Raw genomic sequence first — 72,089 nt, forward strand, 5'->3', positions numbered from 1 at the left:
CAGTTCTGTTTGTTCATTGATTATCTTTGTCATGTGGTCTCCCATGTCCATGTATTTAAGCCCTCATGTTTTCCCATTGTGTTTGGTCAGGTATTGTGAATGTAACTTTGTTAGATAGTTCATGGCAAGTTAATATTTATGTTTTATTCACGTTTATAGTTAGGGTTTTTGGATATCACGTTTGTTAATAAAATTGCACTTGGGTTCTTCACTTCATCGTCTTCGTCATTGCCAGCGCAATGTTACAGATGTAGTGTTTGGTGTATTACTGTCATATAGTGGGTGAGCAGGGAAGTTCAAGTGTTTTAATAAATGTGAGTGAGATTGAGTCCTGTTTTCGTGGTTCTTACAAGCATGGAAAACCCTTTAAGATACCATCCCAACACAATACATGTGTCCATGTTAACACAGGTGGTGTTCTAACAGGTTTTTGAAGAATGTGTATGTGCTCAAATGTGTCCAGGGAACCCTGAAGTCTGATGCAGAGGGAAACCTCACTATTGCAGCGCATTGTGTAGCATTACACAGTGCATGCAACTTTCGTGTCTTCAGTAGCTTTCGTGCATTAAAAGGCTTTCTGTTGCATGTGTAAATGAGCTAATTTAATTTGATTTTAATTTGATCTTTGATCTTGAGCTAGTTAATTTCTCCAATGATGCATCGTACTATGGTAGTTAAAGCCCAAATTATACTTCGGTCAGATGGACGCATGACTGAAATTTTGGCATCAGTAGAGTGTGCGAGCAACGAACACATGCAGCCCGATTTTTCTAACAGCGTGTCTTTGAACGCATGGAATGTGCATACGCCTGGAGTTATTTGCATTAATTAGTGGGTCCACAAGATGGGTACACTTACATTTTGAGCCATTGCTGTCACGAAGAAGAGCTAGAAGAAGAAATAATCGATGCTAAACATCAGGAGATGAAGATAAAAACAAAAACCATGGATATGTTAGTCAACAGCATGTGTGTAAGTAGGTCAGGAGATACCTGAATTTCTACAACTCGAGTCTGAAGGAATATAAAGACATCTTTATGAGTCTAAACTCCTGAAGGGAAAGTCTGGTGTCTCATAGCAGTCGTGGCCCACATGCGCCAACAGCCTGTGTATGCGCGCACAGTTAAATGAAGTATACTTTGACAGATTCACTTTTGAATGTATGCAGACACTGAGCATTCACGTCAAAATGAAAGTATACCTAGGGCTTAGGAGTTCAGTCATTGTAGGGGAAATGCACCCCAGGTCATTGTTTCTCTTGTACGATCTGGCAACTATGCAACTGGTATAACACCCACCCTTAGCAGAGTGTACTGTAATTTGAAAAAAAAAAAACATTATTAACCGTTCTATAATTTTGTTCAAACTGGTTATCATTTATATAAGAGGCTGCGGAGCATTGGACTCAGAACGAAAAAATACAGTTTCTACTCAGAACGAATCAAAATGAAAAACATTTAATTTTAAATCCCTGCTAGCAAGATAATGAGCAGTACAACCTACGACTGGTCGCTTTTCAGTCAGATAGACCTTCCCAGTCTAAGAGGGTGGTTCTTGGCCACAGTAAGCTGCAAACTGGACCAGACCTTATGCCATAAGTCAAAGGTTGGGTTTTGTGAGATTACTAATGCAGGCAAGGACCTGGACATCTAAAATTAACACAGGACTTGCAATAACCATGACAAACACAAATCACATCTAGTAAAAGATGTGTTCTGAATGACTGGCGAACCGCACAATAAATATCTGAAAATTACATCAAACGCAGCAGCTTAAATAAATGCAGCAAACAATAAACAGTTTCACAATTTATTCAACATCATAAAATTCTTTTGGATGTTAATTAAAAGTGTTGTATTTGATAGCCTGTTCATTCATCCAATAAAAGCAGATAATGTTAAAAGCAAACATACATTTTAGAAGGGCTGTTGTTTCTTAAAGAAAACAAATAATTGCAGACAATGCCACAAGCCCTCAGAACCCTGTAAACCAAAAGCATCAAGACCTGATAAGTTCTTGGCCAAAACCAGTTTTGGATTAAACAAACACAAAGGGGGATAGTTCACTCAAAAATAAACATTCTGTCATAATTGTCTCACCCTTTTGTTGTTCCACACATGTATGACTTTCTTCTGTAGAACTCAAAAGATGTAATGCAGAATATTAGCCTCAGTCACCATTAAATTTTATTGCATATTTTTCCATACAATGAAAGTGAATGATGACTGAGACTGAACATTCTTGTGTTCCACAGAACATAACAAGTCATACAGGTTTTGAACAACATGAGGGCGAGTAAATGATGACAGAGTTTTCATTTTTAGGTGAACAATACTATCCCTTTAAGTAATAAAAAATATATTTTCAAAAAGATGAGCAAAATGGAAAAAATGTACACAGCAATTGGCATCATTCATTACACACACACACACACACACACACACAAAATGCAAATTCAAAGTGTAAAAAATACATAATTTAAGGTCACTTTGTATAAAGACTCCCTAAATGGAGGAAAAATAAAAACAATAAAAAAATTTAAAAAAATAAAAAAGGAAAAGGAAGGAACAAAAATACAGAACAAAAAGTATTAATTGTGCATTACTGCCACCTGTCAGATTGTCTTATTTTGTTCATGTATTTTCTTTTATCAAATGATGTGATTAATTGGGTCATTCCTGTTATGCAGTTCATTTCCATGTGCCCATCATATATACAGTATGTCTTAATATATTGAATATAATGTCAAACTCATCATGAAATCAAGTAATGTCACAAATATCATATTAGATTTCTTTTATCACAATAGGGTGAATTTTAAATAATTTCACTTCTTTGTTTAAACGGAGGCTGCAATTTTTCCCATGTGTCCTACTAAATGTCTTTTACATTTTAAATTCCCATGTCTTCTTCTTTCATGCCAACTTCTAAAACTGGCAATTTATGAACAAAACTATTTCAGTCTTCTTGGGCTTTAATTAGTAATCAATTTATGTTTTTCTGACATCATCCTCCAAAAAGTGACATCATTTTTGGTGGGAAAACAACACAAACATCAGTAGATTTTAGCAATGGATTGTATGAATTCTGTTGTGTTATGTGAATTAGTTGTTTTGTCTCACTCACATCCCACCCTTTTTGATAAAATAGGCACTCAGAATCGGTATAATAAAACCAAAATTATAAGATAACTACATAAATATTAAAATTAAGTTTAGATCCTCATGTGAGTCTCTTCATGAGCAATGGCTTTAGCTCTTTATTTCCATACGATTACACATCCTGTTATTTTTCTTGCCATTGTGTAAATAATCAGTGCCTGAACTTGTGCAGAGTATATTTTTGTAAGTCTGGTATACCCTTTTATAGAAATAATCATAGCATATTCATAATTTTAAAATGTAAGAGTTCCAATGGTTGTGTATAACAGGAATGAACCAACTGGTCTTATACCCATCTATTTTGCCCGCCATTTCACCCTGAAATAGCTTCCTGTTTTTACATGCGCGTTTGAGCCAAAAAGAACAACCAAGTTCTAGACAGGATGGCCCATTAATACACTAGTGATGCTGCAGTGCAAAGGCGTTATAGCAAAATTGATAAAACCACATGTTGGCTGAGCTGATGACAGTTCCAGGACAAATGATTTTAATTTCAAGCACCCAACATGAATACAAAATGCACTTTTACACAGTGACCTAGAGCACAGTGAATCCCATAGTTCCTTCTTGCCAGTCTTGGCACTGGATACTTAATGTTCTTAAGACTTAAAACATATATCCATGATTGATCTGTGCCTGTACAGGTTTGATGCTGCCAGAGTTCAAGGCATGGCCGGTAGCCTAACAGACTAGACTTTTAACCAATCTAAGAGACTTCAGTCTCCATAATTGCACTTTTCATCAACGTTGTCCTTTAGATTACGGTCTAAACGAACAAAAACAGAGCTCAAAAAATCCCTGGTATCCCTAAAAAGTAATTTGCACGAGAAAAAGCGTATAATAGAAGTCTATAAAAAATAGAAAAATAGAAGAATATAAAGCAGAATTACACAAGACTCAAATAAGTATCCATCTTCACAGTTGCACATTTTTGTGCTGCATTGCCTGTTGACAAATCCCACCCAGAGTGTTGAACTTTGGCCCAAGGTTCTGCAGGAAGTCCAGGTTTTCTCCAAGGTTGCTAACTGACAGCTTATCCAGTGACTCACAATTACTGCCTCTCCCCTCATAATCATATTTATGTGGCGAATATTCTGGATAGTCCTTTTCTTCTGGAAGCCCATAGATTTTCTATAGAATAACATAATGGAAAGAGAAATATCAACATCAAAGTATGGATTGTTGTATCATTTGTGGATACAGTTTTTTCTCTAAGCAAGGCCTGTTGATGATGCCACCGTGTGGTGTTTTCATGACCTGCTGAAAAATACTGCAGGTCATACACTACCGGTCAAAAGTTGTGACAGATCTACTCATTCTTTATTAAAACTACAGTATTTTCCACAGTATTTTCCACATTTTTGAGTAATGGTGAGGTCAACAAAAAGGCAAAATATCACAAATGGAAAAAAAAAATGTTAATCAAAGCTAAAGAGTTAATCAAAACTATCTTACTAAACTATTTTTTTTTTTCATTCTGTCAAACAACTTCATGAGGAGCATCCTGAGATTTCTAAACAGCATTGAAGAGATGGCAAGTATGCTGTTATCCCTTACTATCTGTTCTCATCCATTGAAAAAAAAATAAAATAATCGTTTTTGTAAAGAAATTAATATGTAGGCACAATTTGTATGTATCAACAGGACTCATTCCAAGCATTTAAGAGCACTGTAAAAAATCCAACATCAGTTTTGTCAAAACTCCCAATTTTAAAAGTTGATTGAACTATATTATGTATAAAAAATTTAGATTACAGTCCCACTTTATATTAAGTGTCTTACCATGTACTAACATTAAAATACATACAATATATTTTATTTATTGTGTAACTTCATGTTGTTCTGCAAAATTCTCACAAAATTCACATTTGCTGCTACCTGAGGTTGAGGTAAAGGTAGGTTTAGGGTTAGGTGTTAGGTTTAGATTTGGACTCAAGATGGCGCAGAGTATGGCTGCTGCGTTGCGAGCTCCGACACAACACTGCAATTTTTTGTTTGTTTTGTTTACAATTCTATGTTTTTTTGTTTTTTTTTTGTTTTTTTTGTCTTGGATGTTGTCTGCCTTATTGTCTATGACAGACAAACACTTTTGGACATTGGTTCTGCAATAGCACACCGAAAACCGGACTTTAAATTCCTCAATGCCGACTCACTGTTTACAAACACGTCAGCGGAGCCCTTTGTCTGGGCAGCCCGGCCGCAGAAAGGCAGAAGGAAAAGGGGAAATAGAGCCGGCGTTCTCTTCAGAGTAAGACGTCGCACAAATTGACCCCTGCTACCCAGTATTCTACTGGCAAATATTCAGTCTCTGGACAACAAGCTCTGCGAGCTGAGAACACGGATCTCTTTCCAACGAGAGATGAGGGACTGCTGCATTATCTGCTTTACAGAAACTAGGATGTATGCTGAGATTCCAGATTCAGCCATCGAACCCGCGGGGTTCTCCATGCACCGAGCAGACAGAGCGAAAGACCTCTCAGGTAAAAGCAGAGGTGGTGGTGTATGTTTTATGATCAACAAATCCTGGTGTGATCAGAGGAACGTACATTCTATCAAGTCTTTCTGCTCTCCTGATCTGGAATTTTCATGCTACTGTGTCGACCATTCTGGCTACCAAGGGAATTCACAGCGGTCATTATCACTGCTGTGTACATCCCGCCACAAGCCGACACAGACCGGGCACTCAAGGAACTGTATGGGAGTATAAGCAAGCAGGAAACCATGCACCCTGAGGCTGTGTTCATTGTGACTTTAACAAAGCCAGTTTTGCACCAAATCAATTGCACCAAAATACCACCAAACATCAGTTTCAACACACGATGGAAGGATTTTGGACCATTGCTACTCTCCCTCCTGGGATGGCTACAAATCCCTCTCCCGCCCATCATTTGGCAAATCAGGCCACTCTTCCATTCTGCTTCTGCCCGCTTACAGGCAGAAACTGAAACAGGAAGCACCCACCCTCAGAACGATCCAGTGCTGGTCGGACCAATCAGATTCCACGCTACAAGACTGTTTTGACAACACGGACAGGGAGATGTTCCGGTCCACCTCTGATGACGACATCGAGATTTACGCTGATAGCGTAACGTGTTTCATCAGAAAGTGCGTAGAGGATGTTTTTCCAACTAAAACAATACGGATCTACCCCAACCAGAAGCCATGGATAAATAGCGATATTCGCACTGCACTTGATGCGCGGACCTCCGCTTTTAATTCAGGGAATGCGGAGGAGCATAAACAAGCCAGTTATGCACTCCACAAAACTATCAGAGCAGCCAAACGCCAGTACAGGGACAAGATTGAAGGACAGTTTAACACCACAAACTCTAGAAGCATGTGGCAGGGAATTCATATCATCACGGACTTCAAAGGGAATAAAAACTCTGCCGTGAACACCGCTGCCTCTCTCCCGGATGAGCTAAATACTTTTTATGCTCATTTTGAGGGAAATAACACCGCCCTCGCGGAGAGAGCTCTCGTGGCCGAAGCTACAGAGGTCAGTTCACTCTCCGTCTCTGTAGCGGATGTAACCCGATCCTTCTGACGGGTGAATATCCGTAAAGCTGTGGGTCCAGACGGCATTCCGGACCGCGTCATCAGAGCGTGCGCGAACCAACTGGCTGGTGTTTTTACGGACATTTTCAACCTTTCCCTCTCCTTGTCTGTGGTCCCCACATGCTTTAAAATGTCCACCATTGTGCCTGTACCAAAGCAATCCAAAATCACTTGCTTAAATGACTGGCATCCTGTTGCTCTGACCGCCATCATCAGCAAATGCTTTGAGAAACTAATCAGAGATTACATCTGCTCTGTGCTGCCTCCATCACTGGACCCACTGCACTTTGCTTACCGCAGTAACTGCTCCACTGATGATGCCATTGCATCTAAAATAAACACTGCTCTCTCCCATCTGGAAAAAAGGAGCACTTATGTGAGAATACTGTTTGTAGACTACAGCTCAGCATTCAACACCATAGTGCCCTCTAAGCTTTATGTGAATCTCCGGGCTCTGGGCTTAAACAGCTCACTGTGCAGCTGGATCCTGGACTTCCTGTCAAGCAGATGCCAGGTGGTTAGAACGGGCAGCAGCATCTCCTCATCACTGACCCTCAACACTGGAGCCCCGCAGGGCTGTGTTCTCAGCCCACTCCTGTATTCCCTGTACACACATGACTGTGTGGCATCACACAGCTCCAATGCCATCATTAAGTTTGCTGATGATACGACGGTGGTAGGTCTGATCACTGACAATGATGAAACGGCCTACAGAGAGGAGGGGCACATTCTGACACGCTGGTGTCAGGAGCACAACCTCTCCCTCAACATCAGCAAGACAAAGGAGCTTGTGGTGGACTTTAGGAGAAAAGACAGAGAACACAGTCTCATCACCATCAATGGAGCACCGGTGGAGAGAGTCAGCAGCTTCAAGTTTCTCGGTGTCCACATCACCACATGTGAGTGGTGGTGGCGTAGTGGACTAAAGCACTGAACTGGTAAGCAAAAGGTTGTTGGTTCAATCCCCACAGCCACCACCATTGTGTCCTTGAGCAAGGCACTTAACTCCAGGTTGCTCCAGGGGGATTGTCCCTGTAATAAGTGCACTGTAAGTCGCTTTGTATAAAAGTGTCTGCCAAATGCATAAATGTAAATGAGGAACTCACGTGGTCTGTCCACACTGACGCCGTTGTGAAAAAGGCTCATCAGCGCCTCTTCTTCCTGAGACAGCTGAGGAAGTTTGGAATGAACCGGTTGGTTCTACACCAGCACTGTAGAGAGCATCCTGACTGGCTGCATCACTGCCTGGTATGGCAATAGCATCGCCCTGCAAAGGGTGGTGCGAACCGCTAGACACATCATTGGAGGTGAGCTTCCCTCCCTCCAGGACACATATACCAGGCGGTGTGTGAGAAAAGCTCGGAGGATCATTAGAGACTCCAGCCACCCAAGCCATGGGCTGCTCTCACTGCTACCATCAGGCAGGTGGTATAGCAGCATCAGGACCCGCAAAAGCCAACTTCATGACAGCTTTTTCCCCCCAAGCAATCAGACTTTTGAAGTCTCTCACGATCAATATACATCAGCACTGCACTTTATAAATCTTATTATCTCACACTGGACTGTCATAAATTATATTCTCTCTTAACAACACACTGGCAACTTACTATCAACCGACAGCCTGAATGTCAATACAGTACAATACAACCTACTGTGTATTTTATATATACTATATATACTATTTTTATTGTGTAATGTGTATTCTATATTGTGTGTATTGTATACTGTACATTGTATAATATTATTTGTATATTGTGTTGTGTGTAATGATGTGTATATTAGATTTGTATATTGTGATGTGTAAATCTGTTTATTGTAAATTGGTATATGTCTCATCACTGTCATGAATGCTATGTTGCTCGGAACTGCACCCAAGACTTTCACCCACTATTGCACTTGTGTATATGGTTGTGTGACAATAAAAGTGATTTGATTTGATTTGATTTTGAGGTGTAGGGGTTAGATTTAGGGTAAGTATTTGGTTAGGTTTAGGATTAGAGGTAAGGTAATGGTATAACTACAGATGTAATTAAATGCAAGTACTTTAAATTTAAGTACAATGTAACAACACGTATGTACATAGTAAGTACATTGTTTTAAACGCTTAATAAAATAGTTAAAGTTACCTAATATAAAGTTTGTCCAAGGTTACTTAAAACAATCAATAATGCAAGTATGCCATATGAGTTAGAGCAACTTAAAATTTTAAACAGTGAGTCACATACAATGTCAAGTTCGGTGGTAAAGGTAGAACTTACAGGCTTTTGAGCATGCTCAGTTTGATCACTAATGCTCAGTCCTGAGGAGGCCATTTGTTGCAGATTCTTTGTAAAGGAATATTTTCTTATCTAATATATAATACATTTATTATACATAAATATTGTGAAGTAATATTTTCATCAGGATGTTGGATTGTATATTATTATTTTGACATTAGTTGACAACATGTATTTTTATCAAAACCACTGCACAGCATTGTCCATTTAGTGGATTTTCTGTGGAAAAATGTAAACTTAAATTTTACTCTTGTAAGTCTATAAAGCCAGGCCTCCCATGGACACAAAATCAGTAAATGTCAGGAAATTGAAAACCGTGATTTTGACTCATATCTTTCAGGATGTTATCTAGTGTTGCTAATTTTGATTAATCTCAGTGTCTCAAGTCTTTTGAATCAATTCACCAAAAAGATTCGTTCAGATTCGTTCATTGATTCATACAATGACCATTTCTGAAAATTACACCTTTGCACCTGTATATGGTGCCAAATCACCATCTTTTAAAGTTTGAACGAGTATTTACATTGAACCAAATGTCATTCATGACGGGAACAGGTCTAATTATTTTTTATAAAATTTTGTTTCTCAACAAACATACTAAGAGTTATCAGCAATGCAGAATGTTTAAGCATCATACGCGTTTCCCCACAAATGACAACAAAGCATATCTTTCATACTGTGAACTGCTGAGCACAACTTTTTATCAAGCTACTGTATACAAAAAAAGACAACAACACTAACCTAAAAATAAATGAAAGTCCACATGTCATTGTAATTTGTGGCCATCACTTACTTATATTCATAATTCTTCCGGCCCTTTTTTTTGTTGAACGAGATTGACGAACTGAACGAACGACATGCAGCTCCTCCTCTCATTCAGTCGAACAGCAGATCCTCATTCATGAACGAGATGACTGATTCATTCAGCTTGTTCATGAATGAAATGTCTCGTCTGACTCAAATGACCGACTACTAGTTCAGTAATGGGGTGTTTTCGTTCAGCGGGTCAAACCAATGATATGCTGCTTCACAGCCAGCACTTTAAAGGCATGAAAATCAGTAGAGCTCATTAGCTTCAAAAGGGAGAGACATCAGTAAACAAAAAATATGAGTCAGTGTATGGAGGTGAACAAGAATGATTCTTCACTTAAATGATTGGTTTAAAATGACTAAATCGTTCACAAATGAAACAATTTTATCCAGTAGTCATAAACATTTGTTTATGTCATGGAAATGTCATGAAAATTCATGGGTCAAAATCTGTGGGAACCTATTAATGTGAAGCACTATGAACTTCAATTTGTTGCATCTGCTACTGAGCATGCCCACTAGAGAAGGACTGTGACTGAAGATGACCCACAATCCCTTGTGCTTTATTTAAATGTGTTTGTTCAAAGCGTGCTGACTTATGAGGACATGTAAATAATTTGAATTCATAGATATTTCAGCTCTATGTGTGTATTTAATGATGTTTTGCTGTAAAAAGTTGTGTTTGTTTAAAGTCACCATCAGGGTGAGTTTAATCAGTAGTTCATTTCTTAAAGTTTTAAGTAACTGTTTCCTACACAGCGGTTTTTGTTGTTGTTTTTTTTTTTTTTTTTAAGTTGGACTAAGTACTATGTACCTTGGTGGGGCTCACACATGATGCATGTAGAAATGTAGATCTTCTTAAAAAAGAATATTGTTTTATATCAAGAATATTTAAAATTATAGTCACCTGTACTTAAAAATGCAAGTTTAATGAATTTACATCTACTTTTAAAAATAATTAATATTTTTTTCATTTGCTGAACTTATTGTATTGAGTTCATGGAACTTACAATTCAACTAGAATTGTTACGTTGGTACAACTAATTTGCCTGAAGTTGAGTAAACTCCACTCTGCTTTGCAGCTGGTTGCTTTACTTTTTTAAGTTTACTCAACTTTTATTTAACTTTTACTATTTATTTTTACAGTGATTATGCCTTTATAACAAAATGTTTTTAGGATTATAAGAAAAATAAACACTTCAGTGGAATCACTACAACATCTCTCATAGGGTATCAAAAACTTGTCACTGAACTGATATGTGAGTTTCAAATAAAAACTGTGGAAGAGTCGGCTTATGTATAAAGACAATTACCAAATAAAATTAAGATATTAACAACAATTTAACAACACAAAATGGTGACTTGAACAACACATAGCCGTGTATTAAAGATGCACTCAGTGATTCCTGAGAAACATTGTTGATATTCGAACTCAGCTGCCAAAACAAACACACCCCTCCCTTCAGTGCTCCTTTGGAAACTCCGCCCCCCAAATTCATGCACACAAATTCATTCCTTTTAGTTCTCGGAGGTCTCTCCACCGCTGAAAAGCCACACCGATGTTGACGCGGCTCGTAGCTCTCTACTTATCATAATCCTTCTTTTTTAGTTTATATTCGTCTGACCTTTTTCTCTTGGTCTGTTTCTCAGCCATTTGTCCTCCTTGGAGTTTAGAAAGTTTGCATCAGCCAGATTTGCTGTCGCTCTTCTAATGAATTGCCCTCTCGCTCTGCCCCCACCCCCCATCCTGTGCATGTGTAAGAACCACCCCCTGTTGCTGATTGGCTAGAGCAGTGTTGTGTGGATTGGTCCGATCCAATTTGTTTTTGTCCCATTTACAGAGTCAGGGCTGTGTACAAATTCTAGATTTTTTCAGCCCACCCACAGAACGGACAACTAGCAGAATGTGAGGAGATAATTGCAGAATTTGACAAAAAGTGTATTGGATTAGAATTACTGAGTGCACCTTTAAACAACACTCTACAGTCATAAATTTGTGGGCCACACTCCATACCGCATCTTATCCAATCATATGTTTTTAGGCAAAATGCTTAATAACTTTTGCTTTTCCATGGTGCCGCATAGACACCACTAGATGTCATAAAAAAACCAAAACAAAAAGAAATCTGAGTTCTCTTTTAATGATCTGCTGATCTTCATAGTTTGTTTATGAACTCCCTGACCTCACAATAAGAGGGCTCTTGCAGGTAGATGGCAATAGTGCGCTCATTTCCAACTCAGACAGGAAGTTATCATATCAAAACAAGTTAGGGCACGGTCTCCTTTTTCTTGAGTTGTAGCAAGGTCTATGTGTGCCAAAGGCAAATTATGCAGTAAAGTGTTAAGTGTCTGAATATTTGTACTAGAGTTTATGTTTCCACAACTGACAAACAGGCCATAAAAGACATTATAACATTGAGAAATTTTAGAAACTTTTACTAAATTCGTCCCCACTATTTGGGCAATGATAATGATCTTTTCAGAGTTTTGTTTCACTGGGCCTGCAAACATAATATGAAAATAATTGCAGCCAAATGCACAAAACAGTGAATTAAAACCAAGCAGAACATGTTGCATAGGCAGTGGACTGAACAAACATGGAAGCGGTAAGGAGTAATTTGGATAGCAATTAAATTATTTAAATGATGACATTAGGGGGTCTCACCCTGTCAATGTGCTCTGCAAGGTTCCTATCTGATCGAGCCATGCTGTATGAGCGGGACATCTGGCTTACTCCACTCTGAAAAACAACAGACACAAAACCCTGAACTGGTGAACTCAACATTAAATTGTCTTTAGTAGTTGATTAAAGGTGCACAAAGTGATTTTAAAAAAAAAAAAAAAAATTCTAAACTTTTAAATAGAAAGAAATGATTATGAAAAATGATATAAACTCACATGAGATGAATGAGTCATATATCTAAGAGAAAAAGTTGCTATATTCTACACATGAGGTGTCCCAAACCGCACACATCTGCACTATTTTAAGCCATTTTGTAGTGTAAGTAGTGTGAGTAGTGTTAACACTGAGAAAGCAATAAAAAGAAGTGTACTTTAAGTCCCCAAATGATACACTTTTTCAACCATCAAAACAGAGTGTGGAATGTTGGACACTTCATGCACTCGGCGCATACAGCTTCCCGTACATAGCGGAAGGGGCAGAGTTACCTGGCTGCGCTGTTGGTCTGACAAAACAATTGTAAATAATGAAGAATGTAGCAGCTAGTGAAAGTTCAGTGGATACAGCACCTTGCAAATGTGAGCTGAATGCTTTAAGCTGTGTGAATATGTACGTTGTTTGAGATTAAAGTGTTGAACTGAGGTTGGCTAACGCACTAAAGCTAGCGGCAACACATCATGTGCGCTTGAAACGTCACTTCCATCAGCTGTTAAACGGCGAACGCTTCCATGTAGCAAAACAATGTTAAGTGTTCCATTTGGGACGATACTATACTTTGAAAATGTATACACTACATGGCTGAGTGCATAATATATTTTGTAAGTGCATAGTGTATAGTAGTGTTGTCAAATGTACCGGTACTTCGGTACCAAGTCGGTACTAAAATAAAAAAGATGTAACGATACCAGTGATTCTACAGTACCAGTAGTACCGAGCACCGACTTAATTTGGTACCCGCACATTGTCTTACTGACACACCACTGCTTTCAAATGCTCACACACTTATTTGAGCATGTGCTCTGTTATTCCTTTTACACTGAAATGCTCAACTTATCAAATTAAAATCGTGAAATGTCCTAGTGTGATTATTAAACCGCGAAATGCTGCAATCTTAGTCTGTATGAGCTGCATGAGCTTTAAATGAATATGTGAAGCAGACCACTCATACACTGGAAACTCCACAGACTATGAGAATCATTCACATTGTATGAGAGATGACAGAGCAGAGCACTAATCCACTCTGAAGCATTATTTTAATATAATTTATATAATTAAATCACAGCATTTGTGCTTTAACGATCACACTGGGCCATGTAGCAAACTGTTTATCTGGAGAAGTTAAACTTCCTTCAAAAACACAAAATAAAAGCTTGATTCATAATAATAGCTAAATGCCTGAAATTGAAGAAATTGCAACAGAAATATATTATAACTGTATAGTAAAATTGAATCATCACTGTAAAAATAATAATAATGATAATAATAATGATAAATAATGATTGTAATAATAAAATAAATTAAGCAATATATCACAAGAAAGAGTGCTTTTGTACTGAATAAATGTTTGTTAAAAAATGCAATGGTATGTTGATAAGTAATTGTTCTATTTTTTACTTATTAAAAGTTTATAAAAGTTTAAGGAACATGTTTTGATTAGACACCATTTTGATAATGAAATTAAATTAAAAATTGATTTTGGGGAAAAAAATAAAAGGAAAAAAGGATTTGGGGAAAAAAAATTAAACATGTTTCAGTAGGGTAAGGGTGTTAGAAACACTTGAAGGAAACATGCATATCTTTTAATTTATTATTTACATTGAAATGTAACTTTAAATAGGCTAAAGGAGTGTGATCAATAGCACATTATCATATTAGCAAATTTTTTTCCTTTGTATCAAAATTGGTATCGAGAACCGTGAAATTTCACTGGTATTGGTACCGACTACTGAAAGTTTGGTACCATGACAACACTAGTGTATAGTGTGTTGATTGGGACACAGCTATGGTGCTGGATGCACACTCATGAGCACCGACATGTTGAGATTTGACCAGCTGAATATTTCCAAAGTCCCTTTCAAGGCAAGTCATTTAGCTTGGTGGCCATCTTTGGAATGCTCCTGGGCAGGCTGAGCACCTTTTTTCTATGTAAACAAGTGCATAAAAAGACACCTACTATCGTCTTGAATGGGGAAAGGCAGAAATCTCCAAATGGTTGGTCAAGATTACGATCAAAAAACAAAAATCTGACAACAATGGTATCATAAATTGTACTTCTTTAGTACAAATCAAGCTAATGCACATGCATGTTATCGGGTTGATTGACAGGTGATGTCTTTATCTAAAAGGTGATTGACTCTTTTAGCTGTAAGGCGGGACTGACCTTTTCTACATCCGTTGGGTGTCCCGATTTCTCCCATTCATTTTAATACAAGTGGCCAGTCGATCATCACATTTTCACTAGTGGAATTAATTAGTCATGGCTGACTGCCAATAGTGCAGTGCAACATAAACAAAAATTACTAAGTGCACCTTTAATTTGTTATTATGTCTATTATTTTATGTGACTTACCCTGACTGTGTTGGTTCGGGCCATTGACCAGCTCCGATTTGGCTTTAGCAAACAAAAATATATGATTAAATATGTATCATCATTAAACATAATACTTTTCAAACATACAAATTATATATATATATATACATATATATATATATATATATATATATATATATATATATATATATATACATACACACAATGATGTACAGTGATTGTCTTAAAACAAGAGACACATGTGAAGCTGTGTGATTCAGTAGACATATTTCGAACGAAACCCCCTTCTTGTTGTTTTTTGTTTTATTAATCTTCCTTACCATACAAGCCCCTCCCAGTCTGTCCTGTCTCATACGCCCGCCCACACATGTCTCACTACACCAATGTCTCAGTTTGATGGACACTGTCACTCACCATGCTCATCACACCTTCACCGTTAGACATTTCCTGGAACATCCCCGATGAAAACTGAGAACCATACTGTCAGATATAACAATAAAAAGAGTTAGAGTAAAGAGGGTTATCTTGTTTCACACTGTTCATCGCGCTAAATAAATAAATGTACATGCATTTATTTTTCAAACACTTTTAAATCGACTTACGCTTGTTTTATGTGATTGTTTTGTGGTGTTACGGGTAAACAAGTTATCACCTTGAGCTATTTCCCGATTCATGAAAATTACTTTTGTTGGTGTTAGTCAGTCATATTAAATCATATATTAGACTTTAATAAAACCAGTAAATGTAGATGTTACAACATAGGTTACATGACAAAAGATTTTTACATTGTTCATAATAAAAATACTAAGAACACATTTTCATTAAATGTTATGTTCTTTAAGCAAATTCCTTTTTAAAATATAAAATAAAGTCCTGGACTAACAAAATGTTAGTTGAATGATCCGATATGGGTTCTGCAAAAAATGGTATAGTGAACAGCTGTTTCACATCAACACTTCAAATAATGCAATGACATTTTATCCAGCATATGGGTGCTGTATTGACCAATCGGCACCCAGGACCACAGCTATCCATTTTATAACAAGGTATTTAGTGTTATTAATATGTACATTTTTAGGAATTATTCAACTGATGTCACATTCATACCTGTCAGTCATCCAGTTAACAAGACTCATTAACCTTTTTATGTTCACATCTGTTAATGAGGCATCTAATAAGTACAACTGCCCTTCTCAAAGTTATAAACATCCACCTCTCCTCGAACAATTATTTCCTAAATGGGTCATCCTCTGAATGTGGTGCTTTTTGATGTCACATTTAAAGGGAACTTGAACTAGAAAAGTCTGAATACTTCTTTTAATACAGTATGTGAACTTTTTGATGTTTTATCATCATATCTGGCTAGTCCCATTCATACATATTCCATCCTGTTTCAGGGGAAGTCTTTTAAGCTTCAAAACTCTACAAAATGTAACAAATACCATGGTATTGAATAAAAGTTCAAGATCAGGCACTGACCTTAGCACGTATCTATAGTAAATTATGCCAATCAAATTAGTTATATTATGCCGATCTATTAACTATAATTAGCCATTAAAAAAATCTGAAAAATCCCATAGACTTACATTGACAGTATATTAAAATGGATCAAAATGGAATGCTTTTAATTCAAACACCAACTGTCAAAACTTCAAATGTAAATAAACCCACAAGGCCTTTAATCTGCATTAAGTTGCCCTCTCCCTCTCTCTCTCTCTCTCTCTCTCTCTCTCTCTCTCTCTCTCTCTCTCTCTCTCTCTCTCTCTCTCTCTCTCTCTCTCTCTCTCTCTCTCTCTGTCTCTTCATCTTAATGACTGCTCCAGTGGACAATAAACATAATTTTCCAACAAATCAGTCTTCTTTGCAATTTTAAAACAATTTGATCCAAACAACTGTTTTGTTAACATTTTGGGGTCAACAGGGTAACATACTAAGTATGACCCCAATATTTTGCCTTATATTGTAATTCTTTAACATTCCAATGACATATTTTAACATATTTAAATCCAGAGTTTGCTGATTCTAGGACTAGTAATGACCTACCATATACTACAGCATTTACACTTAGATTTTCAAGTCAGTTTTGACATGAGAACAGGATGAGCTACATTTATTTCTTGGCACAACACAAACATACAGTTGATTTAACACTCACCCCTCCGGGGTTTCTCAGCGTACCGTTTTCACCCTTCCTGTATCCATCGGTAAAAAAGTGCTCAGGCTGGCAAAACAGCAATATACAGGTTGTAAGCTGCTTATTATTATAGATAAGGTGTGTGTCAAACAACTTCATTTTAGGTTCCTAATCTTCTTTAACAGCCAAAATTTGCAAAGATAGTTTTCTCACTGTCATGTCATTCCAAACCAGTGTGATTTTATTTATTCCGTCAAACACAAAATAGATGTTTTGAAGAATGTTCACACCCCTCTTTTCCATACAATGAAAGCATACAGTGATCTTGGACTACTAAGCGCCGGAACAGTAAAAAAGCACCAAAAAATCAACATAAAAGCAGTCCATATGACTAGTGCGCTGTATTCCAAGTCATATCCGAACTGCGCGTTGCAAGAACCAATGGTGTTTTGGCATCAATGACATCAAATTTGTTGCAATGCATCTTTAAGCACCATTTTTTAATAAAAGTAAATGCAAATGAGATTTGAGAGCTGCAGCAGAGGGCAAGATTTTGAGTACCTAATAACTTCTGATATGTTGTTCATTTCAAATCAGTCTGTGCTAACTGAAATTTGAACCAATGCCCTCAGTGGCTGAAGGTGGAAGTATTACTGAGGTGAAATGTTCACAGAGTGGCGCCAAAAGCGAGTTGTATTTTTTTGTTGTAGTCAACAACAACAATTATTATTAAATGATCATCTGATCCCATAACATAATATAATATAATATATATACATGTGTATATATATTATGTGTATATATATACATGTGTATATATATATATATATATATATATATATATATATATATATATATATAAAAAATTATATTTTATTTTTATAAAATTCAAAAAACCTCAGTGTAAATGTATTGACCAAAACTAAAGTTGACCAAAAAGAGAGACATACTGTACGTATTTAGAAATAAGTTGATATTTATTTATTTTCATGTCATTCATACGTTTTTAAAGCCTTAAAAGGAAATCACATATCCCTATTTTATTATTGGATTTATATATTTGAATTTAAATATGTAAAAAGGACTTCTTAAGGTGTGTGAAGCACACATGCACCTTAAGAAATTTGACAATTCACATGAGTGTTAATCATGAAAGCCCTAAAACAGACAATTAATCATCATAATTGCAAGTATTTTTTTGACAATTTATCGTAGCCAAATGTCATAATCGTGACAGCCCTTTCAACACACAAGCACATTCAACAGGAATTTTATTAACACTACTCCCTAACCAAAACCCTAAACCTAATCATTAGAGGAGTAAAATGGTAATTTTAGAGTGAAAATTCACCTTCTGAATCAGGCTCACCATTGTTTATGTGAACCACAGAAGAAAAGAAAGTCATACAGGTTTGTAATGACATGAGGGTGAGTAAATAATGATTTTCATTTTGGGTAAACAATCTCTTTAAAGACAATATAACCTAGATCCATAGAACAAAATGAATGTCTTCATTCCAACTATGGCAAGACATGACAATGTAGATATACTGTCTGAGACTGAAATTTATTACCATTTAAGTGACACTAAAACTGGAAACACCCATAAAGTCATTACATTTTACATGGGAATTTGGCTGAATTAAACAGTAAAAACAGGCTGACAGCCCAAATATATGTGAAAATTATCTTTGAGCATTTGGGCTATCAACCTGCTCATTCCTTCTCATTTACATTAACTTCATTCTGCAGTTTGCTTACTTTGTTTAACTGAAGAACAGTAGATAATCCAGTGGCTTTGTGTCATCGGCATTAAACCAGTGAGAAAAAGCAATAGGAGAAAAAAGCTAAAGAAATCTACGTACCGGTGCAGATGCTACTATTTTCGAGCTTTTCTTCAAACCAACACTGTTGATGGGCTCGGGCTGAGGAGAGGAATGGTAGACACATAGAGATATAGAAAGAAATAATAATGAGCAAAGAAAAAGTATGCATCACATGCTCTGCTCTTAAATAATAGGTGTTCACCTAGTGTTGAGATATTTATTGTTGCACAACAGGAATATGCCAAGAATTTGAGGTGAACAAGTTCCAACAGCTATTTGCAAAATTCCCGGCCAATACCTTGGAGAGCACTGATTCCTGACAATAGCTATGTTTAAATGAAGTCTAATAATCTATTACATTATGGTTGATCAAAATGTATTTTTCAATGGCGGATGCAATAACTTGAAAGTGGTGTGGCCAACAGCCAATATATGATATATAGGCTAATACGATATAATTATAACAATTAAGATCTACACATAAATGCTGAATTTCAACAACATTTTTTATACAATATTTAAAATCAAAATTCTATTGTATTATTATTATTAACTGACAAGGATAATAATAATAATAATAATAATAATAATAATAATAATAATAATAATAACAAATAAATGCAGAAAATGGTTAGTCAATATTGGATGAACAGATAAATTAATAAGTAAACAAATAAAGTTATTTATGGACTAGTTGGTAACAACAAAGTGGTGGGATGATTGTTGCAGAGAACTGTAAAAATTACAATCAGAGAGAGAAGGAAAAAAGTCAATAACTTGATGCCGTGCATGAAAATCGTCTGTACAGTATATTGGCTCCTCATCCTTGTCTCCTCTTCCTCTCCGACACCTAAGGGCGCTCTTGCCCGCACCACGCATTGTGTAGTACCGCACATGGTGTGTAGCAATGCTGTTACCGTTATTACTTATGAGAGTAAAGAGCAGTCCTCCCTCTGATTGGTGAATGTCCCTAAAGCGCAGCTTCCATGCGTCTCCTTATTTTGCGCTGCGCAATAATATGGTGAACCTTGTTATGTTCAATAAATGCTTGTCATTAGCAGGATCATACACAAGGACTCTGTTGTCTTCACTGATCCTGGAAGCTTTAACCTCGACCCACAGAGCAAATTTTGAAAACGAAATATTAAAACGCACATCTGATAAACGAAGCAGTGATTGTGTAAAAGAAATATGTCGTTCTGCACAAACTATTGCAAAACAAAATGCAATTATGTGGTGAGTTAAGCTGTACATTTAAGGAACTATTTTTAAATATTTACAGCAAGGTAAATTACAAACGTTTTTAAAGTTACACAACAAATATAGGCTAATGACGTTACAGTGACGACTATACGGTCACATTTCAGCACTTCATGTTTGTGGACAGCGACTCTCTTATGTTGCACTTAAAGCGTGTCCTCATTCATGTTAAGTGCAGTTTTGGGAAACACACGTAAAAAATAAAGAATGTTCAAAAAATGCTCTTAACCACTAAGATCAATCGTTATTGTGAAACGAGGCCCTGTTTCAGATTTCAGAACTGACACAAGGGAGAGAACACACAGTTATTGGCCGATGCAAAATGGGCAATTTATCGGCCTGGTTTATGTATTGGTCTATTACTACCATTAACACTATCACAGATCTGACCGACAGCTCAATCAGGATGAAAAGTCTCAATCGGAAAAAAAATAATAAAAGGAAATTTCTTTTTGTTGTGATACAGTAGATTAAATACTTGCCATAAACCTTTGAATCTAACAATTTCCGCAGTCATATTGAAAAATACCCTTACCCTTAGTACCCTTAGTACACTTAACCCCAGAATGCATATGTGACTTTACCCCCTAAAATGCATATCTGCGTCGAAGAAGACCCAGGTGAAATCTAGATGCTTATTCTTTATAAAATTCTTATTTGTTTTCCAAGGAAAATTAAGTGTAATGATAATTGTATTAATAATTTCAAAGCTAATTTGCACTGGCTATAAAAAGCTGCTACTTATAAATTACTAAAACGTTCAATTAAAGAGAACTTGACTCCCTGTTCTAAAGTAAAAATTGTACCTAGTCAACTTATTGGTTTGTTTTGCATTTATATATATTAAGAAAGTAATTATGACTAATTAGTATTTGTTTTACTAATAAATTACTATAATTTTGTATTAAAGACAAACTGACCTCTTATTCTAAAGTTATTTTTTTACTTACTCAAGGTATTCCATTGTTTTGCATTTAATAGATGGTATTTTAAGTTTATTGAACTATATTAAGACATCAATTATTAGTATTGGTTTTACTAAATTGTTACTAATGAACTGTGACTGTAATTAACTACTACTAATTAACTAATGTCATTCAATGAAATTAATCTTAAAATAAAACAATTTGATTCATTTGTTAGTATTTTTTTTTTTTTTTTTTACATTTATTGCCATATTTACAGTGAACTAAAAAAAATAATATTTTAGTAATTTTTTTAGTAACCAATATGAAAGGCCAATACTTACAAGCCTCAATTAATGGCTAGATATTGTTTAGTAAACTGTGGAGGTTGTTATCTCTTTAAGTAAAATAATCTCTGTCAGTGATAAACACTATTTGATGTACAAAAATGTTTCAGCCTATGTAAGGCACATTTTAATTACCACAGAAGCACACCAAATCTATCACCAAAAATGTAGAATGAGATGTTTTTATTTGCAAGTGCTTTTCATGGTGAGTTCAAAGTGGCACTTGATGCTGGCGTTGCCACCCTGACATGAATCATGAATGCATCTTCACGACTGCTGTAGGAAAGCAGATAGCAACAATCTACCATCACATTAATATTGTGGCAGATGAGAGTTTAAGAGATTTAATGCCCTTTGCAATGAATATACAACCTACGTGGGGACTAGTTTTTAAAATTAGTCAAACTACCACTTAGACTATGGGAAATGTTTAATATTACTTGAATTGATGATATTTTAGTGCATTGTCTTTATTTTGTGAAGGCTTTGTTTGGAAAATGTTAATAAAGCATTATATTTCTACATATTGTATTGTTTCCTTTCTTAAGATGGAAATAAATATTGACAAGAAAATAAGTATATATAGTGTCAAATTACAGCACTTTAAAAAAAACCACAAAAACATTATGCGATTAATTGCAATTAAAAATGTTAAATGACTGACAGCACTAGTTACCATACATATACAGTAAGTACAATGGACTAGGATTTAAAAAAAAAAAAAAAAAAAAGTTTTTTTCAAATGTACTCATAAATTTATGTAATCTATATAGCCATATTACTCATTACATAACACATGCATTTCAGGGTTAATTACTTAATGTAATCTTACAGTAAGTCTACAGTAGTTATCCAAGTAGGAATAAGCATAAAGGTAATGTGGCTTTATGCAATGGATATCATCAGGATCACTTTTGTAAGGTAAAGTAAGCAACATAAGAAAAATAGCATATTTTTAGGTATGTTAAAAGGAGAACATGCAAATTATAGTGTAACATTGGGGTGCAATGTTGTGTTGATTAACTTATCCACGCTAAATTTTGCTCCTTGCTTGACAGATTCATATGTACATATGTATATATATATATATATATATATATATATATATATATATATATATATATATATATATATATATATATATATATAAACAGATATTTTAATTGGATTGCTGTATTTACAACAGTACATCCGGAATCAGCAATCAGATTATATTTAATTCAGACTGATGCAAATAAACAGACTATGTAACACAACCCACATGAGGAAGGCACATCAAATGGGAAAATATAGTTTTGATTTAGAAATGATGGTCAGTTGAACATAATCATTAGTGATTACCACTTTCTCCCAAAGACTTTCCAAAAGGTGACTCATTTCATAAGTTGTCAACCTTTAACATGAATGATAGTGTCAAACATGTCATCACTGAGTTTATGCGTTTGCACATACCTTATAGATTGAGCCTCCTCCCTCTTCATTGTATTTGATGAGGGTTTGGTTGCCCTCTTCCTTCAGGTTCAGTGGGATGTGTTGGAAGGTTTTGCCTCCGCATTCCCACAGGAAACAAAAGAGGAGAATTACTGCAAAACAACATAGGCATTATGAAGGGTTTGTGAGTGAAGTGCATGGAGAATCAGTTAACACAACAAAACACTCCCCTACTCTTGCACAGTTACTGCATTACAACTCCCTCATGCTAAAAATACAGTTTTAGTTTGAGTCCGGAAGAAAATGGAAGATTTCCTTCTAAAACGATATATAAGCACTCTTGAAACACCTTTTGTCCAGCCAGGTTAGTGGACCTGAACTGAGTATTGTGTAAGTACACTATATTTGATTTGTTTGTCTAGAGGAGATGCATTGTGAGGTTTGTTATCCAGACTGAAACTCACAGATCAGCAGAAGAAGTCCGGCTAACATGAGGCCAATGCCTGCAGGTCCTAGTCTGGAGAAGTAAGGGAGGCGTCCGCGACACACATTTCCTCCTGCACAGTCGCAGACAATCACCTGCATAACTGTCTCTGCTTCCAACCCCTGTTGATCCTGTATCTTTAAGGGAACTGTGTAGTTTCCAAATAGCAGACTCTTCAAACTTATCAGAGAGGTGTTGTCTCCTATGGTGTAAACCAAACAAAGCTTTAATCATAGTATCGAATTTTGTCAAATCATGCAACAGAATAAGATTACTGCTTCTCAAAGCAGTGAGCATAGATTGGTCTGGTGTTTGGTTATTAGTTTAACAAACAGCTGTGTAATACTAACTATAATATTATTTACAGTGTTTACACAGTTTGCCAAGGTTATCAGCCTGGAGAAAAGGGAGTAGATAAGCATTGTACTGGGAAGCCAATCCATATAATTAGAATTTACAACTAGAAAAGAAGAGTTTGTCAGACAAACATTGAATGTTGGTTAAACAAAGCCTTGTCTGGAAGTTTACAACAGTTTAAAGGTTAGTTAGAATTCTGAAGGTTACATAAGTCATATGTAGTTTGAATACTTGGGCAGTTTGAAGAGATATTTGAAGTTTGAGATATTTGAAGCATATATTATGTAGTTTGAGAACAGTTATAATGTATATGCCATGCTTAGATGTTCTAAATGGTTGCTAGGTTATTGATAGGCAGTTATTGAAAGGTGTTGCCAACTTGTTTCTAAGGGGTGCTGTTTTATATACAGTTGTAAGATGGATGAATGGATGGAGTGATGTTGGTAAAGTGGTCAATGGAAGAGAAAAGTAATTTTGTATTTTGTAGATTTTTCTGTATTGTATGTATTATAACTATTAAGTGGGTATAAACTGTTGATTAACTAAATGAAAAGCTTGTTGACTCCAACTCACTGACCTGTGGTGGGTTCCAGTTTCCAGAGTTCCTTCAGATCCTCTTCCCCTCCCAGATAGAAGGAGAAAGGTTTCCCAAATGGAGGTTTGTCAAGGTCTGCTGCCATAACATTGACACGGTCCACCTTGTTTCCGCACATGACCGTTTGATTGGAGATGAGAAAGGGGGCATTATCATTCACATCACCCAGGTAGATCACTACGGTACATGTCCCTGTAGCTGGGGGCTGTCCTGTGAACAGCATGCAGAATGTGACGGTTGAGTTCTAAGAGTTGTGATGATATTGTTAAAGGTCATATGTGTAATTGTTTTTTACATTTTCTCCTATCCCAGATAAATATGCATAGTAAACTATAAGGAAGCTATTTTTAGTATGGCCAGGTGTAAGGGGGGGCTAGTGGGGACATTAACCCCCCAAATTTTCCTTGTGCGCCCCAGAAACTTCTGACGCCTCCCACCCGGTCGGATGGCGAAACGACCATGCCCCTCTTCCCTGGTCGGATGGCAAAACAACGAGAGAACATATTGCCCACCCTAAATGTCAAACATCCCCCCCAACACACAAACAAAATCTCATCATAGTACCAGCCCTGATTTGCTCTGTTTGATTGAGCATCCTGACACAACAACATTGGCTGAACCTATGGAATAAGTTTGAGGCAGGACTATCTGATTTTGTCCAACGGTTCACAGATGGAAGAATTGTTTGAAAATGTTTATGGTGATGCCAGTGGCACAGAAATTATACATTTAATTTAAGACAGTAAAGTAAAATATTAAGATAAATAGTACCAACTGTTGAACTAGTCCTTTAATGAGCCAAATCATGTGCAGCAAAATCTTGCTCCGCATTATCATCATGATCATGGAAGTAAACTTTGTTATACAGTATCTGCATAGAGCGGGAATAGTAGATCTGATTTGTATCTGTTTTGCAGTGCATACCCAATCAGATTATTAATGCGTAGTCAAGTAATGTGACTAAGTGTAAAAAGACCCGTTGAGAGTCGATTGTGGGCTCTTTTGACTTAGGTCAATGAGAATAGTAAAATATGGCCTACATTTTTCGTAAAATTTTTATTTTTTCTTAAATGTCTTTGCTATATTGTCCTTGTAATCCTTGTTCCTAGCTTTTACATTTCATAATATGAATCTTGTTCTCATTGGTGCTTACCATCATCTGTTGCATGGATCACAAGAGGGTAGGTGCCATTTATGACAAATGGAGACTCCCGATCCATTTTCACAATTGTGGTGATCTTTCCTGTGTGTGGGTCAATGGTCACCCATTTGGCTGGGTCTTGTACTAACTCATACCTTTAAACAGCACACACATGCAGAAAATAAAATACTTCTTTAATTTTTTTGTCACCTGGAATGTTGTCCAACAAGCGTATCTATTTTTCTACACCTCCAAGTTGTGTGTGTAGCTAGTAAAAAATTGCACAAAATAATTTTAAAGTTTCAAATTTTATGGTGCAGCAGGTCCAAAAAATCTGAGACCACATTGAAAATCTGTTTTTTTCCCCTCATACAAACCTGGAGATGAGCAGAAGGTATAAGGATTTGGAATTGTAAACAAAGACAGGTTAAGACATGAAATGAAAAGATAACATTAGAGATTATGCCCTATTTCTAGGAAATTTGTGACACTGACCATGTTAACTCGTGTAAATTAAATTTTGAAATCACTGCAAACTAGTAGCATTTTCACTAGAAGTAGACCAATATATCTGTTTTACCAATTAATTATTATTGGGATTTTGGTTGAACAAAAAACTGCATCTTGGATTTTTTCATGTTTGACTCTTTGTCTTTGCCCACCATAGTAAAGAAAAAATAATATATATATATATATATATATATATATATATATATATATATATATATATATATATATATATATATTGACATTCTTTAAATTGATTTTAAAAGCTATTGGCCGATAAATCGGTTATCGGCCTTTCCAACCATCTTAGTTATCGTTGTCGGCAAAATCCACTATTGGAGGACCTCTATTTTTCACTAGTGATTCCTGACTTTTGGAGCCCACTACATGATCACAAATTGCTTAACATACACAGATTATAACTGATGTACTGTTGTAGAAAAAAGTATACAGCACCTTCCATGCCATTTGTGCATCCTTCAGTGATTATAAAATTAAATTGGCATTAAAATTCCACAATTTAAAGAAAATTCAAATCTAAGCAACTCAAACACACCTGAGTTTGTTTACATCTGAGTCCTCATCTTTGACCTCAGGTATGAACAGCACATCTCCTGGATCATTGTTTTCATTTCTGTAAACTATTTCAGTGCTCTTCTTAAAGACAGGGGCGTCATTCATATCAATGACTTTCACATCCACTTTAACGGAGTTTGGTTTTGTTTTTGAGCCTGTTACCGGTTTTCCATCAACACACTGAAACAATTTCTCCTCGTTTTCAACTTCTATCTCCAGTTCTTTGATCTCAGTCTTAATATAATTCTTACCCTGTGAAAATAAAATACAATTTGAAGCCAATTTTATGAACCACAAGTTGCTGTAAACATATTTAATAGACTCTCCAGGGCTCCCAACACATAGCGTCACTCTAACTAACATACATGTTAATAGCTGCAATAATGGAGACACATGTAAAAACAGCTTTACAGTATAAACATTATTTTTACATTTTCTGAAGAAAATGTGAGTGGATGTGCACAACTCGTCACCATGACAGCAGTCAGACTGATCGCACTGTGAATTCGGTGACATTCAGCTGGAAGTTCTTCCGTTGAAATAGATCTTTACTGTGTTATCGAAATTCAAACCACTGCTCCAAGTGGCCAAAGCTGGAAGTGTTGTTAATCATAAGGGCAAATTTAAGCTGCATTTTCCCGGTGAAATGTGTATTTTTTGTAGTAAATTATGTAATACAGTTAATAGGATTGCATATGTTATTAACACTACTCCCTAACCCCAACCCTAAACCTAACAGTCAGTAATGTAAAAATGCATTTTAAGAGCAAAAATGCAACCTCTTAATCACACTCACCATTGTTTATATGAACACAATTACATCCTGGTTTCCATGGGAACAGAACCACACTATCAATAATGCAAGAGTTAAATGAGATCATGTGTGAACTGATGCAAAAATATCTGTATGGGGGATGGCGCAGCAAAATGGGGTCGATTTCAGGATACATGAACATTCAGAGCTAACACGTTGATTTCCTGTGTGGTCATGTTGGGGTGGTAGTCATGGCATTTGGTATGCATTTGCAAAAGTCTTCTGTTGTTAGGTGTTATTATTCAGTTGCTAGGGTTGTCTAGGTGGTTGTTCGGGCATTTGCTAGTTTGTTCTGGGTGGTTGCTAAGTGGTTGTTTACTGGCCCAAGTCAAAAAAACCACCCTCAAGTCTCTATGATATTCTGGTCTCTTGATATGGTTTAGTGTAACTTTAGTGTAAGTCTATGGGATTTTTTGTCCACAAGATTTGAGGTATCATTTTACAGTATGTCTGTAGCACAAACAATGACTGACGAGTTAAGCCCTGAGGTTTAATACTTCTTCAAATGTTTTACCTCTAAGTAGCCTATGAGTAATAGTAGAGTGATGCTTGCCAGCATCATTAAATATTGCAATATGAAAGGCAACAGTGTAATTTAAAGTACCTTGATAACAGACAGCACACCCTCATTGGTTTTGGGGTCTGTCACAATCTTGTAATTCCCCTCTTCGTTGCCCTTCACGATAGTAAACACTGCGTTTGAAGCAGGTGTGTTCGGTGTGTCCTTGTCTATCACGCCAATTCTTAAGATCTCCTTTAATTCCATTTCCATCACCTCAGCATTATACTGTTCAACACATAAATCAATGCACATGCATTAAAGCATTGTAGCACAACATTAAAAACCTCAAAACCAAATAACCCAATAAAGCTCTGTATTTATTATTGGTGAAGTGTGTAATTTATGTGCCTTTAGTGGCATTGGAAAATTAATAAATTATTTGCATTTTCTGAAGAAAATATGTAATCCTTGTCCGTTAAAACTTCCTGCCATGATGCAAGGGTGTTAAGGGTGGTTGCCAAGGCATTATTCTGCTGTTTCTAGGGTCTTCTGATTATTTTAGGGAGTTGCTTTGCGGTTCTTAGGTGTTCTGGGTGGTTTCAAGGTGATTTCTTACAGAGCACATGATTTGAGGTATCGTTCAAGTCCATAGCACAAATCGTGTGGAAGTTATGCACTGAGGTTGAAGAAATACATTTGAGAAGAAAAAAACTAACCCTAAAGGGTTTTGGAAACCTTAACCATAAGTATGAGCAAAAATAATGTTGATTATTAGTAATGACTGTTTTCATACAGGTTTTGCATGGACTCCACCTTTCTTCCATTGGTTGAGCAAACAGATAGTCCTGCCCCCATTTCAGAGAAATCAGCCTACAAATACTGTAGCTTAATTACAGTTAAGTCACTCATGACATCTCTCTGAATTAATTTTTTAATGATGTTTATTAATGGAAAGGAGTAGGTTTGGTATTGGCGGACTAGATATGCTAGGCTGCTGCTGCAGAGCAAGTACAAAGACTTGCTACTGCTAAGACATACACAGACATGCTATAAAAAGCATGCAATACTTGCTGCTGTGGCTAAAACAAAAATGTACACAAGAACAGATCGCCAGGAAATCAGATCTAGACATGTGGTGCTGGGGAGGAGGTTGGTAAATGCGAGCAAAGCTCTCATATTGTGCTAAAGCTTGTCAATAGCTGAATGAGGTAAAACTATTTAAATGTTTGAAGTAATAGGTGAATACAAGTTTACTGGCTACAGAGATTGCTTAGGAAGAACCTACTGTATATACTTGCACCATAGAGTTTCCTGATATAACTTAAGGACATTTGTCTCTGCACATTAAACTTGACAGGAGAAAGTATTTTAAGATTAAAAATTACACACTTCACCTTTAATGTTTCCAACTCAAAGCCTGACTAGCCAGTAAAAACTCACCCTGGAAGCACTGAATTTTGGTGCATGGGTGTTGGAGTCTATGATATCCAGAAAAACAGTTGCAGTTGAAGACAATGTAGGTGTTCCTTGATCCCTCGCTTCAACTAGCACTTTATAAAGTTTTGCTTTCTAAAATATGACAGAAATGAACAACAGATGTGTGAATGTGTGCTCTTTTGGCTGAAAAAAGTAAAATAAAAAAATCTTTAACCAGCCTGAGCTGATTTTTTGGTCTGGCCAATCTGGTGCTCAGCTGGTTTAGCTGAGAAACCAGTCGGTCTCCCAGTCTGACTAGCTGAAAAGTGGCCAAAAAGTGCCCCTTAATCCCTCTGAAACCAGCTAACAGACTAGCCTGACCAAGCTGGGAGACCAACTAAGACCAATCAACCAGCTGGTTTTAGCTGGTTATTACTGTTGTTGTTGTTGTTGTTGTTGTTGTTGTTGTTTGTTTGTTTGTTTTCAGCAGTGTAAGCTGGTTTTGCTTATCTTAGTCAGGTCTGTTGGTTGGTTTTAGAGGGGTTTTTGGGAACTTTTCAGCTGTTTAGGATGGAAGACCAGCTGGTTGCCCCACTAAAGCAGATGAACACCAGCTTGAACAGGCAGAGAGACCATCTTAAACCAGCTTAAACCATTTTAGGCTGGTTGAAGCCATTTTTTAAGCAGGGCTAATAATGTGAATGTGCAGAAGTTACTCACATCGTAATCAAAGCATCCTGTAAAGGCAAGTTGTTGGATTTTAGTGCTCCCACCCATGGTCTTCAGGGAAAGTTTTGGTACAGTAGGTTCTTGTGACAGCACACTCATGGTGAACTGGGAGTTAGGAGTATCCTTCTGATCATTGTCATGAGCCTGTAATGTTGCTGGGAGTGTGCCTAATAAAATAAGGAAGCTTGTTTACAAGAAAAATATAACATTCTCCCAGTCTGTACCTTTCTTTATAATTGTGATAGAGGTAATAAATCAGTGGTTCTCAACTGGTTTTGCTTCAGGACACAGATTTTACATTGGACATTGAGTGACAACCCAACATGTATACCAATATTTCTTAAAAAAAAAAAGTTCTTAAAATCAAACACTGAAATGTATTATTTGGAGTGTAATGGAGTGTAAAATAATTAATTGATATTTATTAATTATTTCTATGTAAATTACTTTGAACTACCAGTATGTATGAAATTATCTATATAAATAAACTGCTTGATTACTCTTCTTATAGCACCATCTAGTGCTCTGCGCATACGTCAAGTACTAGGATGTGTAATCGAGCATGAAATCCTGATGATCGCCAAGGAGATTGCTGTCAAGATGTAAAGTGAAAAAGGAGTTACATTTTGGTCTGTGAATGGTGATTAGGCCTTTAAAGTTCCAAAAAGGAGATAAAGTCAGCATAAAGTAATCCATAAGCCTCCAGTGGTCTAATCAATGTCTTCTGAAGTTATCCAGTTGGTTTTGGGTAAAACAGACAAAAAATGTACTACTTTTTTACTGTACATATTGCCATTGCAGTCGATCATGATTTCAAACTTGATTACACTTCCTAGGACTTGACTCATATGCAGAGTGCTAGATGGCACTATAGGAAGAGTAATCAAGCTTGAAATCATGATCACCAAGGAGACTGCTGTCAAGATGTACAAGAAAGAAGCAGAAGAAAATAAGTCATACACATCAGGTATGGCATAAGGGTGAGTAAATAGTTCATTTTTGGGTGAACTAACCCTTTAAGTAGATAAAATAGCTTAAGATCTCAGAGGTTTTTTTCAGTTCGTAACTTAAATGGGTAATAAACCTACACAGCTCAGTTAATGTCCATACTGAAAAAAAAAAAAAAAAAACAGCCTATACACCAGCCTGGTTTCTGGTCTTAGCTGGTCTTCAAGCCAGACCAAACTGATCTAGCTGGTCTCAACAAACCTGCCTAATTAGGCTGGGAGACCAGCTAAAGCTTAGTGCTGCATTTTCCAAAAGCTTTGCAAGATTAAGTTGATTGTAAAGACCATTAGCTCCAATGGTTTCTACGTTTCACTTAGGATTATGATGCTTTTGGGAAACGCAGCCTAGGCTGGTTACTGTAAGATGTTTGTTTTTTGTTTTTTCAGCTTGAACAAAATTCAACATCACAAAATATTTTTTGAAGATTTGTTTGTTTTTCTTTTTCTTTTTTCAGTAGTAAAGCATATTTTAGAAGTGTAGAATTAAATGTGCTGTAAGCAATTTTAGTCATTCTGGAGCTTCTGCGAGACTGAGTCGTTGAATTAGACATGCCTACTCTTTCCAAAACACCGCCCTCCACACTGGAGATACTGTTGAGACTGTGACCAAACAGAAGAGCAGCAGTGCCAGAGATTCTTTAATTTACTGAAATAACAACCTCTGCATTTTTACCGTAGGAGAGAGCGTAATGGTCAACTAGGGTGTAACGACAGTAACAGTAAAAATGGCCTCTTGTCTCCTTGCCAGTGTACCACCCATAGAATGTCTATGCCGCATTATGCTATTTTATGCTAGCTTGTAGGCTTCCCTTTGTAAAAGGGGTCACATTTTTGTTTTCTGTTTAAACAGTCTAGTGCTTTCACAGAGGCCAGTGAGATATCTCAGGACACTTATTTCAGTGATATCTTTCAGGGAGATGGAATATTTTCTGCAACATTCCATAAAAAAGAAAGATATTGGGTATAATTAATGTCCATTACACACCAAAGTTTAATAGTAAGGGTTAGGAGGTTGTTCAAATTGCTGGAACAGCATTAGAGTTAATGCATAAGATGATTAAGAATGCATTGATGCATGCTCTGAACCTTCAGCAATGTTTTCAGGAAATGCTGTTCGGATGGTTACTGGACTGAACTCAGGTCTATTGTCATTCTTGTCCTTTATTTCCACATTAAATGACAATGTTTTGTCCACCTCCACACCAGTTTTCTTGTCCAGAACATCAAAGTCCACCTACAAATGAATTAAAATTTGCTTAACAGCAGAATAACATACCCAAAAATTAAACACCTGTCATTATTTACTCACTTTCATGTAATTTCATTTCAACACATAAATTAAATATTTAGAAGAATCTTTACACAGCTTTTGCCATATATTATTCATAGTTACTATTTATGTGAAGAACAACACAGTTCTTGTATAGCATTTGTGTTCCATGTAAATGAACCTCACATGGAAGAAGGGGTTCACTTCTCTGTCGATGGACCGGCGTACGTATACAATTCCAGAGGTTTCATCAATGCTAAATATATCCAAAGTTCCTGCTGTCACCCCTTGTTCTTTCATACGAAACTTGATGTTGAAGTTTTCCCCTTTGTCATTGAACAGCTGGCATCAAAACAAGAAAAAAGAAAGAAAAAAATAATCAAACACTTTAAGGAACGAAAATGTATTATTAAGATGTAAACCAATCCACAATGAAAATCATGCAAGAACATGATCAATATTATGAAAAATCAACATGATATGTTGTTTGCTATAAATTTTACATGATCTAATGTATTTTTGTGTGAAACAGGATATTAAATAAGAAAAAATTTATATATAAATATATAAAGCCTTGTTTGAACATTTAAAACAGACAGACAGACAGACAGATCATCAAACAATCCAAAATACATCTATCTGGGACATTGGGATGATGAAACTAAAACACAAAGCAAATTACAATTATTTTGGACTGTAAAATCAAACTATGGATTGGAAGAGTGTCTCCTGGCTGGCAGAGATACAAAGCAGAGACAGAGCCTGACCAAGTACAGGCTAAGTGAGCACAGTCTAGCCATCGAGAGAGGCAGACACAGAAAAACATGGTTACCCATAGAAGAAAGAGTATGTGCTCACTGTACGACAGGTGAGGTCGAGATAGAGGTGCACTTTCTACAAGGGACATTTATGTATATGGATACATTTACAAACAGCATAAACAACTTTACAACCACGAAAGAACAAGAAAAAATCAAAACAATACTTGAAGAGGGACACACAGCAGCACTGGCTGCAAGATTTATTCTAATGTGCCACAGCCTGAGAGACAGTGGATGAATATTTTTTATGTGTATTACCCCAGTATGTCACTGAGTTGTTCACCACAGTGATCCTCAGTATATTTATGTGTGTGAATATACTACTATATACACAGGGTTGAGGAGTAACGGAATACATGTAACGGGATTACGTATTTAAAATACAAAACATAAGTAACTGTTTTCCACTACAGTTACAGTTTAAATCATTGGTAATTAGAATACAGTTACATTCAAAAAGTATTTTGATTACTGAAGAGATTACTTTGCATTTTATTGTCATTTGTTTCATTTAATATTTAGTCCTTTCAGATGGAAAACATTTATACATATAAATGATGCGATCTAAAGTGCATTTGAACAGCAGTGAAACAATTTCTTATGATGTGTTACATTCATACGAGCAGACAGAGAAGTAAGTCTGAAGTAAGTTTGAAGTAAGTTTGGAGCAGAAGAAATAGAATTGTAAATTGTCAGCTTTACGCTAAACTAAAATGCTATTTCTAGCCATTTTACTTGATCGTTACCAGACACGATCATATTTTTTATCAAGAAAATTCACGTTGGATCACAATAATTTTTTTTTTTAGCAAGACCTTTGATATTAGAGCAAAAATCATATTTTTGATAATAATTTTTGTATTGTTTTCCTGTAAAAATATTTACTTAATAAGATAAATTAGATTTATCTTGTTTTAGAATCAACACTGCATAAGATATTTCGGTTTTTCAGAGAATGTATTTTTAACATGTGTATTTTGTCTTACTGTACTGGCAGAGTTTTTATAGTCAAAACAAGTGAAAAAATCTACCAGTGCTGAAGAAGTAATCCAAAGTATTTAGAATATGATACTGACCTTGAGTAATCTAACAGAATACATTACAAATTACATTTTACAGCATGTATTCTGTAATCTGTAGTGGAATACATTTCAAAAGTAACCCTCCCAACCCTGTATATATACTGTATCTATACAGTATGTAGACGTGTTATTGATCTTCAGTTTTATGTCAACGCTGTTGTCTTCTGCCATTCAGACATGTTATAATATGTTATGTTGTTTAACTTTCATTAAACTATTGATTAATACGTCTGCTTTGGCAAAATTGTATTATTCACAGTCATGCCAATAAAGTCATTTTGAATTGAATAGATAGATAGATAGATAGATAGAAAAGCCTTGATACAAAAGCCTTGTTTGAAAGTTTAAGACAGACAGACAGACAGACAGATAGACAGATAGATCGATAGATAGATCAATAGATAGACAGAAAATACAAAAAAGAGTTATAGATAGACAGACAGATAGATAGATATGTCCCAACTTGCTTTCTGTGGCCAATGAATGTGTGGCACCTGGTGGTGTCATTGCATAAAGGCACAAAGTCTATTTCACAATCATTCACTTTTTCTGTTCCTTTGTGGGGGAATAAGCTTCCAACCTCCACACAATCTGCTTAAACCATCTCAACATTCAAGAAACAGCTGAAAACACATCTGTTCAGCGAGCACTTAACCAATTCACACTAAATGCACTATACACTACTCCGGCCACTTTGAGAACCTGGCAGTTTGATACTGCAGATATTTTTGACTTTTGGATGACAAATTGCTTGCTATTTTCCTCAAAGTCACTTTGGATAAAAGCATCTGCTAAATGACTAAATGTAAATGCATTATACCCCAGTCAGTGACAGGGTGAAGTTACCTGTGTCAACTCAGCAGGAAAAGGTCCAGGCATGTTCTCTTCAAGATCAATGGTAGACAGAACCCATCTTCTCTTTGAACGAATAAGAACAGCATCCTTTGGGATGAAATGAGAGCTATAGTGAGTGAACTGTTATGAAGAAGTGATGAATTTCCAATTTCCAAACTGAACACCTAGTTTGATTTGTTCTTTCAGATTACATACCCGCTTTTCTCGGTTGTGAGCAAAATGTCTGTTGGAGGCAGTCACCTCAACAAGCTGATGAATTGACCAGACAATGTAAAAGAGAGGGAAAAAACAGGTGAGTAAATATACTCACTTAAATGTATAGTTTACCCAAAAATGACATTTCTGTAATAATTTACCATCATGTTCATCGAGAGATGTGAGCCTCAGTCACCATTTGTTTTCATTTTATGGAAAGTGAGTAGTGACTGAGGAAACATTCTGCCTAACATCTCCTTTTGAGTTCCACAGGAGAAGAAAAGTCATACAGGTTTGGAACAACATGAGCATGAGTAAATGGTGACTACAACATGAATTTTAATCCTTGGGTTTTTTAGCATATTATTTTCATATTTTAACCCACAGTCATGATATTGCAATAATACACAAAACCCGAGCACACATAACTTGGCCATTCAGTGTCCAAAAGAGGCTTTTTTTAGGCCAGCTGATACAGTTTTTATGCAGTTGCTAGAATGTTCTCGATGTTTGCTAGGTGGTTGCTTACTAGCTTCAAAAGAGTTCACCCCCAATTCTCTAAGATATTCTGGTATAGATGTGGTTTGGATCCCTCCGTCAATATAAGTCAATGTTTTTATTTTATTTATTTTTTTATTTCATTGTCCATTTGAAAGTCTGTTCACTTAGAGATCTAATAGCACACTTTTCATCAACAAGCAGCACTATTTGAGGTATCATTCATGTATCATCGCATCATTTTCTCTATTAAGACCTTTGATATTAGGGCAAAGATGTACTGCAAAATTCTTATTCTTAATGAGAATATAAATATTGTTTTTTCTGTAAAAATATCTAAAAATCCTTAAAACAAAATCCTTTACTTGTTTATAATCAAAACATGTGAAAAAAATTGCCAGTGCTGAAGAAGTAATCCAAAGTATTTAGAATATGTTACTGACCTTGAGTAATCTAACGGAATACATTACAAATTATTTTACAGCATGTATTCTGTAATCTGTAGTGGAATACATTTCAAAAGTAACCCTCCTAACCCTGCACAAAAGTGAAAAATATACAATACTGGTATGATTGGTAAATACATTACAATTTTGTATCATATCAGAATTGTAAATTACAAAATGATGCCAAAAATAGCATACAACCAAGAATGATCTACTTCCCTTGTGATCATGTTGCAAAACCTCCAACTTTTGCCTGGAAAGCTCAGGTACATAATAATTATGCTTCTGCCTGCCCAGAATTATTGGTATCACTTTACAATTAGATTGTGCATGTTAACAAAATTAGATGCAATAGTTATCATGAACTAACACTCAACAATACTTTTACAGCATATCTTGGTTAATTTCTACATATACTAATAAAAATGTTTTTATTTATTTTATTTTTATATTAAAAGTTGTAGTGCGTTATGAACTAACATAACATAACAATGAACAATAGTACATTTATAAATGAACATTAACCAAAATTAATAGGCTAAATGCTGATAAAAGAGATTATTGTTCATTAAGTTGTGCATTAACGAATGTTAAGATATAGAACCTTATTGTAAAGTGTTACCTAATCATTATAGTAAAGTTGTTGTCCATTATGTTTACCATATTACTTTAATCCAATAAATTACTTGTAAAGCCTCTGTAAAGAAACACATTTATAACCAAGACTCTTGAACCACCATGTTGTTTCCCATTCCAGTTTGTATAGAATTCTTAAAAGTATAAAGTCATATATATTAAAAAAGATTTTTTTTTGCAAGTTGTAGTCTGCTAACTTTGCTAAAAATTGTTGCTAGTTCATAAAATATAAAGCAACGAATGTGATACACAAGACTCGCATGGCTAAGCGCCACACTGCCCATGGAAAACGTAGTCACAGGTAAACAAATCACCTAGCAAAACCACTGACATTTGTCTGTCACCAGGCATCATTTGTATTTTATTATCTGTAATCTATTAATAATTGTTCCATGTCTGCATGTATCGTAGTTTCACATAACATGCTTATGACCCTTTTAGTCAAGCACAAGCTTGTTGAGATGTATTGTGCTGCATACTGCGATACTGTAATTGTGACCATGACAATTTTATTTCCTGAAAATCTGATGAACATTCTATGATTATAACATTTATATAATTTAGAGTGTCAAAGACATTACATCAGGTATAACATACAGCATAATGTGGTATTTTGTATTTACGGCTTCTTTATATGGGTAAGATCTATTAATAGCATTATAGATTAATATGATTATCACTGAGGCAATTGGTTGCAAAAATCTAATCCAACTGAACTGTTTTGAATTTAGAAAGTGTTTCTAAATTATCTGAGATGGACAGTTTTTTTGTTGTTGTTTTGTTTTGTTTTTTTGGCATTTGGATGTATGCTGATAATTCAGACTGATGAGTTTTAAATACATCACATTTTTCTAACTTACTAGTAATTGTATAAACACTTAAGATGTAAAACTACACACACTATCTCTTCTTTTTTGCAAAACAATCAAACAAGCAGTTTAAATGCCTTGTTTTTGTATTATATTCACAGAATCATATCTTTTTAGCATAATTTATATTTTTACAACACATTAGATTGCTTGGTTTATTGAGGCTGAAATTAAGTGAGATTTCAGAAAGCTCACCTAATAATTAATAATTGTGCTTTTCTTTTTTTTTTTTCAAAAGGATTAGATTAGATTAAAGATTAGATTAAATCTTATTAGTCACAATTATTAAATGCAATTATGTGCAATGTTATGTAAGCATTACAACTATTTTTAAATTTCATGTTGACTCACAGCAAGTAGAAACAGGAAAACGTTGATCTTCGTCATGCTGAAATGTTCCTCTTAGTTAGAACTCTTAAAATATCACCACACCTCCTGCACAAATCATTTTAACTGAGACTATACGCACAGAAAGACATCCCACAATTTTTTTTGTTTACTTTTGTGCAATTCAGAGGATCTATGAGTATATACGTGTTTGTGTGTGTGTGTGTGAAAATGGAGCCTTTCAATACAATGAGTCACATATCAACACAAAAGCCCTTCAGGGCAGCAGTTTGGGAGTGGCCACTGTGTGAACAACGAGTGAGGTTTCAACGAGTGAGGTTTCACCATATTCTTCCCTCCCTTAATAGTAATTGCATCCTAAAGCGGAAAAACTGGCTTCACGGTTTGCCATCTGCCATATGACAATCAGAAACGCTTTTGGTGGTAAGCCTCTTCACATCTACTTAGATTTATGTGTTTTGGCTACAGAGGCTTTATCTTTACTTTGTAATACTGCATTTTGTTGATAAATTAACCAATAATAAAGAGGAGAAAACGAGAAGTACTTTGCAATGAGAAGTCATCATGAATAGCATAAGATAAATAAACTTGAAATAAATGTTGAGATATTGAAACATTACAGTAATACATATCAAGTCATAGTTTATTGAATATTGAAATAAACAATAAACTATGAATACACTTGAAAAACAAATACATGTAACCATAAAACAGAGGCAAAAATACCATCTGATATTACAAATACCCTAAATAATAATCTGATTTGGCATTTATACAACAGACACTTAAGCGAAAAACATGGCAATTAGACCAGAAGATGGTACAAAAAAAAAGAGTAAATCAAAAAACAAATTTTTACTTGTACTCATTTTTAGCATACGATTAAATTGTAAAAGCATAAACTTGAAACATAGTATGCATATCTGCACTTTCTCTAAATATATGCTTTCTGTTTATCAATAAACTCAATATTCCTTACAAGGTTCTCCGAGTTTATGGGCATATATTATGAGCCAGAGACAAATCAATAAATTGGAATACAAGTGAAGACACAAAATATAGCCGAGTTTGTTTTTATTGCAATATCTGGCTGGATGTTTGCCAGTTTACACTTAGTCAGACCAGAGGTTTTGTGTACATGTTTGTAAAGTGGTACCATGATAACTAGATAGTTAAAGTTTGTCAAGACTTTGTTGGCTTGACAAAGCCTTATCAGTAAGTTTAAAGTAGTTTTAAAAGTTTGAAATGTTATGGTTATACAGACATTACAGTAAGCTAGCTAGATAATAGTCAAACAGATCGCCAGATATAGTCAGACAGACTGTCATATAGATAGTCAGATAAACTGTTAGATAGCAACCTGTTAACACTCCCAAGGCATCAAATACTGCAAATAATTGTGCAAGAGCCCAGAGCGTCAATCTACAGACCAGACTTATCTCACAGTGAAATCGGAAACAGTACGTTGACTTCTCCTTATCTAAAATTGGTCTGTTCTTATCGAAATTCAAAATACTGCCCTCAGTGGTCATAGTGGTAAGTGTTTTTGGGCTTATGGGCATGTGTGAGCTCCATTATCCAGATGTAATGTCCATGGAGGGCTGCCAAAAGCGAGTTGTAAAGCGAGTTGTTTTCAGCTAAACAGGCTGCAATAGGCTCAGTCTCGACTCTGTTTGCGGTCTCTGTTAATTGTGTGCGTCTGGAGCTTGTCAAGTTTAACATTAACTAAGATACGACATCATATACACTTATCACTTCTTGAAATGTCTATGTTAATGTATCACATGATTCACACGTGATTCTCATGTATTTATTTATAGCCTAAACCTGAGTGTGATGTTAAATTCCTGACCTGAAGTGATGATTTCAAGTCAGTGCTCGTGATCCATCTCTTAAAGTTGAGCACATTTATATCCACATCAGCGATTAAAGTAATTAACTGGTTAAGACTTTATTCCGAAAAAAGTAAAAATGCTCCATAAAGGTTTAAATGCTCCATAGAGTATTCATCTATTAGGAATATTCCTCCTTATGTAAAACGTAGAAACTGAAACATGCTCCGTCTTCTTTTCTTCTTCTTCTTCTTCTTTAAACTGTACTAAATTTGAAAATGTTAAGTGTTCTTGAACACTGGTTAGGTGCTATATAAATTTAACATTATTATTATTTAACTAAATAATGGTGTCTTATCGTAAAAATTCCTGATAGACTTATGGGATTTTCACCTGTTTGTAGGCTATATTAATTTTATTTTAATTTATTTTAATGACACTTTTATCCAAAGCAACTTACAGTGCCCTTATTACAGGGATAATTCCCCTGGAGCAACCTGGAGTTAAGTGCCTTGCTCAAGGACACAATGGTGGTGGCTGTGGGGATTAAACCAACAACCTTCCACTTACCAGTTCAGTGCTTTAGTCCACTACACCACCACCACTCCACATTATTCACTGCAAAAAATGTGTGCTTGACATTTTTACATTCTGCTTGACACCTCTTGCCTCCAGAATACTGTTGTTATACATGCACAGACAAACAAAAATTCTGTTTCATGCAGATATTAATATCTGAAATACCAGGAGAAACCACAACATATTCCACAGTTCATTTAGCCTACAAATTCAGCTTCATCATGTAAGAAAAAAAAGAAATAAAATAATATAAAAAATAATAATTGTATAATAATAATAATAATAATTATTATTATTATTATTGTTATTATTATTATGAAAAGGCATATAGAAGGCATATTTTATGAATAGAAACTATAAATGTAAGAGTAATACTTAAAAATGGGCATTTCATTTCATTTTGACACACTTCCGGTTTAAGCCCTGTCCACACCCGGTTCTCTCCGAATACAGAGACGGATACAGATACAGATAATTTTGTCATATGAACTGATACAGACACAAGTACAGATAATGGCTAAGCTGCACTCCCCTACTGAATACTTATGTCAAGGTGATATTTCAGTTTTTTCTTTTTAATAAATTTGCAAAGCTATCAAAAAGCTGTCATTATGGGGTATGGAGTGTAGATTGATGTGAAAAAAATGATAATATAAAATATTTTACCACAAAGCTGCAACATACCAAAATGTGAAAAAAAATGAAAGCGTCTGAATACTTTCTGAATGCACTGTACATTTATGGAAATGTATTATGTAAAAAAAAAAATCCACTTTAGATCATTTCTAACTGTATGTGACGTGATTCCATTCAATTAAATTACACTAAGTTCAATTCAAATTTATTCAAGTAGCACTTTTAATAATACAGATCATGCCGGAGTCGCGTCGCCATGCGAGGGTCGGATGTGTGAACGGCGAGCTCTGTGCACTTTGCTAGTTTTTAATACTTTTTGTGTGATAAACCGGTGAGATTCTACACACGCTGTCCATAACTGTTCTATGAAGACAATATGTCAAAGAATTCAAAATCCTCAGGCTCTCGGACACTTACGTGCTCAAACTGATACCCCAGACAGGGCCGCAGACCAGGGACTCAGTTTGGACGGTGCAGCGGGAGAGATTCAGCATCAACTGTCGAGCATGTCGGCAATGCTGGCGAAGGTCGTTGCTGACTTGGAGGATCTTGCTGTAATACGTCGATCGATCACTGGCATGGAGATGAATTTCCAGTTTGAGTTGGTTACAAGAGTGTCGGACGTCGAGAAATGGATGGTTTATCTGTAGTCATCGGAGAGGGAATTAGCTGCTAACACGCTAGTGACCTAGACAGACTTGGAACATGTTTGGGATAAGTTGGCGAAACAACGTCTGATTTGTTGGAATTCCTTAGAGCAAAGAAGGCCGAGATATGGTGAAATTCCTATACGAGCTCTTCCCGAGTCTGCTCGACATAACAGGCCATAAGCTGGAAATCAAGTGAGCTCACAGAGTTCCGGCTCAAAGATCCGCTGAGGGAGACAGGCACCGATCAATTCTGGCCAAATTTCTGAGATCATCCGATAAAGATCTTGTGTTACGTGAGGCGGGAGTAAAGGAAGGTTTTCTTGGAAGAACCACAGCATTTTCTTGTTCCCAGACTTTGTGAATTCGACAAAAGAGAAACATGATCAATTCAAGGACTGCAAGAATTGCTTACATCAATGGAAGGTCACTTTTGCAATGGCCGCAAAATATTTACATGCCCACAGCAAGCGATGTCCTTCATAATGTCAATGGAATGAGTAAGTTATTGTGTGATACTGTCTATACAGCCATGTGGACCTGACTTACTGAACATTCACTTGACCGTCCGAGGAACTGACCGCCTTCTTTGTTCCTTTTTGTGCTGGTTCCGCCTAGTGGCTGGAGTATGTTTTGTGGGGTAACACTCCTTTGGGACAGTTTTTGGATGAATCTGCATGTTCTTTGTGCTTATGCCTCCTATTGGTTGGAGTTTGTTCTGTGGAATATTTCTTGCAAAACATTGGAGTGATTAGGGCATTTGTTTGCACTCATGTAACAGCTGAGTGGACCTGACTCACTGAACATTCACTTCACTGTCCGAGGAAACTGGGTGCCTTTTTTGTTTTTTTTAGTGCTAGTTCCGCCTAGTGGCTTGAGTTTGTTTTTTGGAAGAACACACCTTTGGAACAGTTATGTGGATGAATTAACACGTCTTTGTGTTTATCCTGCCTATTGGCTGGAGTTTGTTTTATAGATTATTTTCTGTTGTGAAATGTCACACAAAATTTGTACAGAAGCACCGGACTTGAGCAATCCAATGACAAAGTTGACACAGGGGCTCTCATTGGCATACATGGACTGTTTGAGTTTAGAGGGATGGACACCGGTTGGCGCTGTCAAAAAAAAGAAAAAAAACATTTTTCTTTTTTCTGTTTGTTTTATTTTATTTTTTCTGGGGGAAGTTCGTGGTTTGTTTGTTGCTCTAATGTTCGAATGTGATCTTTATAATCTTGTTTTTGACTCACAATCTATTTTTTCTAATATGTCAAAATGTTAAATGTTAATATGAGTGGATTGTCTCTCTCCATGTGGAATGTGAATGGGTTGGGGCACCCTTTGAAAAGAAGGAAGGTTATTTCTTTTCTTAAACATAAGAAATATGATATTGTGTTTCTTCAAGAAACGCATCTTTCCCAGCAGGAAGCTGAAAAATTTGAGAAGATATGGGGTGGACATGTTTTCTTTAGTGCTGGCTCAAGTAAGAGCAGGGGAGTCATTACATTGATAAGTAAACATCTACAATTCAAATGTCTCAAACAGATTAATGATAAATTAGGAAGAGTCATTTTTTTTAGCAGAAATTCAGGGGCAAATGTTGATTTGGCTAATATTTACGCACCTAACGTTGATGATCAGGGCTTTTTTTACAGATCCTGAAGGGATGTTGCAAGCTGCTGGCACCCCTCATGATATATTATTGGGAGGAGACTTTAATCTTTTGATGTACTCAGTCCTTGATCAAAGTGAAGCAAAAGTGTGTAAGCCTCCTTGAGCAACATTGACGCTTCACAGGATGTGTAAAAATCTTGGTTTTACAGATATTTGGAGACTTTTGAACCCATCTGGTAGGGACTATACATTTTTTTCATCAGTCCATAAGATTTATTGTAGAATAGTTTTTTTATATCTTAGTCCCTCATTTCATCTGTTGTGGATTGCTCAATCAGAAACATCTTAGTCTCAGATCCCGCCCTGGTGAGTTTAGAGGTGTTGCCACATACGGAGAAAAATAAATCATATAGTTGGTGCTTAAATGTATCCCTTTTGCAAAAACAAATTCCAACAAATGTTAAAGGTTGAAATCAATGTGTATATGGAGACCAACTGGTCCACAGTATCCTCTGTGGGAGTGGCTTGAGAGGCACTTAAAAGGGTTCTTAGGGGTCAGATCATACTGTATGCCTCATTCATCAAAAAATCCAAAGCACGAAAACTTGTGGCATTGGAAGGGAATATTAAAAGTGCCGAGGCAGAGCTGAAGCACCGAATGTCGTCTGATGGCCTCAGAGAATTGACCCGATTGAAATACAGATATAATACTATTTTGTTGCAGAAGGTGGAGTTTTGGCTATTCAGGGCAAGACAGTCATACTTAGAGTCGGGGGACAAAGCAGGGAAGCTTTTGACTAGATATATAAAGCAGAGAGAGTCTTTTTGTACCATTCCCTCAGTGAAATCTGCTGGTCGTGAAATTTTTACCACGGCCATTGATATTAATAATGCTTTTAAAGAATTTTATCTTGATCTTTATAGTTCCACGTCTTCATCTACTGATGAAGATATTAGAAACTTTGTGGAACCATTAGATCTCCCTAAACTGACGACTGAGCAAAAAAAAATTCTTGATTCTGAGATAAACTTGGAGGAGCTTGGCAAGGTAATTAAGGCATTGCCTACAGGCAAGGCTCCGGGCCAGATGGCTTTGCTGCTAAATGTTTTAGATCTTATGCTATAGAACTGGCTCCACTTTTGCTAGAAGTTTATAAGGAATCATTAAAAAATGGAAAGCTTCCACCAAACATGGCACAAGCCCGGATCAGTCTGATACTTAAAAAGGTCCAAAGATCCAAGCGACTATAAGAGTTACCGTCCAATTTCCCTGATCTTGCTAGTCATTAAAATATTGTAAAAAATTCTGGCTAACCGATTAAGTAAAGTTATGACATCTCTTCTACATATATATCAGGTGGATTTTATTCGGGGCCACAGCTCTTCTGATAACATTAGGCATTTCATTAATATCATGTGGTCAGTGGCGAATGATCAGCCTCCGGTCGCTGCCATCTCACTTGATGCAGAAAAGGTGTTTGATATTTTAGAATGGGATTATCTTTTTACGATTTTACAGGTTCGGGAATACTTTTATTGGATGGATTAAGTTACTTTATAGACACCTGGTAGCAGTCGTACAAACAAATGGATTAATTTCAGATTATTTTACTCTGGATAGGGACACCCGGCAGGGTTGCCCTCTTTCCCCATTATTGTTCTGTCTTGCCCTGGAGCCATTAGCAGCCGCGATAAGAAAGGAAGATGATTTTCCAGGGGTGGTGGCGGGAGGTATGGTGCATAAGCTTTTGCTTTACACAGATGATATTTTGTTATTTGTCTCCGACCCCACTAGATCTATCCCTTGCCTCCACAGAATTATTAATTAGGATAAGCAATCTATCTACAGGAGTCTGCAGTTGCGTGTAAGTGTGTTTATTTCATTGTTTTACTTTGTTGAAGAGTGGTATTCATTGCTAGACTTGTGCTGTTTGTTTTCTGTCTTGAACACGCGTTTCTTATACGAAGGTTGGTGTGTGTGTGTGTGTGTGTGCTATATTGTTTTTGACTTGTCCCAGGTTATTCACTGCTAGATTTAGCGTTGATTGGCCAGTGTGAGTGTGTAAAACTATCATGGTTTTTAGTGTTTATAAACAGTGCTTCACTTGTTTAAGGGTATTATTTATTGCTAAAGTGCAGCATAATTTATTTGTGGTGCACGGAAGTCGCACTTGTCACCTCGCGCAACCCTTAGTTTCGGCTGACCACGTGACTAGCTTTGTTGTGCTAAGTAGCATTAAGGCGTGTCCTGCCTTTTTCATTGAACGGCTTATTATCATCGCGTATATATTTGACTCGAATGCTGACGCGGAAGCGGCAGCGGAAGTGGTAGCCCTCATGTAAAGCCCTCCTCGTGGGAAGACCTACTTGTGTAAAGACTAGCGAGTCTACCTGTGCGAGTCCACCGAGCAAGGACACCGACAAGGCGCCACTCACCATAGCACTTAAGTATCTTGTTATTGTATCTCTTTTCCTTCTATATACTAACATGTCAACTTCACGAATAACACATGCCTTCAAGCACATCCCTGTTATCGGTTACAGACCGTTTACATGATATCGATGCAAGACCAAATGCAACCCACACAACCTATGGCCACTTTGCACTTCAGCACCTGCTCCGGTCTCTTTCTCAGTGGGACTCTGGAACTGCCAGTCAGCTGTGAACAAAGCTGGCTTCATTCCAGCCTTTGCCACGCAGTCCACCCTCAGCATCCTGGCACTGACAGAAACATGGATACGTCCAGAGGATACAGCAACACCTGCTGCTCTCTCCAACAACTTCTCCTTCTCTCACACCCCTCGACACACCGGTAGGGGTGGGGGAACAGGTTTGCTCATTCATAACAACTGGAATTTTTCACCACACTCTTCACTATGTAACAATACTAGTTTTGAATTCCATCCTATTACTACAATGCAACCCACAAAAATCCATGTTGTTGTCATCTATCGCCCTCCAGGTCAGCTGACAAATTTTCTTGAGGAGTTGGATGTCCTGCTGTCCTCCTTGCCGGAGGATGGTAGGCCACTTATGGTTCTTGGTGATTTCAACATACACCAAGACAAGCCCCAGGCCACTGAATTGAATACTCTCCTGGCCTCATTTGACTTGGAAAAACTACACACCAAAGCAACTCACAGATCGGGCAACCAGCTGGACCTCATCTTTACACGTAACTGTACCAACTCAAATATTCTTGTTACTCCTTTACATGTCTCTGATCACAACTTTGTTCAATTCAACATGATACTCCCATCTACATTAACACAGACTCCACCATTGGTTTCCTTTCGCCGTAACCTCCGTTCCCTCTCACCCTCTCGCCTTTCCACTGCTGTCTCTACATCTCTTCCTACACAAAATGTATTTACCACGCTTAATGTAAACACTGCCACAGACACACTAAGCTCTACTTTAACAACCTGTCTAGACAACATCTGTCCTATCTCCACTAGGCCAGCACGTGCTACACCACCCAGCCCCTGGCTGTCTGACGTCCTTCGTGAACATCGGACTGACCTCAGGGCAGCTGAGAGGAGATGGCGGAAATCTAAAGATCCAGCAGATCTAGGTAAATATCAGTCCCTGCTTGCAACTTTTTCAGATAATGTTAAATCTGCAAAAACCTCCTATTACCAGAACAAGATCAACAGCACCACAGATACTCGCAGCTTGTTTAGAACATTCAACACACTTCTCTGCCCTCCCCCTCCACTGCCTGACACATCACTGACAGCAGATGTCTTCGCCACATTTTTCACTAATAAGGTTACAGCCATCAGCAATACATTCTCAGCACCACACCTTGTCAAACACCTGTCTCCTGTATGCAACTCTTCTGTCTCCATGTTCTCTCCTCTGTCTGACACTGAGGTCTCTAAACTCCTCCTCTCCAACCACCCCACCACCTGTTCCCTTGACCCCGTTCCTTCTCACCTTCTCCAGGCCATTTCTCTGTCCATCCTACCTGCACTCACACACATAATTAACACATCTCTACTTACAGGCACTTTTCCCACTACATTTAAGCAGGCTCGAGTAACCCCGCTGCTGAAGAAACCCGCACTTAATCCCACACAAATAGAACACTACAGACCAGTCTCTCTCATAACTTTCATGGCAAAAACACTTGAAAGGGCAGTTTTCAATCAAATCTCTACCTATCTCTCACAGAACAAGCTGCTGGATGACAATCAGTCAGGCTTTAAAAGTGGACACTCCACCAAGACCGCCCTGCTGTTTGTCGCTGAGACGGGCGAAAGCTGAATCCAGATCATCAGTCCTAATTCTGCTGGACCTTTCTGCAGCCTTCGACACAGTCAACCATCAGATCTTACTCTCTACCCTCTCCTCGCTGGGCATCACAGGAACTGTGCTTGACTGGTTTAATTCCTATCTCTCAGGTAGGTCCTTCAAGGTAGCCTGGAGAAATGAGGTATCCAAGCCACATCAGCTACTTACTGGGGTACCTCAGGGATCAGTGCTTGAGCCACTTCTCTTCTCTATATACACAACATCACTGAGACCCATCATTCAAGCACATGATTTCTCTTACCACTGTTACGCTGATGACACGCAATTCAACTTGTCTTTCCAGCCCAACGACACCACAGTGACTGCTCGAATATCTGCCTGCCTGGCGGACATCTCGGCCTGGATTAAGGAGCACCACCTGCAACTAAACCCAGCCAAGACTGAACTCCTTGTCTTTCCAGCCAACCCTGATGTTGAACACAACATCACCGCGCAGCTGGGTGCAAGAATCGGTCAGAAATCTAGGGGTAACCATCGACAACAGACTAAATTTCACAGACCACATCTCAAAGACTGCAAGATCATGTAGATTTACACTCTACAACATCAGGAAGATAAGACCCTTCCTCTCTGAACATGCCACACAACTGCTTGTCCAGTCACTTGTCATAACTAGACGGGACTACTGTAACGCTCTCATTGCAGGCCTCCCTGCATGTGCAACTAGACCTCTCCAAATGATCCAGAATGCAGCAGCATGTCTGGTCTTTAATTAACCAAAGAGAGCGCGTTACACCACTCCTTGTCTCTCTTCACTGGCTGCCGGTTGATGCACATATCAAATTCAAGGCTCTAATGCTGGCATACAGAACAGTCACTGGGTCTGCTCCAGCATACCTAAAATCATTTATGCAGAGCTACGCGCCCACTAGAAGTCTGCGGTCGGCTAAGGAACGTCGCCTTGTTGTACCAACACAAAGAGGCACCAAAACACTTTCCCAGACTTTCAGCTTCATCATACCATGTTGGTGGAACGACCTTCCCAACTCCATCCGTGAAGCTGACTCACTCTCTGTCTTCAAAAAACAACTAAAACACATCTTTTCCATGAGCACTTAACTAGTCATTAAAAAAAAAAAACTTCTGTTGCACTTTATTCTATTTTGAATACAATTATGATGCTAGTGATACTTTGTAATACAGCACTTTTCATACCACTGTCTCCTAAGATGATTCGCTTATGTTTTCCTCTCTTGTAAGTCGCTTTGGATAAAAGCGTCTGCCAAATGAATAAATCTAAATGTAATTCATTTCTATTCTAAGTTCTCAGGATACAGAGTCAGTTGGTCTAAATCCGAAGCTTTGGCTCTGACAGCGTACTGCCCAGTAACAGCTTTTCAGCCGGGCGACTTCCAGTGGCCCAAACAGGGCATTAAGTATTTGGGCATTTTATACCAGCAAATTTGTCTGATTTAGTTGAGTTAATTTTGAACCCTTAATAAAAAGGTTTGAGCAATGTGGGCAGGTGGGCTTCATTACATTTATCTATGATTGTGAAGGTTAATGTTATTCAAATTAATTGTATTCCAAAATTCAACTACCTGCTACAATCTCTCCCTGTAGATGTCCCCCTCTCCTATTTCAAACAATTTGATAGCATAGCGAAGTCCTTCATTTGGAATGGTAAGCATCCCAGATTACATTTTAATAAGTTACATAGGCTGATTGACAAAGGTGGGCTAGACCTACCCAAGATTTTGTTTTATTATTATGCATTCAGTCTCAGAAATTTGGCTTATCGATCGCTTCCACCTGAGAGAGGCCTTCCCTGGTTTTGTATTGAACAGGAAGTTATTGCCCCTATTTCGCCATTGCAAAGCCTTTCTATCAAACTAACCGGAGAAGTTAAGTTACATCCCATTTTCTTGCATTTTGCACTCGGTATGGACAAAAGTGTACAGAGTGTTTAATTCGGACATTTATTTAAATGTTGCCTTGAGAATATGGCTGAACCCCAAATTATGTATTAATAAATCCCCTTTTTGCTGGTCAGAGTGGATCGTGAGGGGGGTTACTACACTAGGTGACCTATATGAGAGTGGAGTGTTGAGATCCTTTGAAAATAGTAGGGGGTTAAATACTGATTCTGTTTGTGTATGTTTTGGTTTTCTTTGTTTAATAGATGAATCAATAAAAAATGTTAATCATAAAATACAGATCATGCCGAAGAATTGTTGTAAAATACATATCATGAGAAATGTGATCCTATTAGTATTTTTAGTTATACATAAAATGTAGTTCTAGCACTTGGATTTGTACAGTATAAATTTACTGACAAGATCTAATATGTAAACCCTTTTACATGTACCTTAAGGGCATACAAATGTTTACAAATTCCTTTGTGGTTTGTAGAATACTGGATTCATGCAGTAAATCTGCAGTTGTTAAGTCTTTTCTAAGAAAATAGTAATCTGGATAACTTTAAACAACTACAGACTAATCTCAAATCTTCCTTTCAAAGGCAAGATCATTGAAAAGGATTCAAAGGTCATTGAAAAAGATAATTTTTAATCAACTAAACAAATTATTAAACTCAAACGCCTACTTGGACAATTTCCAGTCTAGTGTCTGACTGCATTATAGCACAGAAATGACCCTAATTAATATACTTAATCATATTCGGATAAATACTGATTCAGGCAAAATATCAGTGCCGGTATTACTAGATCTCAGTGCTGCCTTTGACACTGCTGACCACAACATTCTCCTAGACAGACTGGAAAAACTTGTTAGGGCTCTCTGGGTGTCATATCTAGAAGGGAGGGGTTACTATCAATCTGAGTGGACATCCATGACGTGTGAAGCCCCACAAGGCTCAATTCTTGCACCACTCCTATTCAACTTGAATATGCTCCTATTAGGCCAAATTATGAAAAATAACCAAATTGCAAACCATAGCTATGCAGACGACACCCAGGATATTTAATATCCAGCCAAGTCTTAAAGAAACTAAAAACAACAACAACACTGTTACATACTGTACCTAGGGTCTCTAATGACCCCATACACTTTTGGTACTTAAGCCATTAGAAAACATATATATATAAAATGTATTTATTGCAATTTTGCCTTTTTTGTCAAGTTCTTTAATGGCATGTACAGTATACTGAGAAACGGGTTCAAATTCTTACTTTGTGCTTCCCCCAGATATAAGGCTGTATGGCTTTCATGACCTTTCTTCTGCATACACACTTTCAAACTTCGCCCTAATCATATGTTAACTTAGCAGCATCTTCCCATGCCAGAATGAATGTGAATTCAACTGCTAAGCAAACTGTCATTCCCTGGAAGTTATGAAGACACTTGACTTTCCCTTCCCTTGAAAATACTTTCCATGCCCTAACAGGTTTGGCTAAGGGGAATGTTGAGTCCAACATTATCTCATTAGTATTCATAGATATTCACAAGTACAGTGTGGTTCTAGCACACATACATGTTTTTAGGTTTTCAAAGACACTGACATATGCAATATGAATGTATTGACAGCATCTCAAATGTAAAACCTTCAACATTTAAATAATTTTACAGCTGTACAAATGTTTAGAATCCTTTGGGGATCAAAACAATTTTGACAGCACACACTGTAACACAGACTCAGAAGAAATGAGGTTTAGATCCAGGTGCGGTTTATTAGTAAAAGTGCAAATCGTAAACAGACTGGCAGGGTAAATCTTCAGCAATGGAACAGCTTAGACAGATCAGAGACGTGGTTATAAACAGGCAAGGTTCAGGGCAGGCAGCAAACAATCAAAGTAGAAATCCAGGTAAGCAGGTGTAATCAAAGGCAGGCAGCAGAGAATCAAACGGTGGGTAAACAGGCAGGAGTCAAACAGAGGCAGGAGTCAAACAGAGGCAGGAGTCAAACAGAGGCAGGAGTCAAACGCAGGCAGGAGTCAAACAGAGGCAGGAGTCAAACAGAGGCAGGAGTCAAACGCAGGCAGGAGTCAAACAGCAGGCAGGAGTCAAACAGCAGGCAGGAGTCAAACGCAGGCAGGAGTCAAACGCAGGCAGGAGTCAAACGCAGGCAGGAGTCAAACAGAGGCAGGAGTCAAACAGAGGCAGGAGTCAAACGCAGGCAGGAGTCAAACGCAGGCAGGAGTCAAACGCAGGCAGGCAGTAACAACAGTATAAACACTCAGAAATGTCAGCTAAGAAAAACAAGGCTGTAGTGTAGTTCTTAAATAGTCAAGGGAACTGGGAACAGGTGTGGGAGTAATCAGTCCAGGTAGGCATGCTGGGAAGTGTAGTTCCTGAAGCTCTCAGAACTCAGGTGAGAGAGACCTCTGGTGGTGAGTGGAGGAAGTCCTTGAGTTCGTGACACACACACACAAACACATTAGGAAATGTGTGTAACATGCTAATGTTACCATAACATTGGCAGTGTTTCACTTATATTTCATACTTGTGGAGCTGATAATTATATGCAGCCTTACAATGAAAACAAACAACAATACTTTTGTAAGTCCCATCCCATCTGGATGTCGTTTATACATAAATACTGTATGTCATCCACCATTTACTGATAAATGACAGTTTTGCCTGTGTTTGAACTTCTTTCGAGCAGATGTACATCTCTAATGTCATATGTCTCTACATATGCTCTACATACTGTATGTAAAAGTGATTAATTGAGATGCGGTCAATATGTTTATATTGCACATTTCACTATCTGTCCAAATTAACAATTTGTAAACATTATATATAATCTTTGGATTCCATCACACTTGACAATCTTATGAGAAACTTTTTCTGTGCCATGTTCTTGTACCGAAAGAAACTGAATTCACATAAACAGTATTGTCTTAACACCTCTGTTCCATTGTGTTTAAAGTGTTACACAGAGCATAATACATAGTATTCACCATCTCATAATAATTTTTCACACAGTGGTATCTCTGATTCCACCAGCTTTGCCTCAGTCTCAAATAGGTATCCATAAAAAAGCACAGGCGGTATACAGCAGGACCCTAAATTTACTCCAGGTTTAAATAAGGCTGACTGGTGATGACATGATGAGGTGCAGATGTGAAATAATCAACGGGGAGAGCTGCCGCGCCACAGGAACAGACCAACTCAGACAAACAGGGGGAGACAGACAGACAGACAGAAAAACACAGATGACAAAATCCAACATCCTTACATTAAAGGCTTTTAAGAGAAAGCGTTTAGCACCCGCGGTTTCTGTTGGAGAACACAGCTTCTTGTTAACACACAAGTACCGTTTTTGGCTGTGTTCCGAACAATCATAATCGGTATGCTGTAAGATAACTTCTAACTGAATTTTTTAATAAAAATGGCTTAAAAAGTCAGTTCCAAATGACTGTTATTTTGGAACCCCACATCTTTCTGTCGTCCACTGCTCTAACAGTGGATGGTAAAGACTTTGAAGGAAACTGGGCATAGGGACGAACACTTCTGAATGGAACGCACCCATTTAAAGAGTGGACATATGCGTATGTGCTCAGACATGCCGGGGGAACCCCGGAGTCTTATGTAGAGGGAAACCCATCTATTGCAGCACAGTGCATCTGTCTCATTATGGTGTACGCTGATTTCATGTCTTCAGCAGCTTTCTCGCATTAAGCATCTTTCTGGTGTACGTGTAAATGAGCATTATGATTAAATTCCCGGAAGTTATTACTCCTCGCCCTGCATATTGTCATTAACAGCAACTCTATGTTGTTGAACCAATGTGGTTGGACGATGGATGTGCGACATAGTTACAATGGTTTTGGGAAACAGTCATGACTAGCCATTTCATTTCTTCAACAATGCATCGTACTATGGTGTTTATGCAGTGAGTTACATCGTTGTCCACACCCCTGAACAATATATCGGTAATTTAATGTGCAAATAAATTAACTCTTTATTTAAAATTTATGTGAATGTGCTTTTACATTTTTAATAACTTTGTTATTACACCACTGTGATTTGCAAATATAAGTACTTTGATTGGTTAACACACATTTAGGATGGATGTATGGTGTTTGTGTCTGAACGCTATCCAATTGGATTGCAAGGCTATCCCCTAAAATCCCTACAGTAAATTAACCATTTTCCTCTTAAAAATAACATTTACAGATTCTAATATTAGCCACTTTTGCACAATAAACCCATTAAAATGCAGTAAAATTGTCTGGTTGCAACTTTTCTGGTATATGTACCACATCTTCACACATGCTTACATTTAGTCACTTAGAAGACACTTTTATCCAAAGCAACTTACAAATGAGACACATAGCAAACAATTTGTCATACAAAGTTGAAGAACATCTGCAGTATAGGACTGCCAAGTTCTCACAGTAGTTGGAGTAGTAAAGATGCTAGCACAGAAGAAAGAGACAGACAATGGTTGTTTTTGTTTTTTTACATTAAGTGCAGTTTGCATTCAGTAGTAAGTACAATTAGTGTGGGTTGGTTAAGTGCTCGCAGAACAGATGTGTTTTCAGCTGGTTCTTGAATGAAAATGTGAGGGCTTTCCACCTTTTTATCTATTTTTTACCATTTACACATCAGTTACACAATTCCATTAAACTCTGTGATGTCAGATGCTGGAAAGGCTTTTGGTCCTTTTTGTTTACAATATATATATATGTTTTAAATACATTTATTTATTTTATTTTTTGGGGGAAAAAATACAGTTAAAACTTGGCAATATTTTTCAGTTAACTGACACTGCTCTACAGGCTGAATTGTACGTTTTATTAGACAGATGTGTGGAGAATGCAGGGTGGCAGGCCTGGAAACTGAGCCCTCACAGGAACACTGTTGGCTCAAGATGCTTGCAAGCTTTTGTCAAGATGGAAATAGGAACTAGGACAATTTAGCAATTCTGCCATAGAGCGATGACATCTCAGATCATTACCAGGTCTCTAGACTGCTGCGCTTAGGAAAGGTCTCTCAATCTACACTGCGTTATCGATCGGGTATAACTATTATTTCAACCACTAAAGATAGCTTCACTAATAACCTTCCAGATTTGTCTCAAGTACTCAGTAAACCAAAAAATTGAGAAGAACTTAATGTAATCACAGAATATATAGATACAGTCTTCTCTAGCACTCTTGATAGTGTCACCTCCTTTGACTAAGGAAAATTAAAGAGAAAAGCCCCACACTGTGGTACAATGATTACAATCATGTTCTCAACAGAACAACTCGAAAAATGGAGCGCAAGTGGAAGAGTACAAAATTAGAGGTCTTTAGTGGTGCATGGAATGATAAGTGTCTCTAGCTACAGAAAGGCTCTAAAAGCTGCCAGGTCTGCATATTTTAACAAACTCATAGAAAATAACCAAAATAATCCTAGGTGTTTCAGTATTCAGTACTGTGGATAAATTAGTAAGGAGTAAAGCTTTGACTGAACCAGATATTCCATTGCAGCACAGCAGTAATGAATTTATGTATTTCTTTACTGATAAAATTAATGGAATTATGTAACCATCTGCAATGGCACCTCTGAGGACAGTGTCTCATATTATTCCCCACAAGCAACTTCAATCCTTTGCTGTCACAGGACAGGAAGAGCTAAACAAACTTATCAAATATCAAAATCAACAACATGAATGTTAGATTCAATACCAACCAAGCTATTAAAAGAGGTGTTTCCTGTAATCTCAGAAACTCTTCTTAATATTATTAACTCCTTGTTATCCTTAGGGCATGTCCCAAGAAAATTCAAGATAGCAGTTATTAAACCACTTATCAAGAAACCACAGCTTGATCCTGGAGAGTTGACCAACCAATAGCTTGGTTTAGATCCTGTTTATCCGTCCGCTACCACTTTGTCTGTGTAAATGAGGAATTGTCAGATCAAACTAAAGTTAAGTATGGAGTGCCACAAGGATCAGATTTAGAGCCTCTCCTTTTCTTCTTATATATTCTTCCCCTGGGAGGCATTATCAGGAACCATGGAATTAGTTTTCACTGTTATGCCGATGATACCCAACTTTATACCCAACTTTATATTTCCTCGAAACCCTATAAAATTTCACAATTCTCCAAGTTATCAGTGTTTCAATGATATCAAATATTGGATGGCTAGAAATTTCCATCTACTCAATTCTGACAAAACAGAGGTGCTAATTATTGGACCAAAAACCTTGACTGTCACATCATCTTCTACAGCGAAGAACTTAAGTGTTATATTTGATAGCAATCTGTCCTTTAAAAAACACATTTTCAGTGTTTGTAGAACAGCATTCTTCCATCTCAGAAATACTGCTATGTTACGACACATGCTCTCTGTATCTAATGTCGAAAAACTAATTAATGCATTCATGACCTCAAGACTAGAATATTGTAATGCATTACTGGGAGGATGTCCTGCAGGTTTCACAAATAAACTTCAGTTAGTTCAAATGCAGCAGCTAGAGTGCTGACTAGAACCAAGACATATGATCATATCAGCCCCATCTTAGCGTCATATTCATTTTTAAATACTTCTAACTACTTACAAAGCTTTGAATGGTCTGGCTCCACAGTACTTATGTGACCTTCTATCATGCTATATTTCATCACGTTCACTAAGATAGCAAAATTCTGGCCTGTTAATAATACCTAGAATATCAAAATCCACAAAAGGAGGTAGATCCTTTTCCTATTTGGCTCCTAAACTATGGAATAGTCTTCCAAAGATTGTTCAAGACTTAGACACACTCTCTCATTTTAAGTCTAGACTAAAGACTCATCTTTTCAACCAGGTGTACACCTAATTTGTCTATCAACTCATAGTTATGCTGCATTAGTTAGGTTTTCCAGAAACAGAAACACTTCTCATATTCTATAATCCTGTTTTAAAGTGAATGGCATCTTCGCTAATATTATTCTATCTGTTTCCCTGACTTAACCTCAGAATAAGAGTATGTGAGCGGAGCGGAGTGGAAGTGGAGCGAGGAGTGGAGCGGCATGATTTTGCCTGGAGCGAGGAGCAGGTTTTAAAAAAATCGGAGCGTCATTCTTTTCTTTCGCTCCCAGAGCGCTCCACTGATGCTCCATCACGAGAACAGCACCTGTTAACGGCCCTTATTGTAGTAATTCACCACATGTTAAGCAGTGTTAAACACTATTGGCATGATGGAAAGATGGAATTTCTGATTTAACCAGAATAATTAGCGATCTTTTGCGAAATGGTCAGTATTACGGCATCAGAGAATTCACCATTGCTGGACAGAGCTCACCGCATACCTGCACCGAAACCGCCTGCTTCAGCGCCTCCCAGACCAATAGTGATCCGGGTACACCATTTCCAGATTAAACAACGGATTCTCCAAATTGCAAGAGAGAAACCCCTTCTTTTCCTGACTTCACCCAAGAGGTTGTTAAGAGAAGGGTGGCCTTTGCTGAGGTAAAGAAATTGCTTCGTAACGGAGATGTCAAATACGGGCTGCAGTTTCCAGCATGGCTCCAGGTGACATTACAGTGTCAGCGCTTCACTTTTGACTCCCCTAGAGAGGCGATGGGGTTTTTTCATGAAAGGATCTTACCGACTTTGAAGCAGGGGGAGACATGTGTGATGGGAGATGGCAACGATGTTCCGTAGAACTTCAACTTTGTCACGCATGTAAGAGGATAAACACTATTTCATGGAACTGGATGGTTATGGGGCAAGTACTGCTTCTCATATAATTACGCCCAACTGAGTGGACCTGCATAAATATTATATTACATTTTATTTATAAATGTGTTACATTTGTATTATTCTTATTAGTAGTAGTAGTAGTATTTTCTTTCTTTTTTTTTTTTTTTTACTATTATTATTATTATTATTCTTTCTCTCTGGGGCCCGTCTTTGTACTGTTTGTTTTCTTTATGCAGAGTCCGCTTATATAGAAATATACAGATTGGTATATGTGTGTATGTATATTATTATTTCATTCCAGTTTGATTTTGACAGATTGTCATTTCTATATTCACATATGGAGCAAAGAGATCTGACTATGTGAATAGTATGAGCAGGGTCAGTGGACATGTTGGGGATAATGTCCAGGGTGTGGGGGTGTTGAGTTTGGGGATGTTCGTTCTGTCAATGAGAGGGTCGTTTTACATCTGTTCTCCATATATACATGGGCTATGTCACTGTTTTACACTGATAAGAACATTTTTTTGTTTCAGATTAATGTCAGGTAAATCATCTTTAAAAAATTTGTTCATGGAATATGCATGGCATCCATAGACCTATAAAACAAAAACAAATCTTATCTTTTTTTTGAAAAAGGAAAAAGCTAGCTTTTTTGTTGTATCCTTTTCTGATGATCCCCACACTTCTTAAAAAATCTTCGTATCTGAATTAAACAGCTCACTTATCTGTTTTCTCTGGAGGAATAGAGGGTAAAGGATGAGGTTATCATATCTTCAATTACCTCTGGAGCAAGGGGGCCTGGGCATACCAAATATTAAATTATACCAAGTAGCTTGTTTATGCCATTATATCTGGGAGTGGATTAGAGAAGACCCTGACAGTTCTTGGCTAGGTATTGAAAAGTGCCCTATATCCCCCATCCCTCTGAGTCATTTGCTGTATATGTCTGGGAAAAACGTTAACGCAACGGTCAAAGGGAATGTCTTGCTGCAGTCCACATTGAGATTGTGGAGGTTAACAAGGAAATGGGGGGGCCATCATAATAAACACTCCCCTCTCACTCCTCTGCTTCTGAACCCTGACTTCCCTCCAGGCCTTGAACCTGGACCTTTTTCGGTCTTGGCAAACAAAGGAATCTCTGCTGTTGGAGACCTAATCAAAAATTGTGATATTTTATAGCTTAAAAGAGAAATTTGGTTTTACCTCCAAGTGAGAAGCTTTATTTCAAATATATGGAAAGCAAACCCGCATGGAATCTGCATATCTCCCTTGGAGGAGGCCTTACATGATAAGCAGTGTAGAACAAAACTGATAACAAGATTTTACAGAGCATTATTAGAATCCACAAGGGAAAGTACGCGTGGGTCCAAAGAGTTGTGGGAAAGGGACTTAGGCTCTCCAATCAATGAATGTGACTCGGATGCCATGTTTTCAGGGCTGTCTGGGTACTTAGTTACCAATAGGGCAGTTGAAATGCAATTCAAAATTATACACAGGCTGCAGATCTTTCCAGTGAAGCATCATAAGATGAACAATAAGTTTTCAAAAACATGTATTAAGTGTAAAATAGAAGATGGCTCATAGTTTCATTGCATTTTCGCGTGCTTTCATATTAGGGCATTCTGGTCAGATGTCATTAAAGAAATTAACAACATGTTGGCAATTGCCTTGGACCTTGACCCACTGGTCTGTATTCTAGGAATTTTTCCATATAAGGTTTGGAGCTCTCCCACAGTTCAGCTGCTCAAAATCCTACTATTCATTGCCAGACGGTGCACACTGTTGCAATGGATTTCTGAGAAACCACCTACAAAGGCACTATGGATCAATGGTGTATTGGAAATCATACTATTAGAGGCTTTGAGTTTCTTCCTCAATTTTTCAATCTCAATGAATAAATAAATAAATAAAAAATAAAAGAATGCTTTGAGTGTGAAGGGGAAATTGTTGCCACTCCACTCCACTCACATACTCTGCTCAGGTTACATATCCTGAAGTTACCAGAGCCTGCCAGATCCAGCTCCGGTCCTGCCTGATGTCCAACTCTGAAACTTGGACTTAAGATGGACTCCACCGGAAATTCATCTACCACAAGCATACAGTCAAACTGCAGTGCACCTTACTGACCTCTACATAACAAAATAACAAAATAACAAAAGACAATGCATCTGTTTACACTTCCGCAGTTAATTAAGAATGTCAATTCTAAGACTTTAGTCATTAATCTTAGAGTTTATATACAAGCTTTTTGTTTAAACATTGGCCTCTAACACTTAGTTTACTAATTTTAAATACTGACTTGTATTACACATAAATAAATAATATTGGCATTATATTCATGCTGTTTAGCCAGAGGGGAACTGACTCCCACAGTGAGCCTGGTTTCCCCCAAGGTTATTTTTCTTCATTAACCAACATCTTATGGAGTTTTGTGTTCCTTGCCACAGTTGCCTTAAGCTTGCTCACTGAGGATATAAATATAATTATTTTCTATTATTTAATGTAAGGTGCAATTTACAAGCATGTTTTTTTATTTATTAAACCACACTATTATGACTCGAAGACATTACAATATTACAGGTTTTTTTGTTAAAGCATCATTTTCTGTAAAGCTGCTATGAAATTATGTGTGTTGTGAAAAGTGCTATACAAATAAAAATGACTTGACTTGACTAGGATATCTTATGTTCATTGTCCCCAAATGCTTTGCAAATAACAGTTATTTACCATAAAACTAGTCACTTCACAATGAGCCTGCTCTCTATCTCCTAGGATGCAACATTTTTGACAGCAAACTATTGTATTTAAGAATAACATTTGTAAAATAAGCAATTTTTGGAGGTTACCACTTTTTACAGTGTAGAGTATCCCCAACACTGCACCATTTTGGATGTCTCCCTAATCTTACACACCTGAATCAAATCAACAGCATACTATATTAAGGGGACATCCAAAATGTGCAGTGCTGGAGACAAAGTTCCTAAAACAACACTGTAAAAAATTGCTGTAAAAAACGGCCAAATTCTGACAGTAACATACTTTTTTCCATTAAAACAGTAATATACTGTAGAAAACAATGCATTCTGGGCAAAATTTTCACTTCAATTTCCAACACTAATCTACTGTTTTTATGTAATACGGTTTTGTACTGTAGTTTGCAATGCATTGTGAGCTGGTCCTAAACAAAATTCCAGTACAATGCAGTATTTTTTGGAAATTGCTGGAGTGTGCTGGTGTGTGAGTACGTTTGGTAAAAGTTTGTACTGTAATGTTTTATCAAAGTTAAGTTAATTTGTAATTTTTAAACATCTGAAATAATTTTTAATCAGGGACTCATGAGGACAACTTTTTCAGAAAGCACCTTTTCCCCGAAGAGGACGCACGTTCGGAGGACTGTTATCACTGAAGGTGCACTGACTTCATCTGACTTCACATCGCTGAAGTCCTTCTGTATCCATCTGCAACGGATCTACAAATTACACAGTAATTAAAAACATTTTCTTATTTTTCTCGACAGTATTTTATTCATAAAGGTAGTATTACCAGAGGTAATGTTTCAAGTTGATGCACAGCAAGCTGTCAAACTAGTGAGTGTGATTGAAATGTCACTTCAGTGCTGAGATATGAATAACTCGAACATTTATATTTACGTGCATTTTACAGTCACCAAGTTTTATCAATTTGTTTTAGATCATCTCTGAACTTTGAAGACTATTGGTGGTTGTTGCTAGCTAGCTAGTCTTCTGCCCGTTGTTAATAGCTGCAAATGCCACAAAAACTCTAAACAAATTTGATGTTTGAAATAGCGATAATTTCAAGTTTAAAGGTGGTTTATTTTATAAAGGAGAGTGCGCTGATAGTTTCAGTGTTTAATATATACAGTTAAAACATTGATTTTGTTCACTTGGTTTGCGAATAGAAATGTGCAAAGATCGATACAGGTGGTACGCAAAAGCAACCATTAATTATACTCATCTTCTTTCTGACATCTTGAGTAAATATATGGATGCTTTATTTTTTCTCCAAATTGGCAGCAAAAATGTTTCCCCTGTCAGGCCTGTGATCGTAACTGTGCCACAGTATTGGCTTGTGTAAGGCACATGAAAATTCATAAAAATACACCAAATTTAACTTTTAAGTGTGTTTTTCCAGATTGCAGTATGACTTTTCAAAAGTTTTCCTCTTTTAAGTGTCACATTTACAGACATAATGACAAATCTGTGGTTAGGCCTAGGTTGTGTCATGAAGTTGAATTAACATGTCATGTTGATTTTTGCAATGAAAAGTGTAAGAACTTGAAGTCCTTTTACTCTCATTTGAAAATACACATCAGATGGGAAAACAGATACTTGCCCTTATAGACAGTGTGACAAGAGCTTTAGTGTTATATCCACATTCATGTCACACATTAGTAGAAAACGTCCTGGTTACTTGCGTAACCTCCATTCCCTGATGGAGGGAATGAGACGTTGTGTCGATGTAGTGACACTAGGGGTCTGTAAGGGGGTTCAGTGGAAAGGAGGAGGCGAGAACCGGCTTAATAATATAAATAATAATTTAATAAACAATTTAAACAAAACATACAGCCAAAAACACACACAGTACAGCTGCCTGTAATTCTCTCTCTCTCTCGAACTGTCGTCCCCGGCCGCCTTTATCCCTTGCGCGCCCCATCAGGCTGATTGGGGACCGGGTGTGTCTCATTCCAGCCCTGCCCCGCCCTCCTCGGCTCTACAGGGTCACTCTTGGGAGCCCGAGACACCTCTGGTCTTTGATAAAAGGCCAATGAAAATTGCATGTCACTCCCCCGGACATACGGGTATAAAAGGAGCTGGTATGCAACCACTCATTCAGGTTTTATGCTGAGGAGCCGAGACAAGGTCCGGCCATTTCAGCGGGTAGTTCAGCATTGTGGCAGGAGGGACACAACGTCTCGTTCCCTCCATCAGGTAACGGAGGTTACGCAAGTAATCAGGACGTTCCCTATCTGTCACTCACTCAACGTTGTGTCGATGTAGTGACACTAGGGGTCCCTATACAAAATGCTGCAACTGGCTGAACTGTTACGTGAACTGGTGGTGTGTGACTGGCAGACAACTGTGTACCTCGTAGCCAGCGCACCAGGCCGACATGTAACCTCCCCCAACATAGTTATAGAGTGTTGAACGGCCCTTTGGGGACAAGTCGACTACCCAAAAGATAGGAGACAGGCTAACCCAGTCGTGGCCTCTTTTCCCCTTCTTTTTTTCCACTCCCTAAAAAACAAGGGGGATTATCCAACTGGGCCGCCTGGTCTAGTCGCGGGGTGTCCCTCCCAAGGGAGGACACCGTGGAGACCACACCTCGCCCAAAGAGAGGGGGGGATATTTAAGTGAAAAATATGTCACATGGTCTTGCTGACCATGTGGAGAAGTCTCATGGTAGATCCTACCCAAGGGGGGAGGAGTTACTACAAACATGGAGACTGTGGCAGAGTGTGCTCTGCCCAAGGAAGACACAGTTTGCCAACAGGAAAACGAATTAGCGGAAGATATACATTGCATGGGGTTACCTTACAGGGAACCGCCACATGCGGAGCACCTACCCCAGAACAGTGCTCTTTATTAGCATGTGTACTGGGCCAGCAGCGAGTCTCTCCGAAAACTCGACTGCCACAGGGCTCGGAGGAAGTCAACCAGGAAACATAGTTTGTGAACACTACTGGGAATTAATGGCGCACCTCTTCAGCTCAGAGGAGGTGAAAGGTGCTATGTGCAAGCGATACACCTGGCCAGCTAACCTGGGCTTATCCACTTGTATTGCGTGCCATTACCTGGGATGAAACCGGTTCCACCCGGAGGTTGTAGAACCTTGCAAAGTTGTTGGGTGTTGCCCAGCCCGCTGCTCTGCAAATGTCTGTTAGAGAGGCACCCCTGGCCAGGGCCCAGGAGGCCGCTACACCCCTGGTAGAATGGGCTGGTAGCCCTACCGGGGGCGGCACGTCCTGGGCGTGAGACGCCATAGCTATGGCATCAATGAGCCAGTGGGCAATCCTCTGCTTGGAGACAGCGCTTCCTTTCCACTGTGCACCAAAGCAGACAAAGAGCTGCTCAGAGATCCTAAAGCTCTGTGTGCGATCCAAATAGATGTGTAAAGCATGCACCAGACACAGCAACAACAGGGCTGGGTCTGCCTCCTCCTGGGGCAGCGCTCACAGGTTCACCACCTGGTCCCTAAAAGGGGTCGTGGGAACCTTGGGCATATAGCTGACTGCAAAGGCTCAAAGGGGGCTCTCTGTAGACCCGGAAGAACTACAGAGAGGTCCCATGAGGGAACGAGGCACGGTCTGAAGGGGTTCAGCCTCCTGGTGCCTCTCAGGAACCTGATGATCAGGTCATGCTTCCCTAAGGACTTACCTTCCACTGTGTCATGGTGTGCTGCTATAGCAGCAACGTACACCTTCAAGGTGGAAGGGGACAGCCGCCCTTCCAACCTCTCCTGCAGGAAGTAAAGCACCGATCCAACTGCACATCTCTGGGGGTCTTCCCATCGGGAAGAACACCACTTAGTAAACAGATGCCACTTAAAGGTATACAGGTGCCTTGTAGAGGGGGCCCTAGCCTGAGTGATCGTGTCTACCACCGCGGGCGGTAGACCGTTTAGGTCTTCCGCTTCCCGTCCAGGGGCCAGACATGGAGATTCCAGAGGTCTGGTTGTGGGTGCCAGATGGTGTCCCATCCCTGAGAAAGAAGGTCCTTCCTCAGGGGAATTATCCGGGGGGGCTGTTGCGAGGAGCGTGAGGTCTGAGAACCACATCTGGGTGGGCCAGTAGGGTGCTACCAGGATGACCTGCTCCTCATCCTCCCTGACCTTGCACAGAGTCTGTGCAAGTAGGCTCACTGGGGGAAACACATATTGATGTGCCAATGCAGCCGCGGGCCGGCAGCTGCATCCCCGTTGCATTCAGCACCCCAGCACGTTTTGGAGATGTCTGTCGTGACCACGACGCACATGAAGACCTGCTCTAGGGGAACACCTGCCCATAGAAATGAGAGGTCGGTCCAAGGGCTGAAGAGATGGTGACAGACTGGCATGATGACCACGCGATATGTCCCGTGGCGCCATGCCCATCTCGGGACTCGAGTCTGAAGCTAGTGCTGAAGTGGTCTCATATGCATCAACCCTAGCGGCGTGGCCACTGCTGAGGATGCCACTTGGGCATGCGGCAAAATCAAATGAAAAGGCAACAAAAGATTCTCCACCCAGCCCTCCACTGGGGGATGGAGTGGTCTTACTACCAGCTCCAATGTAGTGGGTTTCGTCGACCCTGGGTCACCCGTCTCAGGGGCGCTTTGATGACATTTGTGGGTTCTTGGCGGCCGGCCATGAGACAGGTGGCGTCTGCTTCCTGCGGTGGGCTCCACACTGGGGCCGGGCCGAAGGGGTGGGCTGCGGCGGAGCCGGGGGCCGTCCTCGACAGCTCCGTGTCATAATGACGAGAGAGGGGGAGAGGCTGCAGCCCCTCCCCTTCTCAGGGAATTCCCTGAGGGGGATTTCCCTTTGGACGAAACCCTCAAACACGCCTTCGACCAAGTGAGAGTCCCCTATTTTGCAATTATAAATGAGCGGTTGTATAGAGTGACACAGGACGCTCAGACTAAAGAGGATACAACCCAACTTTTGATTCCAAGGAGCCGTCGGTAAATGGTATTCCAGGCGGCTTATTATAATCCCATGGTGGGTCACTTAGGAGAAAGGAAAACACTGAACCATCTAATAGCCCGTTTCTATTGGCCGGGCATTGGCGGATGTCTGCAGGTGGTGTGCGGCATGCCGCGAATGCCAGCTGGTTAACCCACCGGCCACCCCAAAAGCACCATTGCGCCCTCTCCCTTTGATCAAGGTCCCCTTTGAGAGAATTGGAATGGACCTCGTTGGGCCATTAGAGCGGTCAGCACGCGGACATCGCTTTGTATTGGTCCTAGTGGACTATGCAACGCGATATCCAGAAGCAGTGCCTCTTCGCAACATCTCAGCACGCAGTGTTGCGGAGGCACTCTTCAAAATAATCTCCCGGGTGGGGATTCCGAAAGAAATCCTCACCGATCAGGGCACAACGTTTATGTCACGGACACTACACGAACTGTACAAGTTGTTAAGTATTAAATCGATTCGCACCAGCGTATACCATCCTCAAACGGATGGCCTGGTGGAACGATTTAATAAAACCCTCAAAAACATGATTCGTAATTTCGTGCATGACGATGCTAGAAATTGGGATAAATGGCTCGACCCCCTGTTATTTGCAGTATGAGAGGTCCACTGGCTTCTCCCCATTCGAGCTGCTGTATGGGCGACGCCCACGCGGTGTGCTTGATGTATTGCGAGAGGCCTGGGAGGAGGGACCTTCAAACAGTAAAAATAAAATTCAATACGTTCTTGATATTAAAGCAAAACTCCACACTTTGGGACAACTAACACAGGAGAATTTGCTCCAAGCTCAAGAACGACAACGCCGACTGTATGACAGGGGAACTCAGCTAAGGGAATTTGCACTGGGAGATAAAGTGCTTGTATTGCTTCCCACATCAAGCTCTAAATTACTCGCCAAGTGGCAAGGACCCTTTGAGGTCACACGACGAGTGGGAGATCTCGATTATGAGGTTAAACGAACCGATAGAGGGGGCGCACGTCAAACATACCACCTCAATCTCCTGAAATTGTGGAGGGAGGCGGTTCCCGTGACGTTGGCTACGGTAGTTCCCGAGAAGGCAGAGCTCAGACTGGAGGTGAGTTCAAAACATAAACAGTTCACCCCGGTCGCTTGTGGAGACCACCTCTCACCGAGTCAACTCGCGGAGGTTGCTAGGTTGCAACAGGAGTTTGCAGATGTGTTCTCCCCTCTACCGGGACATACAAACCTCATCCATCACCACATTGAGACCGAGCCGGGGGTCGTGGTTCGTAGCCGCCCCTATCGATTACCCGAACACAAGAAGAAAATCGTTCGGGAAGAATTGGATGCAATGCTCGATATGGGGGTAATAGAAGAATCCCACAGCGATTGGTCCAGCCCAGTTGTTTTAGTGCCTAAGAGTGACGGGTCTGTACGGTTCTGTGTGGATTATAGGAAAGTCAACGCGGTGTCTAAATTTGATGCGTATCCAATGCCTCACGTTGATGAGTTGCTCGATCGGTTGCACACTGCTCGATTTTATTCGACATTGGATTTGACGAAGGGTTATTGGCAGATCCCCTTGACGCCAATTTCCTGTGAGAAAACTGCCTTCTCCACACCGTTTGGATTACACCAATTTGTGACACTTCTGTTTGGTTTGTTTGGAGCCCCGGCTAAGTTTCAGCGTCTCATGGACCGAATCCTCAGACCGCATTCAGCTTACGCCGCTGCCTATTTAGATGACATCATCATTTATAGCAGTGATTGGCAGCGGCACATGCAACATCTGAGGGCGGTTCTGAGATCGCTGCGCCGAGCGGGACTCACAGCGAACCCAAAGAAGTGCGCAATTGGGCGGGTGGAGGTACGGTATCTGGGGTTCCACTTGGGCCACGGGCAGGCGCATCCCCAAATTGACAAGACAGCAGCGATTGCGACCTGCCCAAGGCCAAAGACCAAAAAGGGGGTGAGACAGTTCCTGGGGCTGGCTGGCTATTATAGAAGGTTCGTACCTAATTATTCGGACGTCACCAGCCTGCTGACTGATCTCACTAAAAAGGGAGCTCCAGACCCGGTCCAGTGGACGGAGCAGTGTCAGCGGGCATTCACGCAAGTTAAAGCCGCACTTTGTGGGGGGCCGCCTTTACATTCACCTGACTTCTCTCTCCCTTTTGTTTTACAGACAGATGCTTCAGACAGGGGGCTGGGGGCTGTGCTCTCGCAGGTGGTGGAAGGGGAGGAGCGCCCGGTGCTGTACATTAGCCATAAGCTCTCGTTGAGGGAAACAAAGTACAGCACCGCGGAAAAGGAGTGTCTCGCCATCAAGTGGGCAGTCCTCACTCTCCGATACTACCTGTTGGGGCGGGCCTTCACCCTCTGTTCCAATCACGTCCCACTTCAGTGGCTCCACCGCATGAAAGATACCAATGCCCGGATCACCCGTTGGTATCTGGCTCTTCAGCCGTTTAAGTTCAAGGTGGTCCACAGACCGGGAGCGCAGATGGCTGTCGCCGACTTCCTTTCCAGGAATGGGGGGGGGGGGGAGTGGTAGGCAGGCCGGATGCCATCCCGGCCTGAGTCGGGCGGTGGGGATATGTGGCAGCGGAGGCGTGGTCAAGCATCTCTCCGGAGAGAGAGAAAGCGGTAAGGGCACTGTTATGTCTAACACCTGTCTCTTAATTTCAGTGAGCACGGGGAGAGCAGCATAAATAGAGCCACACCGCAGGTAGACGAGAGAGAGAACCTGGGCACTAGAGACCTTATTGTGAAGCCAAGAGCTTATGAGTGCAAGCTGAGAGCTGATTTTTCTGAAGAGGTTGTTTATTTTAGAGTGAATTATTGAACACTGTGAAAGCCCTGGAAGAGTGTAGTTGTTGCAGTGAGAAAAATAAAACGCTTACCTGAACCAGGAAATCTGCTTCTCGCCTCCTCCTTCCACTGAGAAGTGTTACACAGAATAATGACTAACTTGAGTGAAGAAATTAAGGGGATCATTGCCAAATCTCTCTGAAGAGATCCAGTTGCAGATAATTTCTAAACTTCAGAGTTCTGGCTTGGAGTCAAAAAAAGATCTAAAATATGTACAGAAGGATGATATTGCTGATCTGTTACCTGTCATTCAGCTCCGAACACTCATGGATGCATTTATTCATGGTAATAAATGGTTACCATGCTAAAATAGGCATAGAGAAGTTGAATATAATTTACCCATAAACGTACTGATACTAAGAGCCATGTGTAACAACAAAACCTTACTGAGTTTATTTTGTGGTTTTATCACAAAAATTTTCATAAGATGTATGTATTTATATTTGATCTTATTGTTTTTGTTTATTATGGATCAAGTCAGTACTTAATATTAGACAGTACTTTTCCATTAATGGTTTCAGACATGCCTTATATAAGATAATTAAGTTAACTTTAAACAAAGGCCAAGTTATTTTTTCTTAAGTTAATTTCACAGAAAAAGAAAGGCCATTAAAGTTCTAAATTCACATTTTAAATATCACTGTATTGACAATGACATAGCTTATATGTACCCAAAGTCTTTGTTTCTTTCTCTTTTTTTTAGAGACAGATACAGTTATATTGGATCTGCAAGTTATTCCAACCTCTTCACCACTGAGTAGTGCTTTGTCAGCTTCAGAGTCTTCATCAGGCACTCCAGCTCATTGTAGTTCATCACAGCTGTCAGACACTGAAATACTGTCAAGCCAGGCAGAAAACAGTGATCCAAGCAACAGACCCTCCACCTCTCAAATATTAACAACTTGGCCAGAAACGTTCCAGGTTCCATGGGAAAAAATGCCACAGGAAATAAGTTCTGCAATTGTAGATGGCAAGAGACCTAAACCAGTGGAGCGACGCCAGATGGTATGAGTACTTGTTGATGAAATGAGGAGGTATGAGGCCAACCCCACTCGCTCACAGTGTCTCACTGAGATTCGAAAAATCATCAGGCAGTAACCAAAAAGTTTTGCTGATATGGCGGCAGACAGATCACTTTTGGGTGTAGGTTATATGTCACTTTTGATTTAAGTGAAAAACTGCATTGAAAATGTGAACCGTGAGGTAAGCTGTACACATCACCGAGCCTCTAGAAGCAGTTCTACATACAAGAGGGGCCCAAGTGACAGTTATGGATGTACAAGATTTCAGCCAGACATCCCTCCAAAAGAAACTGACGAGACTGTGGAGCAGAGCCGGCAAAAACTGGAGGAGATTTACAGCCAGGAGGGTGCAGCTGGAGCTGAAAGAGCAGAGGTCAAAAATCTAATGGAGCGCACATTCTGTCTACAACACCATCATATTAATGCCCTTCCACCACCTGACGTTGAAGATATAACAAGCAAATGGCCCTTTCTTTTCAATCAAAAGTTCATATATGCTCATTTTGAGTTGCTTACAGACATCAGTGTGCTTCGTAGCCTTGAACTCAGTATGGAGGAATGTGGAAAAGCCATCACACAATACTTCACAAGAAAACCTACCAACAAAGATGTCAAGGATGTCCTCTCTAAAAGTGAAGATAATGTGATGGCACTTCGTGTTGTTCAGCTGCTCATGGCACACTTTGGAGAGAACCTAACACGGCTGGTCCTTTTTACAGATGTAAGTTCTCTTTCTCTTTCTGCCTTGTCTTTCAAATTCTGAATGACATGTCTATTTATTCACAACAGGTTTTCTGATTATTGCCCATTTTGTTTATTTTGCTCTTTAAAACATCTTTTTCTGTCAACAAATATCTGTTCCCTACAGGTGTGTGCCTCTGCAGACAACCCTTACTGTACCTGCAAGTCCTTGCCTGATACTATTTGGTATACATTTCATTCATAGACATAATATAGTCATATTGCATTGCTATTTTTCTTTGAGTTTACAGATGTTTATGCAGATGTTTACACTTGAGGGCCATGTCATATCTGAAGGCATCACACCAACCTTTTTGACGGGACTTGCTGCTGTATTTGCAATCAACTATATAATCAACCTTCAGTATCAAGAAGCGGCCTGTACTCTGGAAATCATTCAGAGGTAAGACTTTAATTTCCTTGTCATCATTAGATGCTTTTCTTGACAGTTACAATTCTTGAAACCTGAATCACCAGAAACCATTGCTTTGATTACTTAGAGGGATAGTTTGCATTTATAACATAAGTTGGTATTTCCTACTTTCTGTGTCAATACCTGTGAGTAATACCATCTTATGTTAAAAAACATTTTATGTTGCTTGCAAAGTTTTTGTTACCTGGCCCCTTGTTCTGCTACAAATTTTTTCCCAACAATTAACCAGCTGACAAGGAGATTTCTGATCACAGTCATGCATTAGTTAATGTCAGGCTTGTAATCAAAAATCTCCCTGCCAGCTGGTTAACTGCTGGGCAAAAATAAGTAGCGGAACATGGGGCCAGGTAACAATAACTTTGCAAGCCACAACACATCAAAAAACGCTTGATGCCCCTGTCTGATCTCTCTGCATTTTGAAAATATTATGCTAGTCTATAACTATGCAGTGGTGCTGATTTTCAAAACATATTGCCTATAACCTTGAATAGAGGTGTAATATGTAAACTGGCTCCAGTGTGTAATAATACACAGGCATTTTTCAACAAATAAAATAGTTCCAAGATACAGAAAATCAGGCAGCAGAATTCCACAAAATACCTCATGATATCAGTACTATTTATTAACATAATGTTAGAAAAACTACCCCTTTAAAATTACAAGGTGTTCCTAATAGTTTTCCGGCGCTTCTAATTCAGGCGCTTCATTGGTATCAATCCCGAGAGAGGATCAAAGGCCAGTCGCCCCTGTCTCAAAGAAGACAGGGGCGATTGTCCAGAAGAAATATTCCACAGTCAATACACGCATCTCCACACTTCTGAAGAACCTCATTGACTTTGAATGGGACTTCATATAGATCAGTGAGTTCAATTTAAAAAAAAAAAAAGGAAATTTGTGACAAAAAGAAAACTAATGCAACTACTACTACTAAAATAACTACAAAACAAACAAAAAAAGCACTACAACCTTAAAAATTGTAATTTGTTTCAGGAGTCATTATGACTGAAAGGGACCCATTTGTCAACACTTAGGTCATTTTTTTTTTCAAAACTCTTCACACAGTGAGCACAACAGCAGACTATGTGGCTAAACTGTGGATCATTTATCATTGCTTTGGCACAAATTACATTCAGTGACTTCATCTTTCAAATGACATGAATTATTTTCTCATTCAGACAAAATCACCACCAAATCTCTCAGTACCTACAGTAAAATGTTCACGTTTACATACTATTTTTAACTGTTAAACTTTAGTTCAAAACCTAACATAACACAAAATGGAATAAGATAGCAATTTACTACATTTGTAGAGTAAAACCATATTGAAATATTCCAAATCTAAAAAATGAAATACTATCAAACAATTAGACCAACTACAGTTGATTCCCATTGTAGCTGAACATCTGTCCGTGTGCTAGTCATTCAACTTCATTACCATCTATACAAAAGGGAACATCTTAGGAATAATTTTGTACAGTAATTTCAACATGGACCATTCTCCGCCAGATTTACTATGCTGCACGCAAGTTCACGCTAACTCAAAAACTTGGGTACACGAGTTGAAACCTGACGTGAGATTTGATCATAGCCACCACTCACGTCCATATTGATAAATGCCAAGTTTTGCGTGGAATGACCGTAAGCACAGTTTTCTGTCATACGTTCGTTTCGTAAATGAGGGCCACTGTGTGCTTGTTGGGTGACAAACTTTGCTAATGTTATGGAAGAATGAGTTGATTTGAGACCTATGTGTGAAGTGTTTTGTTAGTCAACATTGTATCAATATCACCTTGCTATTTGGGTTGTTATAGTACATTGACAATTCTAGAGTTATTTTGATCAAATATTTTGTTTGTTGCTGTTTTACAGTGGTACCCTGGAATAAATATGGGAGAGGAACAAGCAGCCTGGTGATGGTCACCTTTAACGGAGGAAAAGATTCATATCTGTAAGCATGCACCTACCTCAAAAGACTCTTTTATAACATCCAACTTGTGCCTCCTTCACAGGACTCTTAAAAAAGTTTCCTCATATTGATGTTCACTTTGTTCATAATAGTGCAGATTATTAAAAATGTTA

General features: G+C 38.4%; 1 protein-coding gene and 1 long non-coding RNA gene across 2 annotated transcripts; one reads left to right on the forward strand and one right to left on the reverse strand.

The window, feature by feature from the left end:
• Window positions 1-1,795: 1,795 nt before the first annotated feature.
• On the reverse strand, window positions 1,796-38,257 carry LOC127420029 (cadherin-like protein 26). Its single transcript, XM_051661959.1, has 19 exons — window positions 38,091-38,257; window positions 35,291-35,344; window positions 35,087-35,182; window positions 32,524-32,679; window positions 32,154-32,301; window positions 30,052-30,227; window positions 29,356-29,484; window positions 28,018-28,200; window positions 26,580-26,851; window positions 25,529-25,671; window positions 24,358-24,585; window positions 23,404-23,625; window positions 22,961-23,091; window positions 19,036-19,095; window positions 17,192-17,257; window positions 15,451-15,516; window positions 15,055-15,096; window positions 12,471-12,545; window positions 1,796-4,292 (listed from the first exon to the last, which is right to left on the reverse strand). Exons 1-19 carry the CDS (start codon window positions 38,124-38,126, stop codon window positions 4,077-4,079), a joined length of 2,499 nt encoding a protein of 832 aa, XP_051517919.1. The 5' UTR covers window positions 38,127-38,257; the 3' UTR covers window positions 1,796-4,076.
• Window positions 38,258-46,364: 8,107 nt separating this feature from the next.
• LOC127420052 (uncharacterized) lies at window positions 46,365-49,727 on the forward strand. Its single transcript, XR_007893769.1, has 4 exons — window positions 46,365-46,568; window positions 46,852-46,967; window positions 47,570-47,799; window positions 47,994-49,727. It is a non-coding gene; the product is annotated as an uncharacterized LOC127420052 (long non-coding RNA).
• Window positions 49,728-72,089: the final 22,362 nt, after the last annotated feature.

The sequence above is a fragment of the Myxocyprinus asiaticus genome, chromosome 29 (genome assembly GCF_019703515.2).
Source record: "Myxocyprinus asiaticus isolate MX2 ecotype Aquarium Trade chromosome 29, UBuf_Myxa_2, whole genome shotgun sequence".
NCBI lineage: Eukaryota > Metazoa > Chordata > Actinopteri > Cypriniformes > Catostomidae > Myxocyprinus > Myxocyprinus asiaticus.

What these genes read in the sequence shown, in the direction of transcription:
- LOC127420029 (XM_051661959.1), bottom strand. Translation starts at nt 38,126, where the DNA reads ATGACGAAGATCAACGTTTTCCTGTTTCTACTTGCT. An exon ending in TTCCTGCTGAGTTGACACAG is followed by an intron (nt 32,680 to 35,086) that starts GTAACTTCACCC and finishes TTTTGATGCCAG; the next exon opens with CTGTTCAATGACAAAGGGGA. An exon ending in AAATAGTAGCATCTGCACCG is followed by an intron (nt 17,258 to 19,035) that starts GTACGTAGATTT and finishes CTGTTTTGCCAG; the next exon opens with CCTGAGCACTTTTTTACCGA.